We start from the raw sequence: 72,089 nt of genomic DNA, 5'->3' as shown, positions 1-72,089 counted from the left end.
TTCTAGCCTCATCTACTGTGTCTCCAGTCCATGAATCTTCTTCAAAAATGAGAGCAGAGAGTTCAACAGCTATGGGAAGTCAGCAAGGGCTATTTAACACTAACAACTTCTGCTCCATTATAAGGCCCGTCCTAGTGGCCAGTCAATAACTCCAGTGAAGAGGCTCTCAGATGCTGCAAACTGCCCAGGTTAGTCTTGCCATGGAAGTGATAAAATATTTTAGCAGAAAAGAGATGCACATGGGCGTGCATGTGCGTGCGCACACACACACACACACACATGTTTGGAATGCCTACTAAAGAAAGCATCCACAAAACTGAATGAAAGATGTACTCAAAAGGTTAAAAAAAGAAAAATGATGTATCTACAAGGGGAATGTACCAACCAAAAGCAGATAGTGTGATGTCAGTTACTCCAGGAGGAAAGGCAACTTCTGAGTTTCATGTGTGTTTTATGGGAAGCAAGGGGTACTCTTTTTAATATTCAATTCATCAGGGGTCCCAGAGGCAAATTAATGGAGTTACAGAATCTACGTCTGCAATAGTCTAGTGTCCACGTGAGCCAAGTACCTCTGTCAATGTTGCACAAGAATGGCTGCCTCCATCAGCACAAGTTTGGGCCTTCATCAGGAGAAGCCTGAAGACTCTGGGTCCTACAAAACTGCAGCCCAATCATAAGGTGGTATGGAAGTTTTGTGTCTTGTGGTGAAAATAATGGTATACACTTATCGAACACATAGGATCTGGTGGTAGGAGGACTTCATAGTGGGAAAACCAAAAACCAACTTGAAGAAATGGAAGAGCTGACTTAAAGAACACACCTAAAATCCAGGTCAAGAGCGGGTAACTGATATCTTGGAGCTCAAGTATCAGTAGGTTATGATTGAGAAATTTAGACTAAAGAGGAGAGTCATGGATGGGGACTCAATTGGTTTCCAAAACATGTAAGATTAAGAATAAATCACTCAAACAGACTAGTGAAACCTTGCAGACAGATTCAGTGGGTAAAGGCAAAAGAATTTAGAAGCATTTTGTGGTCATAGATAATCAAAATGAGTCACAATCACACAGCATATAGAAGGTAAAAAATAATCATCTGAGACCCAAACTATGCCTGGATCTTGAGGTTCTCCAGAAAAGTATGCTTTAACTTTCAACACCTCCTATGGTAAAATGGAGATTGGATTGTCTCTCAAAAAGTAGGTTCCACACAATAATGACCTAAGGAGGCAGTTAACAAAGTAATGGCTTTAAGGGGTTTGAAGAGATTTTGACAGTTACCTCCAAGAGCCTGGTCCTATTCTCTCCTTAGCCCCTCTCTCCCCTCTTGGTGATAAAGGCTAAGAAATCTTCATCACTGAAATAACCCCATAGTGTAACACCAGATCTTTGAGGTCTTTGGTGGAGATGCTCATCCAGAGTGTATTCAAGCAACAGGAGCACACTCTAGTTCAGGTCTTCTGACAAGTCTCGGGTGGACTGGCAGAAACGTCCCATTGGCCTTGGTAAGGATGAGCTGTTGGTTGAAAAACAGACACAGCAACTTTGGCCACTCTTTCACAGACTCTGTATAGGAAGGGAGAAGCGTTCCTGCATCAAAGTACAGCAGGATGGTGCTGGGGTTTATGGCCTATCAGAATGGCCATGGATGGAGTCCAGCTTCATGACTGCCAATGTCCCAAACCTGGGTTCCAGGGTCCAGTTTACAGGGTCCAGCATTCGGCCTTCTAAGACAGCTCCTCTGCCGCTGTCCCCAGCTGCAGATTTCCAATCTCCATGCAGGCATGGCTCCTGCACCTCTCTCACAGGGCTTTGAACTTGGGGAGAAGTCACAGGCCTGCCAGGTCGTCTTCTTGCATTTCACATCCAACTGAAGTGAGTTAAAGGACAGTTCATGGCAGTTCACTGTTTAAACAGTCAAACAGTCCTTTCTTAACAGTGGTTTTAAACTGCAAAACCAAGCAAGTGCCAGCACAAGGAACCAAGGGAAGCTCATGGTCATCAAGAGGCCCCATGTTGTCCTGCTGGAGGCTGAGGATGGAAAAATGAGGGTCTACACTTTCATGACACCTTCTGAAGGCTGCTGTGTTCACTCCCCTGGTAGTTGTGCCTGCATCTGGTAGACTTCTTCTAGGAGGGATTATAACCAAAATAACAATGTATTTGTTTTTAATAGCTCTTTACGTTTTACTTTGGCATGATAAGGTTTGCGTGTTTACAATGTTTTTAAACTAAATGCAGATCCAAAGTCTTGAATGAATTGTTTCCTTTTAAGCCTGCTACTCAATCAATTATATATAAGTTTACAATGTAGTGGATTTATTATTATTGGTGGTGGTATTTAAACATAGTGTTTTAGCACAAATTTAAACCATCATGAAAATAAAAGTAATCACATTAAAACAAACACGGAGGGAAGACTGTTAGAAATCAAGATATCTGCATGAGCTAAATAGCACCCCACAGATAAGAGGCCAATTGCAAAAGGGAAAGAACATAACTTAACAAAGGAGAGAGCTGTCAATCATCACCTTCATTAAGTGATAAAACTAGCATCACTGATTTTGGAATATTATAACAAGTATCTCCTCAAATGATGCAATATGAAGAACATAATACCTTTTATTATGTATTATGGCCAAAAATATTTAACATGAATCCAATCAAGCATAACCTTATTTTCCAGTTTACATTAAACTAAAAGTAGACGTCCTAGTAAAAAACAATAAAAACAACCACACCTATTAGGAGGAAATAGAAATGGAGAAATAAATTAGGAATGTAGGACCTTCTACAGCCTTAAGCTTGGTCCTCAGACCTACGATATCACCTGGAAGCTTGTTAGAATCTTACACTTTCATACCCCAAGCTAGACTTACTCAGTAGGAATCTGCTTTTCAGCAGACTCAGTTAATTCATGAGCACACTAAAATTTTAGCAGCACCAATCTATAAAATAACTGACCAGGCACTTCTAACGTTAGTCTAAATAAAAAGGTGGAGAGACACTTTAGCATAAAGGATATTCAAGGGATTCAAAATCAAATTTAGTGTTGGAAACCTAATTCAATTCTGGTTCCAAAAAAAGTTAGAAAGTTACATAATATATTATGGAAAAAAATTGAGGCATTTTGACCATAGACTGTGATTTTGATGATATTACAGAGCATTTAATCTTCTTCAGTGTGCTACAGGTATTGTGCTTATTCGACGATGTATATTGAGGTATTTAAGGGTGAATTGCCATAATACATGCTACTTACTTTCAAACAGCTCTGAAAACCTAAATTTTCCTGGGAGAGATACAGCAAAGATGGAAAAATAATATCAGTTACAGAGTCTAAAAAAAAAAGTTATTTGTTGTACTAGTCTCTCAGCTTTCTGTGTTTCTGAAATGTTTACTATTAAGTTCAAAAAAAGTGAGTGGAGACATCACAGGATGAAAGGAATAGCTGCAATCACCTAGTACATTTAAAATTGGAATAAAGTTGAAACAACTGATTGACATTGTTACAATCCTCTAGGAAACACTACAATGTAATACATTATTTGATATAAACATACCAGGACACAAATAACAGAACACCTTTTCAAATATTTATAAGACAGCAATTTTGAACCTTGTAAGCCAGGATCAAGAATACAATTAATGATTTAATTACTTAGATTCGGTGATTCTCATTCTAGAAAGCTTGCATTGCTGGGGGCGGGAAAAGAGTTTCCAAACCAAGAAACATACATCTACTTCCCTCAGCCCAAAGAATCTGTTTCTTATGCCTACTTTGAAGATCCAAAGTCAATGACATACTCTTCGTATGTGCTGGCGAGAAAAGAGGTTAAGAACCACTAAATAGAGTCCAGAGATAGATACAACTACCTATGCGATTAAGAAATGGAATCTGACTCAATATTCTTCAGACAAAAGAAAACACATGATAAATAAAAAATCTTTGATTACATTTTATATAAACAGCTGAAAAATATGAAAAATTTATTTTAAAACACTTTATTTTAACTACTAATTCTCAAAATGCAAAGGAATGGTTAAGTACTTAAGTTTAAACACAATGCTATGATTGCTATAGACTTACTTTACAAAGTCACTAATCTTTGTTGTTAAAAATTATGTCTATTACTATTCCATTGCAAAAAAGAACAATGCGAAGGCCACTAGAAACCATTCATTGAACGCCTGGTTTCTCAGTTCCTGCACATTACTACTGTGAGGCAGGAGAATAGAGTCTGAAGGCAGGGAACCTAAGGCTGTTTCACCCCGACTTCCTAGAACTAAACTGAAAGGAAAACCCCAACTTTTCACTCCTAGGTAGCAAAAGGACCAGAGGCTACTCCCTTTGCAAACCCCCCACCTTTTCTGTGCTGGCAGATGGGAAATTCACTGTCCTGCCACAAATCAGACTGATTGCTAGTTGAGTCTTCGTTTGCAACTTTGTAACTTCACTCCAGTCTCTGAATGGTTGCTGTTCACAACCAATCAGACTGATTCTAGGCCAAGTCTTCATTTGCATAGACATATCACTTTGTAGCTTCACCGCCGCCTCTGATTTGTTGCTTTTTGCAACCAATCAGATGTTTGCACAGTAGTGTGACCTTTGTAATTCCACTTCAGCCACTGGTTAGCTGTTTTCTGCAATCAGTCAAACTGATTGCGAGCTACCCCTTCATTTACATGAGGTGAGCATGAAGTGGCCAATAAGAAACTTCTAGGGGGTATTTGGACCCAAGAAGACTCTGTATCTGGGCCCTTGAGCTGCTGCTCGGCCAGCTCCTACACTGTGGATTGTACTTTCATTTCCAAAGTATCCCTGCTTTCATTATTTTGTTGCTTCATTCTTTCTTTGCGTTTGTCCAATCCTTTGTTCAAAACACCGAGAACCTGGACAACTTGCAGACACCACCCTCTACCGGTGACAACTGTGTTCCCATCACTCTCACCTTAGTCTTTCTGTCCACGCATCCACCGAGTTCCTGGATGTCTTATTCAGGGTTCTTCAGAAAAACAAAACTACTAGGCTACATATATGTACATATGTGCATGAAAGGGGATTTGTAAGGGAAATTGACTCATGCAATTACAGGGGTTGAGGAGTCCCACGATAGGCCGTCTGAAAGTCTGAAAGCTGGAGAAGTAGGGAAGCTATTTCATTAATAAGTTGTAGTGGAAAGGCCTGAGAACCAGGTGAGTCACGTGTAACTCATAGTCTGAGGCTGAAGGCCTGGAAAGCTCGAATGCTGCTGGTGTAAGTCCCTGAGTTTCAAGGCCAGAGAACTTGGAGTTCTGATGTTCAAGGGCAGAAGAAGATGGGTGTCCCAGCTCCAGAAAAGAAAATGAAATTGTCAGTCCTCTGCCTTTTCGTTCTGCTCCAGGCCCTCAGCTGATTGGATGGTGCCCTTCCTTATTGGGTGAAGGTGGATCTTCTTTACTCTGTCCAATCTCGTCTGAAAATATCATCACAGACATATCCAGAACTAATGCTTTACCAGCTATCTGGGTATTCCTTAATCCAGTCAATTTGACACCTAAAATTAACCATCACACTGAGTAACTTTTTGGTATAACATTTTCTTTTCTTTCATTTTATTGTCTTTTGCTGAATCCTTCTCTGTGGTGGCTCCAGAAGTTATTTTCATGAAAAATGACAATTTTATCTCATAAAAGGAATTTAGATACTAATTGTTAAATTATTATGACTTACTGTTTTCTTATTACTATCACATTACTACCAAACTAAGAGCAAACTAGTTACATGTCTTCTCCCTTAGATTTTACTTTATAAGCAAAGGTGAAGACAGCAAGTAAAAAGATCAAAAAGCATTTAAAATGAACAGTACTCAACTTTAGCATTTGAAAGCCTGGCTTCAAATAAATGCACAATAAATTATTGACTACTCCTTCTCCCTGCAGTAACTGTTCTGCTTTTAAAGATATAAGAAGAATTCGTTTCTAGTCACCCAATATTGTATAAAAGGGATGAACTTTTGACCTGAGAGTGTATATGTGCTTTATTAATATACTTTCTAAATTCACAAGGAAAACATGAGATGTATCTTATAAAAATGTACATAGTTTCTAGTTATATTGACAAGAGGTAACCAATTAGGATGTTCCCAGCATGTGTGATATCATGCTCTAGATGTGATGTCCTAGAAATGGCTAGGAGTAATTTGGGGAAGGGCAGTTGGCATTTTATGAAATAGGACCAAAGATACTACGTTTTATAAAACCCATGGGTCAGTAACTCCCAAAGAAGTGTTACTCTACATCTTTCACATCTTCTAAATATCCCAACAGGCATTCATGAAATAAGAAACATGTATGTAATTATCTAAACATAGAAACAAATTAAATTTCGATGTCAACACAGAGGGCATTTTGCTCAGTTATACATGCTGAATTTTCATTAGTGTAATTACTGTGTAAATCATGAGAGGAGTTGTACTTTATTTTATTCAGAGTTTTACCAAGAGTTGTTCATTACTTTGAAAAATCAGACCACCAATAGAACACACTTGTATCACTCTGCAATACAATATGCCTGACCCATTCATGTTGATGATATCGCATGTGTACATACAAGAATCAGATATACTTATTTAAATCTTTTCCTGTACTTGAGTACAAGCATTTAAAACTTAAAATAATGTGTATTATAAATTATTTTCCCCCGAGTTTTCCTTTAAAGGTTGAATAATATATCAATTTTATTTAAACTAGATACATAAATCATTTATACTATTATTATATAATATTTCAATATATTAAATGGGGTGCTACAAAATATATGTCATAAAGAGTATAGCATACACATATAGCAATCTATGTCATATTCAGCTTTTTGACAATCATGTAATCATATACCTTTAGTGAGTGAATTTAGACCATATTATTTTTCCAACTTTGCCCCTCCTTTATCACAGGGAATTCACTTAGCCACTCTGTGACTCAATTTTCCTATAAAATGAAGATGATAGTAGAACGTTATTTGTGGGCTAATTATAATTATAAATGAGTTAATATGTATAAACAAGTTAGAACTAAGAATCAATAAGTAGATATTCTAAACGTTGATATATATACTTACATATTATTATATTTATATATGTTGTTGTATATATGTATTTCCTCTAATAGTGATGATGAGTAAATATATATATAATTGAAGTGCATCTATACACACACACACACACACACACACACACACACACACATAAAGTGCAGATTGTAGCGACAGCCTTTTTCAGGAAGAATTGAGAGGATTTACCTAGGTAATCATAGTAAACTAGCTTGGGAAACTTAAGTTACTGTTAACGATAGGGAAAATATTCCCGGAAGAATAAAAGCAAGTTTCAATTTACAAAGTACCAGAACAGAGAGGAAATCAATACGAAGATGTCATATAATTGGTTAGAAACTTGAGCATACAGAAATTGCCCCACTTGAAGTGTGGGGAGGCTAAGGTCATCCATAGAAGTATGAACAAAGAGAAATGCATATTTCCTTAACTCACATAACTCTTTTCTTACACAGGTGAAAAAATATGAATGTCAAAAAAATGCTTGAGTGAGAAATTATTTCATACCACGAAAAAGCTAAAAGGCATATGTTAAAATGGAGAGGAGAGCACAACCCAATACTGGCGTGTGTACATGTTATGAACCACAGGAAATTGTACCCTTTGATGGTCAGAGCCATCTCTTTTCTTTCCACTAGAAGTTTACTTAAATCATTGTCCCAAAAATCCCCAGAATAATTATTCTCATGTAAATAACCGAATTTGCCATATAATAACAAGTCCAGTAATATTAATGATAATGATAATATAGTATCTAATATCTAATAACATTATTTGCTGAGTATTATTTTTAGAATCATCTGACACTTAAAATTACCCTATAAGAAAGTATTCATATCACTATGTTGATAAAGGAGAATATAATACACAGATAACTCATATTTTGAGGATGATTCTGGGGATAAAATCTTAATGGAATGAGTGAACATATTCCCCAAATAATCCAACTATTATTCAGGAAATAACATATTTTACATCTTTCAATTTTTTCACTCTATCCTTAGTTCATTGTTTCTTCCTTGCCATTTATAAACTATGGTAGTAAAAAGAAGTAGGAGGTTGAGGTAATCTGGAAAGAACAGAAGAATATTTTCACATATATTAAATGATCATCTATCATGTTAGAAATATATTCTAACTCAATTAACTTTCATACAATTCTTCAAATTAAATGATCAACAAGCATATATCTTTGTGTTTGGTTATGAAAACATAACTAGATCAAAAAGTGAATAATTTGTATAGGCTTAAACCCCATAGAGAATAAATTGTAGGTACCAGGAAGATAATTAAATTCAAATATCTGGTACCTGCTTAAGCCACGAGAGGACATCCAGCTAGCAGGATCCTAACAATGATTAAAAAGAAAATCCATTTGTATAAAAATAATGATTAAATTGAGACTTTTTGTTCTTGTTGTTAACAGTGAGTTATGTCTGGTGGTGTGAATGATTACTAGTAGTTTTTTCTATTTTTCATAAAGAGAAAGTGGTCAAAAGTTTATCTGAAAGTATTCTAAAAATGTAACTGAAATGGCAGTCTGCAACACAATTATATTTAAGATGAATTTCAACCACCAAACTTCTATGGGCATTAAAAAGTGAATAGAATTGTTTATTACTTAGTTTTTATAATTCTTACGGATTTGTTTATTGAAAATTTTAAAAATGCAAACAAATCAAGATTAACATAAGCTCAGCTTTCTGTTTCTAGGACAGAATTTCTAAGAAAAAATATATTAGAAGGACAAAGAACTTTGTTTACTATTACCCTAGACTATAAGTGGAATGTATCAGAAAAAAATAAACAATTAAATAAATGAGTAAATGTAATCTTATGCTAGCAAAGGACGTGTATTCTTATGACATATTGCCTTTCAAATAGTGATTCTATTCTGAAGAAAATATGAAAGAAGAGACTGATAGAATAGTAGTTTTAGATAAAATCCTTTTTCCCCCTCTTATCCTATTTTTATTTGCTTTAAGTCAGCTCTGTTGTACAATGATATTTACATTAAATCAAGTTTCTATAGAAATATTGGTAAGCTCAGATATTTACATGACATGACATTACCTGACTTATTTCCCCTTAATTTAATAAGACACAAATTGATGTTGAATGTAAGATGCCTAAGGAAATGTATCACTAGATTTGTGGCTGGATTTCTGTATATGGTCCTTTTATCTGACAACCATAATAAATCAATGTCCTAGTAAGACCAGCTTAAAAATAATTGTTATTCATTCTCCTTTGTTAAATAAGCATCTGTCCATGTACTTATTTATATGTGACTGCTTTGCAAATTGTGCTGAAAAATCACAGGATATAACAAAAAGTTATATTCATTATCTTCATAAAGTTTACAATCTCATAGCAAAGACAAAGTAGATGTATAGAAAAATATAATAACTAAGGGTAAAAATAGTTCAAACTAATAAAACAGGTCATATTAGATTGGTACAAAGGTAAATAAAATATGAGTGTAGGGCACCTACTCCCATTTGTGAGTAGATAAGTTGAAAATGTTAAATCATATTCACACTTTATGATAGTCTATTCTAGATATGAAGTTGAGAATGTCAAGGTATAAGTGGTGTTCAATGTTATATTTGGGTTTATGAAATTATTTGAAACATGTAATAGTTAACAGAAGAGAATAACTATGAGTCCTCTTAAATGTTACAGAATCATAGAGGGATAAAATGTGGAAACACTCAAAGGACCTCATATCCTAGATGAGAAAACTGAAGCTCAGAAAGTTATGACTTGCTCAAGTTAGTCAGCAGCAAACATAAGGACACACAAGTTCCTGGCTTTAAGCATAGCCCTTTCCACAGACTTTACTGTCTCTCCCTGCATTATATTATGAGGCTACCATAAAACAGAATTTGAAAACAGAAATGCAAGCTTTTTTCCATCAGCCTAATTCCTACAGAGTGAAAAAATGTGATTTGTTTGTTATTGATACCAGATAGAAATCTTGTACCTGAAAATAAAAATATATGTGATAAAAGAAAGAAAAGGAATTAGACACAACGCTACATACTGAGTAGAGCTGATTTCTAGTATATTATATATATCACACCAAAATCCATAAATTAAGGCAAAATGTGGCCAGAAATAACATCATCTACAAGATAGACTCTTTCAGAAGAAAGACAGTATCAGAGCTTTTAAAACTTTGAGTCTGGGAAGGTATGACTTTATTACTACTTAGCAAATGGTATACCTATATGCATGCATGCGTTTCTCAGACTTCATCTTGTAGACCATTATGTGTCTACTACTTAAAACAAAAACAATAACCAAAATAAAAAATAAACATGTAAAACACAAACAAAACAAAAGCTAAATATACTAGAGGAAAATGGTATACGAAAAAGTTAAATAAATTTTAAAAAGATTAATTTTAAATACATATACAACAAATTAATTACAGTTTGGGGGTTAATAATTCCTTCACCATAATTTCTAAGATTCTTTAGTGCTCCAGCATTTAAATCCTTAAGTGGTATAGTCTAATGAAATTTATTCATTGAACTTAAATATTCTGTATGTGAGATGTGTATGGACTTTTCATCCTGTGCTTTAGCCTGGTACCTAGAACTTCTTACATGATTGCATCATGAAGCTTTTTCTGACTTCAATATGATTGCTTTTTAATTAATACATTTAAGACTTGTTGGGGCAAACAATGTAGTACCTAAAAGAACACCAGGGAGATAAACATGTCAGGGCCTTTTTCCCTTAAGGCCCAGTTTATGCTCATTTGCTTTAAGAATGATCTCTAATATTTACAATACTTGCTTCATTTGGGTCTTTGCTCATTTGTTTTTCTAATCTGAGTTTCTTTTCTTAACAGGTTTATTCTAAATTAATATTTACCTCTAGTTTATGTCACTCCCTCCTCCCTTAACCTGCTTAACTTTTTTTTCGTAAAACTTATTACCACCTCAAATACTGTATTTTGTTAGTTTACCCTACTGTGGCTCTGTATTTATTAGAACAGGAGCTCTACGAAAGCTGATAACCTATTTTATTCGTTGCCCTATCCTTAGTGCCAAGAAAAGTACATAACACAAAATAGAAACACAATAAATATTGGTCAAATCAATATAATATATCATTTTTGTTAAATTCCTCAAGATTATAAGTAACCTAAAATATTAAGTGAATGTGATAAATTATCTGCTAAACACTAAACTTTTGAATTACCTGTTTAAGAAGAATAAGTTAAGCCACATGCTATGTACTACTTATTTCATTCTGAGAGTGTTCTATGAATTTTTTATACATGAGGAAAAGATCCAGAGACATTTGACTATCCACTGAGATAAACTAACTAATAAATGGCAGAACCCGAATTGAACACTGATTTTCTAATATGGAATCCCATGCTCTTCTTCCTACGTATTTCATGTAATAATAATTTCATGTATTTCATCAGCATGCCTTTATTTTTCTATTTCTCAAATAGGTGAAATGATAAATTCCACGTGTCCAGTGTGGTTATAGAATTATATCAGGGATGTAATAGGATAATCTGTCACACTTGAAAGACGTTTTTTCTGTATCAGAGAAATAACAAATTCTAGCCTTCCTGCTCTAAAGAATGATGGAAGAATCCATCAGTTGTTGCTGAAATGCAAAGTGCTATGTTTAATTATTGCTCCGGACACTCCAAAGTCTCATGTGGTGACACTTTTATGGAGATATTCTGTATCAAAATATATCAGCACAAGAACTCTTTCTTGAGGCTTTTTGAATTACAAATTTTCAGGAGCTAAAGTACAAGACAGTGCATCTGTGAATCAGTCTACAAAATGCCTCTACCAAGGTGTCATATTTTAGAAGTCTCTCCATATTTAAACCATTGCACTCTGTCCATTTAATTACAAGACAGATCAAGAAGGAAAAGAAACAAGCAAAATGACAAATTGGTGTTAAAATTAATTTTTTAACTCACTCATGGTAAGATTTGTTTCTGTGCCCTAAAACATCTGCTTAGCTTCCTAATGTCACTGATTTTACTAGGTTGATAGCACTATTTACTGTCAGAACATAGCAGGTGTAGCAAGTGAAGTAACAATTTTATTAAACAACATTTACAGCGAGTAAACCACTGTGTCTGGGTACTTTGAGTGTATCTTACAAGGCAAACAAAGGTGATGGATGACAGTTTGTTCATTGCCCACTCTAGGTGAGCATGTAATGGTGTGTGCAGAGAGCTGACACCTCCATTTGTTTTCCTAATGCATTTGAAATTTCTAAATTTTCTTTCATATACCTTTGTCCAATAAATAAAGGGAAAGGCACAATGACTAAATCAAGGCCTTTAGAAGATACACATTTTACTATGTTTTACTTAATCTCTCCCTCTTTTAAAACAATTCTACCTAATAAGAATGATGTTTAAATATTTAATAAATGAAACAGGTATTTATTCTTGATAGTCTCCTTCAGTTTGCATTAAAAGATGCATAACGAAGTTTTTAAAGGTAGTACTTTTGTTTGACTACCACATGCTAAAGTAACTACCATATGTTAAAATAAAATTCAAATTCTGGAGCTTGACATTCATAAGCTTCTCTGTGACCTAAACTGCCCTATTAATGATAACTTGAATTTCTCCCATCTCTATCCCTATTCCCCTGTCAAACTGTACTCCTCAAGCTTTTAAGACTATCTTCATATTTATTTCTCCCATCATGCCCTATTTCATAATCCGACTCAATGTTATTTTTGTACGTAGTTAGACGCAGTTAAAAGAGACCTCTTATTTTTTCTGAAGGCTCAAATCTTATTTTAAATATATCTCTCATCTATTTAGTTTATAGCCATTCTGTTTCATAACCTTGTACTATTTCTGTGCAACACACACACACACACACACTACATTAAAACATCCTTGAAATCCGGCAAATAACTTACTCATTTTTTTTCTCTCTTCTCTCAATTCTCCCCTGTCTTTATAGGTGATATTCTATTCATTCTACACAATCAACTTATGTGGTAGATAATATTATCATGCTCATTTTATATATAAGTAACTAAAGCTGATTAAGGTCAAGCAATTTTCAGCTAGTTGGTGACATTGTCCTGATTCAAACTCAGGCAACCTAACCAGAGAGGCTCTTTTAATTACTAGACTATATTGGTTTTTAATAAACACGGGAACTATGTTGTAGCTGCAAGCACAATCCACAATTAACTATCGAGTATTTATGACTGTTCTGTGTGTGATTGAAACAAAAAGCAGACAATGAAAGAATGCAAAAAAATATTGAAGGAGGATAATAGAGTAGTCTATAGGACATGATTGAAGCACTGATAAAGTTCAATCATATATTGGAATTCCCCTGTCAATGTATTTATATCTATAATATGTTATAATTTGAAAATATTGTATGTTGTAAGTCATGTTGTAAGTCATATTCCAAAGACATGACTTTGGAATATTGGAAGTATTCCAATATTAACTTCATTTTAAGTTCCACAAGTATTTACTGAGTACCTACTAGGTAGGCACTGTGCAAAACTCTGCAAATATAATTGAGACACAGACCGTGATTTGCGGGTATTTGCTGCCTATTCACTGAAATAAGCGTACAAACAAAAATTTTCAAAATCATGCAAAGGCTAAGTTACCAATAGGCACATAAAGCTACGGGAAATAGGAGGGATATCTCAACTAAACTTGAGATTCAGGGAAGGTTTTTCTACAGATATAAAAGTTAAACTGCCAACTGGAGAATGGGAAGGGGTTAGTGACATGAAGAAAGTTTAGACGGACATTCTAAAATAGAAATGCATGAGAGAGCATAGAAACATAGCACGGTTGTTTGAGTAACTACAAATAGTAAAATGCAAATTGAGGTGAGGGAAGAGGAACTGAAAAAAGAGCTGAGATTGAAGTAACTATAGACTTTCAGGCCAATCTAAGTGGCTTGATGGGACTCTGTAGAGGAAGTAAGATTTGTTTAAACTTTAAATGAAGGGATTGATGTTGCTGTACCTGAATTTTAAATAAACTAATGGCTAAATGGAAAACATGTTAAAGATCGGCATGGCTGTATTAAAATGACCACTTGTGATAATATTGCCACAACAAAGTAAGAGAAGACACGCTGTTAATTGATGAGATGACTAAGTAAGACATGTTTGAAAAAAATTAGAAAGTAAAATTGTCAGAACCTAGTAATTGATTGGAAAAGGTAACAATAGAATAATTTCCAGGCTTCAAATCCATTTGATTTGGTAATGACAACTATACAGAAATATAAATTAATTAAAACAAAAAAACCCCTACAAGTTTGAGATAGAGGCACAGAGAGATAGATGAGGACCTCAGTATGAAATAGGGCAGATTTGAAGAGCCCATAAGACACAAGAATAATTGGAAATTAAATACACAATCTGTACCTCCAGAATTAGCCGGGTTTAGAAAGTTAGAGTTGGGCCAATTAGTGCAAAGATGGTTCAAATGCTGAGAGATGAAATACTGCAAAGGAAGTATATGTGGAGAGAAAAGAGTTACTGATTTATGGAAGGCACCACTGCTTTGGAGACAAAATGAGAAACTCAAGTATTACACCAAGAGTAAACAGAGGTGAGCAAATGGTGTCAAGATAAAGAAACAACAACAAAAAAATTAAGACACAAGAGCCACTCATTCTGCAATATAGCTTATATTTACACCAAGGTTTTTAAAATAGTTATTAGATTCGTCCAGAAGGAGGTCATCTGTGTCTTTGTCAAAAGCAGTTTCTTGTGAAATGATGTATTCGAGGCATACCATAATGAAGTGATTGGTACTGGGGAAGTAGAAACCAGGAGTGTTCACTTCTCTTTGAAGGAGCTCAATTGAGAGGGTAAGGATATACAATAAATATAAATAGATATAAATAAAGTCTAGGGTGCTCTTTATTTAATGAAATGGATTCCTAACAACTGTCTTTAAAAAAGTGCACATGTACCCTAGAACTTAAAGTATAATAAAAAAAAAAAGTGCTATACAGGTGATGCATGGTCAGGGGTGGGAGAAAACCATCACTCATTTAGACAAATGGACACAGGTCCAGAAAGAAGGAATCATTTGAATGTAATAACTATATGGCAGATTTGGATTAGTGGAGAAAATAATGTTTTCAAAAAAATTATAGCTGCCTTAAAGTCCTTTGGTGAAATTCATCATATATGGGTGCATCTGTCATTGAGTGAATTAATGAATGATGGTACAAGTAATATTTTCTTAAGGCATGTCATTATGCTTCTAGGCATTGCATTTCTATTCGTGTTAGAAGCCATGAGTAACTAGCAAGGAAGACGGGTCTATTAAGATGACTCTAAAGCAGAACATGCTTGACATTTTAGAGCATAAAGCAGCAATGTTAATGTTGGCCTAAAATGAGTCTTTAACATCGGAATAAAGAAGTGCTCTTGGGTATTGGGTTATATGCAAAATTATATCTCAGAATCCTACTCTATTCATTCTGAAAAGAGTGTGTGTGTGTGTGTGTGTGTGTGTGTGTGTGTGTGTAGGGGAAACCAAGATTAAATGAAGCAAATTTTTCTAGAGAAATTGTAATGTTGAATATTGTAGCTCAGATGACAGATAGTATCTAGTAATTCTTATTACTGCCTTTAGGGACTAACTTACTTCATTTGGTTTATCCATGAGGAAGTCAATATCTTTGAATATCTTACAATAGATGTGTTCATAGTTGTTTCTTGTTTTTAAGGCAGTTTTCTAGCCCTGCAACTGTAAATCAGAGCCAACAGGAATGTATTCATTTATATTAACTCATTCTAAATGGTCTAAATAACATTATATATTAAGAAGAATATAGAAGAGACCACTTGAGATTTTAATCTCCTTTTTCACAGTTTAATATTACTGGTACAGGTCTTTCTCCATCTTATGTCTACTGCTATATTTGAATACACCTGGTTATCTTCATCCTGTCTTTTCGCATAAATCAGGCTGCCTTTACATTTGAGATAATGCCAGTATTAACATGATGGTCATAACCCTAGAAAGCATTCGTGATTTGAAGCATGATTTTGTTATAAAAACGTATTCAAAAATAGTTCCACAAATTAAGAGGAGAGAAAGAACTTCCAAAATACAAAAAGTCCTCACAGTTTAGTTTGCAAGGTTGGCTTTAGGTTTTAGTTCTCAGTGAATAATTTGTTTAACTCCCTTCAACTCTGGAAAAGAGCAATGTATCAAAGACACAAACATGAATAGTGTAAAACATAAACTAGTGAAAATTGTAAGCAAAATCACTTTTGGAGCTAATGAAGAGCAAGAGTGATTCTTTATTCAATGTTAACAAAAAAGAGCAAAGAAAACATCAGCGCCACTGATCCCTGGATGAATGCCATACATTCAACATATTGCTAACTCTCTTACACACTAATAGTTCCGTTATCCTAGCATACCAATTAGCAGTAATTATCTAATTATAGTTCATAAAAGTCTGAAAATGAGAATGTTAAATGCCTAGGTGTCATTAGCCCCATTTCAACATATTTATTACACTTTTTGTAACTAGACACAAATGAAGAAGGCAATGTTTTAAAATGTTTTTAAATTTTCAAAGATTTTAAGAATAATAATACCATTTTTAAGGTTTTTATATTACATTGAAGACTTCCAATCAAAATAGTGGATTTTTCCAAGCCTCGTTAAAAAGATAGGTAACCCTCAAAGGGGAATACACCACAACTTTAACATTTACACATATTGATTATACTTTATAATTAAATAATAGCTTCACTCTCCACTGATTTAGATTAGTCGTTCCCTTTATTAAAAATAATGCAGAAATTATATTTACACACTGAATAAGCATGCCAATAATTTGCTTAGTTTTTCTCCTCAAAATTATTAACCATCACAGTATTTCTCTTTGGATCTGTCTTCCCTGAATCTCTTTCTACAAGACACCTGACCTCACAACTGTAGTTTTAAATCTTAGTTGAAGAAAGAAAAAAAAAATCCCCTTGAAACATAAAAGCCATTTTAGAGGCAGCAGGAGTCTAGCATTATTGAAGGTCATACTGTCACTGAAATGAGCTCCTATTTCCTTTTAAAAATGATAATCAATGTCTTGAATAAAGTGATTTTTAAAAAACAGAAAGTAAGAAGGCACCTACGTTTTCAACTTCTGACTCCTGCAATTCTAATTTGATCGATGGGAAACAGGGAATTAGATATTTTTTCTTACATGGCTTGGCACCAAATCTCTTTTCCTATCAATAAACCTAGACTAGGAAATGTGAGTATGTGTGTTTGTTGTGTGTGTGTGTGTGTGTGTGTGCATATTCAGCTATGTTTTTCTTATAGAATGGTTCAAACTCATGAGACGTGCTTGCTGTCATGTTTTTGATGGCTGTATTCTGATAATGGATGACAGGACTTAATGAGAGAGCTAGCAAGCATTGTTGACCTAATAACAACCCCAGCTGTCATTACTTTAGGGCAACAGTCCTGCAGGGGTAGACACCCAGTGATCAGGAGATACTGCAGGGGAGATTAGATTAAGTCGAGATCAATAGAACAATTTTGTCCCACAAGTTTTATTGTTCTCCCTCCACCAGCTGAGCTGAAATGTAGGATCTGATTGATTCATTAGATTACTCTGTACTCAAACACAGATCACTAGACAGAGTTTGTAATGCGTACAGAGGGCGTTAACCTTAATCACTTTAACCACCTAAGCAAATTCCATGGTTCTTATTCCCAGCTTTCTTTAGCTTCAAGATTTATTCAACATAAAACTGCCATTTGTTTTACTACTCCTTATGGTTTAATTTGCATATGATAGACATAGTAAATAGCAGCCATTCCCAGCTTTTAAATTTTACCCGTCAAGTTGTACTTCTGAAAGAGAATTGGATACTGTTGAATATGATAAAAGCAAGAGTGTATACGCAATAATAAGGAGAAGCTGTTATACAACAGGTGCATTTATTAGGTTAAAAATAATAAAGATGAGTATTTAGTAAAGTTATCACTTAATACAAGGCTGAAGTCCTTTAGAAATCACTAATTTATTTCCCCATATTGAGGCACTAACGAATAACAGCTTTAACCAAACAACCACATGGAAAAATACATATAATTAAGATTTTTTTTCTAGTGCTTTCCTACTTCCCTTTTATGGCCTCAGCTCTACTTTGGTTCTTTCAATTCTTATTTATATAATGAAATAGCTCTTTGCTATCTAGTTATGAATCTAGTTGTCATCTTCATAAATGGCAATTTGTTGTATGCCCCTGATAGGGAAAAGCAAAGTTTACTAAATGCTTGTCATACTTTATAGTTATATGAATGTCCACTGACTAATAATTAAATATTGGTGTCTTACTGCCTAATCAAAAACTTTCTTGTCAAAATTTATATCTGATTTCCTATTTTCTCAAGGCTTTTCCAAAATAGTAATATCCTATTATTGGTAAACAACCAACATTATAATTCATTCTCCTTATTCCACATATTTGCAACAATATTTGCAGTCTCAGGCCACTCCCTTCTTTTCCTCGAAGATTTTTGCCCCTGACTCACTGTTACGAACTCAGCACTGTGTCATCAGTTTCAGTGACTTCAGTATCCTCATAGATGACCTCATTATGATTTTAATATTCAAGGATGCAGGATAATAATACCTCTCTTGCAATGATCTTGTCTTCACACATATATGTGTATTTCCTGTCGTCATAAAAGATATTTTTTCATTACCAATAACTGTGCCACCAGTAAAATCTCAATTTCAAGTATCTCCAACTGTCCCTTTTTATCTTTTCAGCTGATAATGAGACAGTCAAATGGCTAGGCAGATAAAAAGGGGTCCCCAGAGAGTCTCCCACCTGCCCCACAAGTGTTTACACCGGGTACTTTTGGTCAGATGAGGGAACCTGTCCAGGGCTTTTCTGGGCATGCCCACAGTGCACTGGAGCCCAACGTGTGCACGGGGGAAAAAGTGTGGAGCCATGGGGAATTCCCGCCTTATGCAGGGGAGGAGCCTGCTCTCTTCAGCTCCTGTAGTGACCTGGGAATCAATCTGCGAGGTGGAGGGCTGGCTAGCAGGACTCCATCTCACTTTGCTGAGCATTCTTTTTTTTTTCGTTTTTCCTTTTTGCCCAGTAAATTCTGCTACTCACCTTTCTATGTGTCTGCGAGTTTAATCTTTCCTGGTTGCGTGACAAGAACCTGGTTTTAGCTGAACTAAGGAGAAAGTTCTGCAACGATAACATGCATTAACTCCACACCAAGAAAACTATGACCCCACAAGGACCCATAATTCATTGAACTGTTCCACTTTTTCAGTGTCTCTTAAAGCCTTATGTCCTCACTTCATTTATGTATACCCTAAAATACTTGCACCTTCGTTTTAAATATTTAGCTAAAGAACAATCCTACGGAAGCGCGGGCGGAGGATCCCCAGCCAGGTCCGGAGCCTGAGCCTGAGCCTGAGCCCGAGCCGGGAGCCGGTCGCTGGGGCTCCGGGCAGTGGGACCGCCGGGCCCCCAGCGATGGCGACCCTGTGGGGAGGCCTTCCTCGACTTGGCTCTTTGCTCAGCCTGTAGTGCCTGGCGCTGTCCGTGCTGCTGCTGGCGCAGCTGTCAGACGCCGCCAAGAATTTCGAGGATGTCAGATGTAAATATATCTGCCCTCCCTATAAAGAAAATTCTGGACATATTTATAATAAGAACATATCTCAGAAAGAGTGTGATTGCCTTCATGTTGTGGAGCCTATGCCTGTGCAGGGGCCTGATGTAGAAGCATACTGTCTACTCTGTGAATGCAAATACAAAGAGAGAAGCTCTGTCACAATCAAGGTTACCATTATAATTTCTCTCTCCATTTTGGGCCTTCTACTTCAGTACATGGTATATCTTACTCTGGTTGAGCCCACACCGAAGAGGCGCCTCTTTGGACACTCACAGTTGATACAGAGTGATGATGATATTGGGGATCACCAGCCTTTTGCAAATGAACACCATGTGCTAGCCCGCTCCCGCAGTCGAGCCAACGTTTTGAGCAAGGTAGAATACGCCCAGCAGCGCTGGAAGCTTCAAGTCCAAGAGCAGCGGAAGTCTGTCTTTGACCGACATGTTGTCCTCAGCTAATTGGGGTTGAATTCAAGGTGACTAGAAAGAAACAGGCAGAAAACTGGAAATAATTGACTGGATTTTGCTGGGTTTCGTTTTAATACCCTGTTGATTTCACCAACTGTTGCTGAAAGATTCAAAACTGGAAGCAAAAACATGCTTGATTTTCTTTTTCTTGTTAATGTAATAATAGAGACATTTTTAAAAGCACACAGCTCAAAGTCAGCCAGTACATCTTTTCCCATTTGTTACTTTTACTAATAAAAATAAATCTGCCTGTAAATTATCTTGAAGTCCTTTACCTGGAACAAGCATTCTCTTTTTCACCACATAGTTTTAACTTGATTTTCAAGATAATTTTCAGGGTTTTTGTTGTTGTTTTTGTTTGTTTGTTTTTTTGGTGGCAGAGGGGAGGGATCCCTGGGAAGTGGTTAAAACTTTTTTCAAGTCACTTTACTAAACAACTTTTGTAAATAGACCTTACCTTCTATTTTTGAGTTTCATTTATATTTTGCAGTGTAGCCAGCCTCATCAAAGAGTTGACTTACCCATTTGGCTTTTGCACTGACTGTCTTATCTGGGTATCTGCTGTGTCTGCACTTCATAGTAAACTGGATCTGAAATGCCTGGTGGCTTTTCACAAAAAGCAGATTTTCTTCATGTACTGTGATGTCTGATGCAATGCATCATAGAACAAACTGGCCATTTGCTAGTTTACTCTAAAGACTAGACATAGTCTTGGTCTAGTGTGTGCTCTTACTCATCATCTTCTAGTACCTTTAAGGACAAATCCCAAGGACTTGGACACTTGCAATAAAGAAATTTTATTTTAAACCCGAGCCTTCCTGGATTGATAATATATACACATTTGTCAGCATTTCCGGTCGTGCTGAGAGGCAACTCTTTGAACTCCAATGCTTGCAGCTTTGAACTAGGGCTGGGGTTGTGGCTGCCTCTTCTGAAAGGTATAACCATTATTGGACAACTGGCTTTTTTCTTCCTGTGTCCTCTTTGGAATGTAACAATACAAATAATTTTTGAAACATCAAAAAAAAAAAAAAAAGAACAATCCTTATTAAGTCTGCTCCTTTCTCAGTGTACTTACCCTTGCAGCTGCATGTTGACAAAGAAAAACATAAGCATGCAGATTAATCTGTTATTTTGAAGTGACTGTGTTGTCTGGTGTATACACCCTGGGTTCATTGTCACACCCCAGGAAAATTTAAGACAAGCACATACACGAGGAGTTTAGGTGCAGAGGTTTAATAGGTAGAAAACAAGAGAAAGAGAAACAGCTTCCTCTATAGAGCAAGCAGTCTGATTTGAAAGGGCCATCTGGCCGCAAATGCCCCAAATTTTATAGTCCAGTTTGAGAAGGCAGTGTCTGATTTGCATAGGGCTCATAGATTGGTTCGATAATGTGTGATATTTACATAGTGGACAGGGAAGACTGGTGGCCCCAACCTAATCTTATGCAAATGGACTTTCCAGTTGATAGGGCCCATTTTGTCTGCTGCTTACAGCACACAAGGCTGGCAGAGAAGGGAAGATGGAGCCGCCATCTTGAAAATGTCTAGTCCTGAGTTCCTGCTGGCATTTGCTCATGCAAGCTCCCAGTTTGCAGGGTGATCTTTGTTAGAAAATGATTTGGGGCTGCTTTTCATTAAAAAGAAAAGCCTTACGGAGGACTCCCTTACCCTTGCTATCTGCCTTAGTAATTCCTTCTTAATTCATATCAATTTCTCTCAGTAAAAGGAAAAAGCAATTACATCGGAGCCAGGACCCTAATTCTCCACTTCTTTTATATCAAAAGCTCTTAGAAGAGTCATCAGTACTCACTGTCTTCAGTTTACTTTATTCCTTTCTAAATCTCCAGTCAGGTTTTTGTAATATTCTTACTACTCCTTCTCCTACACACCACCACCAACATTGTGCTGTAACATCTGTTATGTTTCAATGGCCTACAGGGTGCTAAAATCAATGGTGAAGTCTCAGTTTTCATATTTCAGAATGAAAGGCAAAATCCTTACAAAAAACAAAAAATTGGCTTTCTTGGTCTAGCTCTCTGTTAATTTCTGATCTCATTTTTTATTACTCGTAGTACTCTCCTTAAATCTGCCTCAGCCAGCCTTTTGATACTTCTTTAAATCCATCAAGAAAGTGCCCAAACCAGAACATCTACATTTTAGGTCCCTCTGCCCCAAGCATTTCTCCTCTTCTCTCTTGCCTAAAGTGATTTAGTCAACTTACTTAACCACAGGCATGTCTTTTGATAAACAGAATTCCATGGTTTTAATGCACCTGTATTTATTAGTCCTTTCACCTATAATTAGGACTTTTCTATGCATACTTTTATTCAGTACATTTTTCCTTCCTGCTCGATGTTTTTTTCTCTTTGTTTTTCTTTATTTAAATTGTGAATCTGATTTTTCAATTTCATACTTTATTGGCAGTTTGTACCATACAGTTTTGATATTCTTTAGATGATTACTCTAGAAATTAACAACAATCAACCTATTTATCAAACTCTAACATTAATTAGCATTTTTATCTCTTTTTGAATGCCTGGAAAGATCAAGGAATTTGTTTTATTTTAATTTTCTTGGCCAGGGATGGTGGCTCATGCCTGTAATCCCAGCACATTGGGAGGCCAAGGCGGGTGGATTGCCTGAGCTCAGGAGTTCGAGACCAGCCTGGGCAACATAGTGAGACCCTGTTGCTACAAAAAAAATTACAAAAAAAATTAGCCAGATGTGGTGATATTTGCCTGTACTGCCAATTACTCTGGAGACTGAAGCAGGAGGATTGCCTGAACCTGGTAGGCAAAGGTTACAGTGAGTTGAAATGGTGCCAGACTGGGTGACAGAGTGGGATCCTATCTCAAAAACAAAACAAAACAAAAACTTTCTTGATTACATCATAAATATAGTGAAATGTAATTTAAACATACATATATGCATACAATTTTCATTATTCATTTTTTCGTTCTACATTTCTGAACTTCTATTTAGAATCATGCTTCCCTATATTGAAATAACACCTTCAAATATGTATTCACTATAAGTTTTTTTGAGAAATTCTTTTTTACTTTTTTACATTTCACAAGGTGAAATGTAAAAATATAATAACAACTGTGTCTTTACTCTTATATCAGGAGAACCCGCTCCCGATGTTTAACGTGGGTTCTTTTCTATTTCCTAAGTGTCTCGGCTGGGTTGAGAAATAAAGGGGAAGAGCACAAGAGAGAGAAATTTAAAGCTGGGTGTCTGAGGGAGACATCACATGTCGGCAGGATCCGTGATGTTCCCCGAGTCGTAAAACAAGCAAGAAGTTTTTATTAGCTATTTTCAAAAGGGGAGGGAGTGCACGAATACGGTGTGGGTCACAGAGATCACATACTTCACAAGGTAATCCAATATCACAAAGCAAATGGAGGCAGGGCAAGATCGCAGGACCACCGGAGGAGGTGAAATTAAAATTGCTAATGGAGTTTCAGCAGGCATTGTGGTAGATAACATCTTATCAGGAAACAGGGTTTGAGAGCAGATAACCTGTCTGACCAAAATTTATTAGATGGGAATTTTCCTCCACTTAATAAGCCTGGGAGCACTATAGGAGGCTGGGGCTTATTTCATCCCTTCGGCTTCGACCATAAAAGACGGGACTCCTTAAAAAGGGGCCGTCTATAAGCCTACCTTCAGGGTGCATTCTCTTTCTCAGGGATGTTCCTTCCTGAGAAAAAGAATTCAGCGATATTTCTCCTATTTGCTTATGGAAGGGGAGAAATATAGCTCTGTTACGTCCGGCTCACTGGCAGCCAGTTCAAAGTTACCTCTCTTGTTCCCTGAACATCGCTGTTATCCTGTTCTTTTTTTAAGATGCCCAGATTTCATGTTGTTCAAACACACATGCTCTACAAACAATTTGTGCAGTTGATATAATCACAGGGTCCTGAGGGATTAAGAGATTAAAGTAAAGGCAGGCATAATAAATCACAAGGATATTCATTGGGGAAGTGATAAGTGTCCATGAAATCTTCACAATTTATGTTCAGAGATTACAGTAAAGACAGGTGTAAGAAATTAAAAAAGTATTAATTTGGGGAACTAATAAATGTCCATGGAATCTTCACAATGTATGTTCTTCTGCCGCGGCTTCAGCCGGTCCCTCCGTTCGGGGTCCCTGACTTCCCACAACACTCTTAGGGTACAGAGCTGGTAAACCTGTGTATATTAATTATACATACATGCCATTTATATTTCACAGCCTTGTGTAGAACAAGCTTACCAACTAGAGTACAATGTGTGTGTAAAGTTATTTGTGTTCTTTCGTCTCATTGCATCATTTCAAAACATTTTATTCCCCCCACAAAGCAACTTGGATCAACTTCTCTCTCTCTTTCCTGTAAGTGTATATATTTCATTTATAGTACAATTTGATTCTACTTTTCATACATGCATTTCATTTGGATCTTTCCCCTTTCCCACATTTTAGTTGCTTTTAAAAATTTACTTAAAGTGATGTACACTTTGTGGTGCATAGTTCTATAAATTTTGACAATTGTATCTAAAATCATAGTTCTATGTATGATGTATCTAGAAACATGGTTCCATACAGAATGAGTCCATCATTCCATCTTCAGTGTTATCCTCTCTTTCATGCTCAATATTGGTGATTTATATCTTCTCCCATTTTTCTGGATCAATCTCATTAGATATTTGTTGATTTTATTGATTATTTTTTCAAAAAAATTGCTTTTATTACTTGTTTCTCATTTTTCATTATCACTGTATCAATTTATGTTCTTATCTCTCATATTTTATTTCCTGTTTTTGTATTAGATATAAGCTCCTTTTTTGTTTACCTAATTTCTTTTGTTTTTCCTGGTTTCCTAATTTCTTTAATAAGAACCTTAGATTAATAACTAGAGTACCTTCTTTTTTAATGTAAACATTTGATACTATGAAATTCCCACTGTTTGACATGACCCTAGAAGTAATTGATAGTGCCTTACTTTCTGGTGTGGCATTCATCTTGCACATTCTTTGACTATTAGCTGCAATTAGCCATCTCTCTAAAAAACCCTGGATTCATTCAAGAGGATATGATATGGTATTAGAGACCATATTGGGTTATTTTATTTTGTCTTTTGAGATAGGGTGTTGCTGTGTCACCCAGGATAGGGTGCAGTGGCGTGATCACAGCTCACTGTACCCTCAACCTCCTGGACTCAAGCGATCCTATGACTTTAGCCTCCAGAGGAGTTGGGCCTACAGGCATGCACCACGGTGCCAAGCCCCATATTAGGATATTAGTGATGCTTGTTGCTACTGAGTTGGCCATTGTTCCTAGTTATTTTCAATGGGAGGAATTAGGAAAAATTGCATGTAACCACAGAATTATTAATTCTACTCAGAGATTGGATAAATAGATAGGTAGACAGATGATGCTAGATAAAGCCATTCTTTCCTGATGAAAGCCATTTTAATTTTTTCAATGACACCAAAATAATTATGTACTGGTTCATGCCAAATTATCATCCCAATACTCTGAGAATGATAAATTGTGACTACTGAAGAGAGTTTAAAATGTTTTTGATTATTCTTTTTGTTCTAATTTCTGGCCAAGTATATAAAACTGAATTATGTGTTTCACACTGTGATAATAGTATCACTAACTGGATACGAAGGCTCATTTTTCTCATTTCACTTCTGAGTTTGTTTTCTAAATTTCTTGTAGTAACAAAAAAATTATTTTTTTTCGTGTTATGTAAATTACTTTTTGTATTTTGTAAATTATTATGTATTTTCCAGTTTGAAAGTAAATTCCAGAAGACATGAGCTACTTATAGAAAGCTACTCCTGAGTCCTCCATTTTCTTTTTTTTCTCCAATAGGTAATAATTTGTTTAATAAACCTCATACTTTTGTCCATATTTTTAAATACCATAAAGCTATTATATAGACATGTTTTGTTTTGTTTTGTTTTTTGAGATAGCGTTTCACTCTTGTTGCCCAGGCTGGAGTGCAATGGTGTGATCTCGGTTCACTGCAACCTCCACCTTGCTGGTTTCAAGCGATTCTCCTGCCTCAGCCTACCGAGTAGCTAAGATTACGGGCACACGCCACCACGCCCGGCTAATTTTTGTGTTTTTAGTAGAGACGGGGTTTCTCCATGTTGTCCAGGCTGCTCTTAAACTCCTGACCTCAGGTGATCCACCCGCCTTGGCCTCCCCAAAGTGCTGGGATGACAAGTGTGAGCCACTGTGCCCAGCCATATATAGCTATATGAATATTTTACTATGTACTATAATGTATTTGTTATCTCTCTTTGTCATCTTACCTTTTAGTATTTAGGAGGTTTATATTTGGTTCTAATGATATTTATGTTATTACCTGTACATTATACATTTTCCCTCTTTAATTGACCTTATCTTTAGATTTTGCTTTAGAAACAATATCAAATGAACTATTGAGATCTTCTTTCTTCTTGTTATCCCTTCTTTAGCATCTAATTTGAAAAAAAATTACTTCCAATTAATACATATAAAGCTAAGAGCAAGATTATTCTCAATTTTTTTCTTATATTTGTAACTTATTTTTTCAAAATTTTAAACACATCCTGCTGCATATTTAATTGTTGAAATGCATCTAAGTAGAATATGTAGACATTAAATACTGTACTTTCTTATTCATAAATGTTATCTGGCCTTAATTCTATATGTAAATCTATGTTTAATGCTCACTATTAATCCTCATGTTGTTGCCATTTCAGCCACTTTGATCATATTAAGTTTGTTCTCTAGATTCTGTGAGAAGGACAATGAATCAATATTTCATAAGACCTTGCATGTTCATAAGAATTTGATTGAGACATTTATACTTGAAGGTCACTTTAGTGGATATAAAATCCTCAGCTAAGTTTTCTCTCTTTGTATATCTTAATTACATTACGCCCTTGATTTCTGGCATAAAGTATTACTATTACAAAGTCTAATAATAATCTAATTTTGTTGTCATTGTAAATAACTTAAGCTCCTCCTCCATCCCAAAATACTCAAAAAATTTTAATTTTCCTTTAAAGCCAAGAAAGAGTGTTGGTTATTCTAGATTGATTTTCCATAATAAGGAACAAATGGGAAGGAGCATAAAGCTGATAGTACCTGCCTGAAAATGATTTTTAAAACAGTAAACATGTAAAGGACTAAAATTAAAAAGATAAAAGATCAATTAATCAAAAATTAAGTTTTATGAGATTTCTTGTGATATAGATATACATAGATATAATAGGAGTTCATGAGGAATAAATCTATAACCATAGAACAAGATAATATTAGAACCATAATTTGAGAACAGTCTTCTGCCTTTAATGTTTTCAAAATAATAAAAAGAGAAAAAATTAGAGGCAGAGACTTGAACCAAAACTGAAAGATAGTTTCGAAACCCTGAGAAAATCAGTCTATCACCTTGTACAGATTAAACCTGTTTATTTTAAATGTGCTATTTGATTACTTAAATATATAGTTCTCCAACTGCTCTTATTCAATTGTCTTTCTTTCTCCATAAAGGAGAAACATGATTTCATAGGCCAATGTCATTTGAAGCTGGTATGCAATTTCTACAGCAGACATTCTGCTTCAGTTTACCCATCTTATGGGACTTCATTTTGGGTCCCAACACAAAGGGATAGATCTCTCCTCTGGGGGGTCTTAGGCTTTCATCAATACTGTTCTACCAGAGAAGCAGCCAAAAGTTCTCATCTTTATTTCAAATTCTAAATCATCTGTTCTGAGATTTTCATATTTCTGTAGGTAAAAAGTAGTAACCATAAATACTAAGTTCACTTCCCTGGGTCTATATTCTCCTTCAACCCATGGCCTGCTACTTATTTATTTTCTTGTTGATTCTCTGATATCTTAAAGTAAATGTTTGATATGTTACCCAGATTTTGTTGTTGTTGTTTCTCACAATTCATGGTAAGGTCCAAATTATCTAGTTCAAAATTATACAATACAGAAGTCTTCATTTAATATTTTCAGAAATCTTAAGACTTAGAAATATTATCTTCTTTTGACAGATGAGAAACACAAGGATCAAAAAGAGTAATTTATCATTCTTAGATAATATATCTAAGTGAACAAAACAGACTTAAATGCCTTTATATCTCAGTTCAAAATATATGCTTTTTAATTTACTGACTTTTATATAAAGCAGATTAGAAAGTACCTGCTAAGTTCCAGGCTCAGTTCTCAATCCTTTCCAAATATTGACTCTTATAATAACCTTAAACTACACAAAGAGGTAGGTTCTATTCCCACTTATAAATGATGGAAGGAAAACAAATAGTTTTAATTCTTGCTGACAGTGTTTGTTTGTTTGTTTGTTTGTTTGTTTGTTTTGAGACAGAGTCTCGCTCTGTTGCCCAGGCTGGCGCAATCTCGGCTCACTGCAAGCTCCGCCTCCCAGCTTCACGTCATTCTCCTGCCTCAGCCTCCCAAGTAGCTGGGACTACAGATGCCCGCCACCACACCTGGCTAATTTTTTGTATTTTTTAGTAGAGACAGAGGTTTACCGTGTTGGCCAGGATGGTCTCGATCTCCAGACGTCGTGATCCACCTGCCTTGACCTCCCAAAGTGCTGGGATTACAGGCGTGAGCCACCGCACCCGGCTCTTGTTGACAGATATTTTACACAGATACACCACTGTTGTTGAATACATTCTGTTAACTGCCTTTCCCATATAATAAATAATCTCCTTTAAACTATAAAAAAAAAAAGATGATAAAGAATATGAGAGTCAGAATCTGGAATGTGATAAGTTTAGTTTTTATAATCTCTTTCCATACCATCTTCATTCAACAAGCATTAATTACAAATTTACTATATAAATTATTAATGGTAACTTCATTTTGAAAAATGTGTGTTGGTGTGCATGCCTGAGCACATGTGTGTTGAAGGTAGTAAAAATACAGTTCAGATAAAATAATATATGAGAACTTTAGGATGCAAATAAAAGAGAAATGTAATAAGCATGTACTAAATGGGAGGCCAAGGAAGGAGGATTGCTTGAGGCCAGGAGTTCAAGATTAGCCTGGGCAATATAGTGAGATTTATCATCTTTACCCCACCCCTCCAAAAAACAAATAAACATTAAAATACAAAATCATGTATTAAATGTACAAGGTACATTCCATGCTAAATATATTGGAGCATGTAGTGTCGTGAGCAGTCACATTTTCTTCCCTAAGAATATACCCTATATTTAAGAAAACAGGGCAGAACTACGAAAATATATATATATTGTTTGAAATAAAGTCTGTAATTAATTACTGGGTTTCTAAAAATCGCATAATTTCAAAATGACAGACATCATAATTAACAGCAATGGGATGAAAATATCAATAAGGAAAATATTCACCATTGCAATAATAGTGCCATATTTTATATGAATTTTATAATTCTCAGAGCATTTTCAAAAATAGGCACGTTCATGTATTTATTTGTTGGTGGTGGTAAAATTTACTCAGGAAAGTACACTGTCTCTAGCATATAGCAGAGTTTCAATAAGCTTGTATTGAATAACATGAGTCCTGCATTTGGAAATCAATGAACACAGTTTTTGTGTTGAAGTCGTATATAATGGTGCTTTGTTTTTACTTCGTTTCCACTTAATTCATTGAATATGTATGGAATGTCAACAGGCCCAGACAACGAGGCTTCATGCATACTATTTACCTCATTTACTTGTTACAGAGGGTGAGAAAAAGCATTTATTATACAGTTTTAATTCAGAATGTGACATATGGTATAGGATTCTCTCCTCTTGGCATCCCTTCTTTTTTATCCAAATTTCCTTTATATTTTTAAATGAGAGATAATTTTTTAACACAATAAAGTAATTGGTTAAGAGTTATATAGACTATATTCTACAATGAGACCAAACATAACATATAACCATCTGGACAAAATATATACAGTTATCAAAATATTCTGTAGAGTGATGTCACAGTATATTTGAATTATCAATCAGCATACACTTACATTAGAGACTCAGAAAACTTTTGAAGGAAAGGTAACTTTAAAGATAATCTAATCAAGTCCTTATTATACATAAATAAGCAGTAGAAGTAATAGAAGTCAAATGCGAAAAAGTAATTTACTGATTTTTTTCACAGCTAATTAGCATTTAAAAATGGGTTATCCCAATTAACTATAGAACTCTTTCCTCCAAAAAGGATATAGCACTCCTTCATTATGTGTTATTACTTTCAATAGTATTTTCCTGTTGAAATGTTTACTATGCCTTTGTGATAAACTTCAACAAATGTTCTAAGATAAATGTAAATATTAACCTACGTTATAAGACACTCTAAGATAAACTCTAAGATTAATAAACACAAATGTATATGATGCTTTTTGAGCACCATATTTTTCTGTTTGAGACAATCACCCTAAGCCAGGTGATTTAGAATTACACTGACTTGTATAATAAAAGATTGACTTACACACACACACGCACACACACAAACACATATATGTTTTACCTATGCTCTTTTAAGCACCTTTCTAAATAATAAATAATACAATTTTCATAATTTCCTCTGAGCATATGTAGAGTGATCATGTTGTAGATGAGAGTGTAAAGACAGAGAAGATAAGTTGCCCAAGTTTCTACAACTAACAATTGGAGGAGTAAACAAACTTCTTTGTCTAAACTGGTACTTTAAGCTGCACTTTTGAGGGTTTAAATCTAAACTTCTCTAACTCATCTTTTCCCATCCCACTCCTGCAATTCTTTGATGCAGAATTTTATAAAAAGCTTTAGGGTAAGAAAGTTTCCTAGAAAAAAATATTATTTTCTAAGACAGAAAAGTGAACTTTAAAGCGTGCAAATACTAACATGATGGCTTTTCGGGGAAAACAATAGCAAGTACAATATGCATTTTAAAACGTTATATGAGAATTACGCCTCTGCAGGATTTAGTCCTCATTTTGGACGCATCTTCCTCAGAATCCTTTCTTGTGTATGCCTCCATGAAAGAAAGTTTGTATGGCCAAGTGGAAAATTTAGAAACAAATATGAATGCATAACAATTTTTGTTATAGAGACTGGAAGTATAATCCTCAAACAAAATATCTTCCAGTTAAAGCAGTGAATGTGACTATTTGCTCTGCTTATAATCCTCTAAAGACAAATGACTCAATCTTAAATGTTGATTTGTGGTGTTCCACACCAATAATTCAGAGAAAGTGGCCCATGAGTGTCTGACAAATAGGAGAAACAGTGCAGAATGTGTTTCCTGCTGAGCAGTTGTCTTAGTGCAGTGCTGGATGAGATTTAGAGGTTACCTGGAAGCCTAAATAAATCAGACATCTGACCAACAAGAATGTTCTGCCCACTTTCTCCTTCACCTCCTTCTTTACTTCTTTTCTTCTTTTAGGTAGAGAAAGATTTCTTTGTTTAATAATATATATACACATTATCCTAAGGAGATACTTAAAAAAAAAAAAAAAAAAAAAAGCACTCAGAAAAAGAACTAAAAGGCAAAGTCACCAATAGTTTCAATGTGACTTTAGAGAAAACTAGGTAGAATGGCCTCTGAGTGTGGCTTCCATCAACCCACCACTCTGGGAAGGAGAGAAGTGAGGAATTGTGGCAGACGAAAAACAGAGCAGCCAAGGATTGCCACATCCAAAACATCGGAGACTGTGGTACTAAAAGATACTCACTGCGAAGAGTATATAAATATTATCAGAATTCTATGTATTTTGTGACTCTCTAATGGATTTCTAACATTTGTTCCTTTGAAGTAGAGTACCTGTCCACCCCACTAAATATGGGTTTACAAAACAGAAGACTTACATCTAATAGTGTTCTTACCTAATTTCCACAAACAATATAATATATTCCAAAATGAGTTATTTGATATTTTTGAAAGGCAGACTCTAGTTAATTACCAACATTTATCTATATATTACATTTAGCAAGTTTTGACACTTTCACATTATCTTTCTTTGACATAAATAGAAATAAACAATAAAACACAATTTACGAAGTCACCAGGGAAATCACTACCATTTTACAGAGAAGTTGTGAAAATGATGTGCTCAGAGAAGTTAGCTCAAATACCTACTATTTTTAATGGAGGGAAACAGGACAAGCGATGGGAAATGGAACTCATCTCACATTTTTGGATCAAGCAGATGATTAGTCTACAGCTACAAAGAAGTTTCTGGGGAGTTCGTCTGTTTCTCTCTCTCTTTTATTTTTTAGAAGAGAGATATCACCGTGGTAAACAATGCAGGTTTGATAGCAACACCAGCTCAGATGTTAATTCCATAGGACATACAAGTACCTCAGTCACATCTTTGCCGTGTTTGAAGGTGCTGTCAGTATCAAAATTCCTAGAAGTGCCGCCCTAAGTAACATGAAATATATAACATAAAGGACATTGAATAGAAACTAATCATTAGTTATATATAACACGAAGAACATTCAATAAATGTTGATTATTAGTTATATGTAAAAATTCAGTTCCTTTTCTTTTATATTTTAATTATTTATTCCCAGTACAAAGTTTCAAAATAATACCTTGGGCATTAAAAATTTTGTGTAGTTATCTAAACAGAAGGTACAATTATGCTCTCCAAAAATATTCCTTTAAACAAAATATAAAGGTGTATTTCATGCTAATGGAGAATGTTTTAGAATATTCTTGTGTAGATTTAAAATGGTGCTATCATAAATTATATATAAGATATATGTGTGTGTGTGTGAGTGTGTGTGTATGTTTGTGACTGTGTTTGCCAGTGTTGTTGTGGTAAGTGATAAGTGTATAATAATATGTTGTAAATAAATTCTTTAATAACAATTTGTGGTGACATTTGCTCACTAATAATGGATTGAAAAATAATGGCAAGCAGCCTTTGGAGAAATTAATTAGATTAATCAATTCAATGTCATCAACATCATTAACATTAATTTCTGTTTGGGGGCAAAAAAGAAAAATATAGCTTCTCATAATTGTTCAAGGAAAATGACACAAAACTTCTTTCACAGAGGAAAGGCTAGCCGAAGACTCACCAGAAAGATTCTGAAGATATAAACAAAGAACCTGGAATGCTGGAAACTTTAGGGTCAAGCATTGGTATTAGAGCCTTGGAAAGAGAATAGAGTTGTCAGTCAACTTACATTACACCAGAAACTATAATAAATTGGGCAAATGCAATGCAAAGAAAACTGTTGACAGCAGATATGTTCCTAAAATGTATGTAGAATGATGTAGTTGTTAATTTAATTAGTTGCTTAAAGCCAGACAATTTCTTTCCAAAAATTCTGGCCTGTCAAAATTTAACAATCATCTGTCTTAATCTAGCAAACTAAATATGACACTGAATGACTTTAAGTAACACTGACACTTCCATAGGAATATTGATATGAAGCATGGTATTTAATTTTTTTGTAAAATATGAATGCATAGAAAGACAGGAATGATGCATAATATGAAAACATAATTCAAAAATAAAAATATGACTGGTGAAATAAAAGCTTTAGAGAAATGTCACTAAGTTGATTATCATAGATTGTTTCAATATGCTTAGCCTAGGAGTAAGTTTTCTATTTCTGCAGGATGAGAAAAATTGTAAATGATATTAAAAAATCTAGGACCACCAATTGAGTGTCCTCTAGATAATCCAAACAAAATATCAATGAGAAATAAAAGAGGTCCTGCAATTCCTGCTGCTAGCATATTCTTTTACTTCTCACATTCAGCCAATACACAGGTTTTTCTACCTCTCTTCCACCTCCAAAAATATCCTGGAATCCGGCTTCATCAGAATTGTTTATTGTTGCCCAACCGTGTTATAATCTCAATTGTCTCGATATCATGTGTCTTTTGTTTTGCTCATCTTTTGTGTGTATGTGTGTGTATGTCTGGTCTGCCTTTGATTTTTCCAGTCTATTTATTTTATTGAATTATAACACAGGCACACAGAGGTACTAACAGCATTAACATGCAGCTCTATGAATTATCACAGTGATCATACTCTTGCAACCACCAATTTTATCAAGAAATATAGTTTATCCAGCACACCAGGTTGCTCATGTATGCCCTCTCTAAGCAACTCTGCACCCAAAGGTACACGTTACCCTGATTTCTACTACCATACCTGTTTTAAACGTCATGTAAGTAGAATCATACAGTATGTATTTTTTTGGACCTGGATTCTTTGGATAAATGAATATTTTTGTTAACTTTCATTTATGCATATTACTCCATTGTATAAATGTACCATGATTTAATGATTCACTTTAATATTTGTGGACATTTGGGTTTTGTCCATTTTTGAGATATAAATACAGCTTCTAGGAGCATATTTGTATATATATGTCTTTTAGTGAACATATTAAAAGGAGAGGTGTAAACCGAGGTGTGAAATTAGTGGTTCACTTACCAAGTTCATTAATCCTTTTGTCTGCTTCCTAATCTGCTACTAATCACATCTAGTATATTTTCAGCTTAGTCACTGAAAAAATAGTACGAAAACTTAGTAGTTTTCCTACTATTGTAGTCTGGGTTTGGTCTTTAAAAGCAAACAAACAAAAAAAACTTCCATGTATCTCTTTATCTTTTGAACAGAATAAATTATATAATTATATAGTTATAGTTATAACAACTGTATTTCTTCTATTTAAAAGATAACGAGATGCGTGGAATTTTTTGTGTACTAATTGTAACACGCATATCAGCTCTGGGCTGGATTCAATAAATTGATTTTTATTTTTTTTAGGGTCATATTTCCTCCTTCTTTGCATGCCTGCTAATCTTTCATGGAATTCCAGATACTGTGAATTTCACTTTTTTGGTTGGTAATTTTCTTTTTCATGATCTTTATTCTGGATGCTTTAAGTAACTTGGAAAATGTGATCATTTAGGGTCTTGTGTTTGGTGGAACCAAAGGGCTCATTATTCTCCACAATTAAGGGGAGACTCATCTGAAATCTCTGTCTGCTACCCCTTGAATTACGAGGTTTGTCAGTCTGATTGGTAAAAACAGACACTATTTCTAGCCCTGTGTGAACACTAATTACCCTTCTCTCTACTACTTTCAGACGGTCTTTTCTCAGCCTCAGGAAGTTTCCTTACATGCATGTGCTCATCAATACTCTGCTAAATTGTTATGGACTCAGTAGCAGGGGAAGGGTGATGTTTTCCAAATATTCCAGGCTGTCAGCCTGTACATAAGTTTGCTCTGTTATTCACTTTTGGATATGAATATAAAAATAGGATCATATAGTACAACCATCTCTAAAATTTGCCTTCATAATTTTGCATAGTATGTATCATAATTCAGTTTTAGATTTTCCCCCATAATACACAACATCGAAATATTTCTGTGTGTGTTTACTATTTTAATAATTATTGTATTAAGCGATAATGTAGTACATAAGCAAAGAAATACAGGAATTAGATAATCAGCAAATGTATTTAAAGAGAAGTTTATATAATTGTGTATATTATAATTAAAGAACATACACAATTCTTATATCTATGAAAATTTACAAAAGTCATTCTGTTATTTGGCAATGAAATGGTTATGATGTCATAATAAAATTAGAAATTGATAACAAATAATTGTCAAAGATACAACAATTTCAAAGCCAGCATACAATCTACCGAATTACTCCTGGAATAATGAGTACCTGTAATATAAAATTATAAAATAAAACATAAAACTTTACATAAAAACATATGCTTAGTAATGAATCAGAACTATAATTTTAGATACCTTGTTTTACGGTTGTATATTCTAAAATAGTTCTCAGAAAATAAATCACAGTTAGAATACTTATTTTTGTTGTTCTAATAATAGTGAAAAGATGTGGAAAATCTGTAAGTCCAACAGTTGCAGACTGCTTAAATAGATTGTTTTATATGTAAACCCTAGAATTAAAATAATAGGAAACAAGGCAATTGTTAAAAATAATAGTGTTTATCTGAGCATATTAACATGGTACAATTTTCACATCATATTGACAGCAGGTGAAAAGAATGTAAACTGTTCATATGAAAATCCCATTGTAAACAAAATTGCATGGACTTTTACATATACATATGTGTGTATGTGTGTGCAAAGAAAGATATGTATAAGAATACTCAGTAAAAAATTAGGCAATTAGTAGCTTACAAAAATAATTTATATTTGAATTATTTCTCATATATTTTGTAAAACTGAATCTTTACGAAAGACACAAATTGTTTCTAGAATAAAGAAAACAAAATTTAATTAAATAAAAAAATTCATTTTCAGTAGACATAAAATCATTTAAGTATCTATGTGTTATTAGTAAATATATATTTAAATATATTTTGTTTTTGTATTTTATTTAATATGTTAACAAATACATTTAAACAGAGCAAAATATATTTTTATGCACGTTTTATAATTGAATGTTATTCACAACATGTGAGAGAATGGATAATTATTATTTTTGACTGGTAATATTTACTACTTTAAAAATTTAATAATGTGGAAATAGAGATGTTTTTTGTCTTTTTCTTTTCCCAAGTAAAACATTTGTTTTCCTCTTAGTTTATATATATGTTACCCTGAAGTTTGTTCATGGTTCATGTTAGCTGTGTAAGAAATTCCCAGGATAGAAAATTTCTATGCAATTATTCACTGATACGTTTCCAAAGAACCATATTAAATTAAGATAAATATAAGCCAAGCCATATCTTTTGCTATCTTAATTTTATGTATTTTTATTTAATTCACTTATATTATTCAGGTTTTACAAATGAGAATGAGTATAGGGCGAGTATACAGTCTGCCTCCAATTCCTGGTCTTCACCTGCTAAGTAATCCTTATAGGAATTAATTCATACATATACAAGCAGTGCATGTGCACACACAAATACATATACACAGACTCATAATTGTTTTCTCCCTTTTATGTATCTTGCTTATTTTGTATCTTGTTTTGTCTTATCAGTATTTTATTCAAAATATTCAATATTTGTATATAAAGAGTTTAAAACTTATTTCTGTTATCAAAATATTTATTTTAAGAGTATAATATATTCAGTTTTAATGTTTTGATGGATGTTGAGATTGTTTCCACTAATTTTTTATCACAAACGTTGTAATGAATGATCTGTACACCCATATTTGTATATATTTATACCTGTTTACAAAATGGATTCAGAGATACGTTTGTTGAAACAGATATTTTAGATGAAATTTAGATCTTAATGATTTGTTCTAGGAAAGTATCTATGACAATAAAATTATTCTACAAGGTGGTGTAAAATTATTATTTACTTATAAATGAAAAATTAGAAAACATTGATGAAAGAAATTGAATACACAAATAAATGGGAATATATGTCTTGTTCATGCATTGGATGAATTAATATCGTCAAAATGTTCACGTTACCCAATGCAATCTACAGATTTATGCAATTTCTAAAACAACAATGAAATTTTCACAGAAATCAAATTAAAATCTTAAAATTTTTATGGAATCACAATCTTGCCAAATTCATATGGACCCAGAATAGCTGAAGCAACCTCAAGCAAAAAGAACAAAATACAGGCATCACACTGCCTGATTCACAATCTACTTCAAATCTATGGTAATCGAAAGGGTAGGATACTCGCATAAAGATAGATATGTAGATCCAGTGCAACAGAATGAAGAACCCAGAAGTAAATCCACGCATTTACAGTCAATTGATTTTTTTTTAACTTTCAATTTTTGTGGATACATAGTCAATGTATATATCTATGCGGTACGTGAGATATTTTGACACAGGCATATAATGTGTAATAATCACATTAAGGTAAATGTGGTAGTCGTCACCTCAAGCATTTATCCTTATGTTACAAGCAATCGAATTATACTTTTTCTTTTTAAAAAATGTACAATAAATTATTGTTGATTGTGGTCACCTTGTTATGCTATTAAATGCTAGGTCTGACTTACTGTATCTAACTATATGTTTTTACCCACTAACCATCCTCATTTTTCCCAGCCACGACTACCCTTTCCAGCCTCTGGAAACTGTCATTCTGCTTTATATCTCCATGAATTCAGATTGTTTTAATTTTTAGCTCCCACATGTAAGTGAGAAATGTGGGAAGTTTTTGTTTCTGTACCTGACTTATTTAACTTAATATAATGACTTTCAATTCCATGTTGTTCAATTAACGTTGTTGCAAATGACAGGATCTCATTCTTTTTTGTGGCTGAATAGTACACCATAGTGTATATGTAGCACACGTTTTTATTCATTTATTTGCTGATGAACATTTAACTTGCTTCTAAGTCTTGGCTATTATGATTACTGCTGCAATAAACATGAGAATGCAGATATCACTTTGATATAGTTATTTCTTTTCCTTTGGGCATATACCTAGCAGTGGGAATGTTGGATCATATGGTAGCTCTACTTTCAGTTTTCTGAAGAACCTCTGTTATTCTCCAGAGTGGTTGTACTAATTTACATACTCAACGACAGTAGAAGGGGTACCCCTTTCTCCACAACCTCACCAGCATTTTTTACTGCCTATCTTTTGGATAAAGCCATTCTTTTTTTTTTTTTTTTTAGTGAGATGGATATCTCATTGTAGTTTTAATTTGCATTTTCCGATGATCAATGATGTTGAGCACCTTTTCATATACCTGTTTGTGATTTATATGTCTTCTTTTGAAAAAATGCCTATCCAGATCTTTTGCCCATTTGTAAGTTGAATTATTAGATTTTTTCCTATAGATTTGTTTTAGCACCTTACATGTTCTGATTATTTATCCTTGTCAAATGGAGTTTGCAAACTTTTCTCTCATTCTGTGGTTGTCTCTTCACTTAGTTGATTGTTTCCTTTGCTATACAGAAGCTTTTTTTTTTTTTTGGATGGAATTTCACTCTTGTAGCCCAGGCCAGAGTGCAGTGGTGCGATCTCAGCTCACTGCAACCTCCGCCTCACAGGTTTAAGCGATTCTCCCGCCTCAGCCTCCCGAGTAGCTAGGATTACAGGTGACCACCACAATGCCCGATTAATGTTTGTATTCTTTTTTTCTTTTTTAAGTAGAGAGAGGGTTTCGTCATGTTAGCCAGGCTGGTCTCGAACTCCTGACTCAGGTGATCCACCTGCCCCGGCCTCCCAAAGTGTTGGGATTACAGGCATGAACCACTGGACCCAGTCCAGAAGCTTTTTAAATTGATGTGATCCCATTTGTCCAGTATGCTTGTTGCTTTTCACTCAAGAAATCTTTGACCAGTTCCATTTCCTGGACAGTTTCCCTGATACTTTCCTCTTAGTAGTTTCATAGTTTGAGATCTTGTATTTAAATATTTAATTCATTTTGATTTGATTTTTTGTATATGGCTATTAGTAGGGGTCTAGTTTCATTCTTCTGCACATGAATTTCCAGTTTCCCCAGCACCATTTATTGAAGAGACTATCCTTTCCCCCAATATATGTTTTTTGGCACCACTGCAAAAATGAGTTTATAGTAGATGCATAAATTTGATTCTGGATTCTCTATTCTGTTTCATTTGTTGATGTATATGTTTTTATGCCAGTACTATATGACGTTTCAGTTACTATAGCTCTGTAGTATAATTTGAAGTCAGGTAATGTGATTCCTCCAGTTTTGTTCTTTTGTTCAGCATAGTTTGTCTGTCCGTTCATGGTAACATATAAAGTTTATAATTTTTTTTCTATTTCTGGGATGAATGTTACTGATGTTTTGATAGAGATTGCCTCAAATCTGTAGATTGCTTTGGTAGTGTAAACATTTCACCAATATTAATTCTTTCAACCCATGAACATACAATATCTTTTCATTTTTTTTGTGTCCTCTTCAATTACTTGCAACAACATTTATGGTTTTCATTGTAGAGACTTTTCACTTCTTTGCTTAAGTCCTCGGTGTTGAGTTTTATTTTTAGCTATTATAAATTTGATTTTTTAAAATTTCTTTTTCAGATTTTTTACTGTTGGCATATAGAAATGCTACTAATTTTTGTAAGTTGATTTTGTATCTTGTTACTTTACTGAATTTGTTTATCAGTTCTAACAGTTTTTTGGTGGAGTCTTTAGCTTTTTCCAAAGATGAGATAAGATCATCTGCAAACGATAATTTGACTTCTTCTTTTCCAATTGGATGTCCTTTATTTCTGTCTCTTGTCTGACTGTTTTAGCTAGGACTTCCAGTAATATGCTGAATAACAGTTACGAAAGGGGGCATCCTTGCCATGCTCCAGATCTTTGAGGAAAGTCTTTCAGTTTGTCCTCATTCAGTATGAAATGAACTATGGGTTTGTCATACAGGATTTCCTTGTTTTGGGGTATGTTCCTTCTACACTAAGTTGTTTCAAGGTTTACATCATGAGGAAATTCTGAATTTTATCAAATGCTTTTCCAGAATCAATTAAAATGATCATATAATTTTTGTCTTTCATTCTATTCATATGATGTATAGCATTGATTGATTTGTGTATGTTGAAGTATCCTTGCATCCCCAGGATAAATCTCACTTGCTCATGATGAATTACCTTTTTATGTGTTGTTGAATTTGGTTTCAACTTTAGTATTTTGTTGAGGGTTTTTGCATCAATGTTAATCAATAATACTTAATTTCCTGTAGTTTTGTGGATTTTTTTGATATGCCTTTTTATGGTTCAGTTTAGGTATAACACTGGCCTCACGGAATGGGTTTGGAAGTTTTCTCTCCTCTATTTTTGGAATAGTTTGGGTAGAAATGGTATTGGTTTTTATTTAAATGTTTAGTAAAATTCAACGGTCAAGCCACCATGTTCCAGGTTTTTCTATGCTGGGAGACATTTTATTACAGATTCAATCTAATTACTTATTATTGGCCTGTTTAGGTTTTGGATTTCTTCATGGTTCAACTTTGGTAGGTTGCATGTACCTAGAAATTTATCCATTCCTCCTAGGTTTTCCAATTTATAGAATATAGTTGTCCATAGCAGCCACTAATGATCCTTTTAATTTCTGCAACGTCAATTGTAATGTCTCTTTTTTCATCTCTGATTTTATTTATTTGGGTCTTCTCTCTTTTTTCTTAGATAGTCTGGCTAAAGTTTTGTCTATTTTTTATCTTTTAATTTCATTGATCTTTCGTATTGTTTTCTTCATTTCAATTTTATTTATTTCTGCTTTAATCTTTATTACTTCTTTTCTTTTACTAATTTTGGATTTTGTTCCCTCTTGATTTACTAATTCTATAAGATGCATCATTAAGTTGTTTATTTGAAGTTTTTCTAGTTTTTTGAAATAGGTGTTAAAGCAATAAACTATCCTCTTAGTACTGCGTTCACTGTATTACATAGTTTTTGGTAGATTTGTTTTTTTATCATTTGTTTTAAGACATTTTAAAATTTCCTTCATAATTCCTTCATGAACCCACTGATCACTCGTAGCATATTGTTTAATTTCTATGTGTTTGTATCATTTTCAAAATTTATCTTGATGTTAATCTGTTTAGTTCATTGTGGTCAAAGAAGGTGTTTGATATTACTTCAATTTTTTTAATATTTTAAGACTTGTTTTGTGGCCTAACATATGGTCAATCTTTGAGAATGGTCCAAGTGCTAAGGAGTAAAATGTGTTTTCTGCAGCAGTTGAATGAAATATTCTGTAAATATCTATTAAGCCCATTTGGTCAATAGTGTAGAAGAAATCTGCTGTTTTGTTGTGGATTTTCTATCTGGACAATCTATCCAAAGCTGAAAGTGAGGTGTTGATGTCTCCAGTTATTATTGTATTGGAGTCTACCTCTCTCTTTAGCTCTAGTAATATTTGTTTGGTATATCTGTGTGTTCCAGTGTTGGGGAGAATATATATTTACAACTGTCATAAACTCTTGCTGAATTGACCCATTTATCATTATATAATGGTCTTCTTTGTCCCTTTTTATAGTTCTAATTTTGAAATCTATTTTGTCTTAAATATAGCTACTCCTTCTCCTGTTGGTTTTCTTTGCATGAAATACCTTTTTCCATTCCATTATTTTCAGCCTATGCAGATCTTTATAGGTGATGTTTGTTTCTTGTAGGCAACAGATCCTTGAGTCATGTAATTATTATTTTTTTCTTCTATCAGCCATTCTGTATCTTTTGATTGAAGAGTATAGTCCCTTTATATTCAATGCCAGTATTAATAAGGAGACTTACTCTTTCCATTTTGCTATTTGATTTCTAGTTGTTTTGTGGTCTTCTCTTCTTTCCTTCCTTCCTGTTTTTCTTCTAGTGAAAGTATTTTTCTCTAGTGCTTTGTTTTAATTTCTTGCTTTTTTATTTTTTGTGTAATCTCTAGTAAGTTTTGTTACTTAAGAAAACCATAAGGCATACAAATAATACCTTACAACCCATTATTTCAAGTTGACAACAATTTAACACTGCATACAAAAGCAAACCAAGAAACACGCAAGGAACATACTTACCAAAACCCTAGAATTTATCCCCCGGCTTTTAAATTTTTTGTTGTCTCAATTTGTAACTTCTTTGTATTCAAAATATAAGTAGATTACATGGTAATCATAGTGTTAAAATAGTCTTTTTTTCCATCTAGTCACTATCACCAGTGAGTTTGTACCTTCAGATGATTTCTTATTGCTCCTTAACATCTTTTTATTTCAAAATGAAGAAGTACCTTTACCATTTCTTGTAGGACAGGTCTAGTGCTTATAAAATCCCTCAGTTTTTGTTTGTCTGAGAAAGTCTTTATTTCTCCATCAAGTTTGAAAGACAATTTTTGGCCAGATATATTATTCTAGAATAAATTTGTTTATCCTTCAGCCTTTAAATATGCTGTGCCACTCTCTGCCAGCCTATAGTGTTTATACTGAAAAATCTGCTGCCAAATGTATTTGGAGTTCCATCATATGTTATTTGTTCATTTTTTCTTGCTACTTACACAATTATTTCTTTATCCTTGACCTTCAGGTGTTTGACTACATCTTGAGATAGTCTCATTTGGGTTAATCTTCTTAGTTTTCTGTAGCCTTCTTGTTCTTGGATATTGATATCTTTTTCTCAGTTTTGAGGTTCTCTGTTATTATCCCTTTAATTAAAGTTTCTTTTTCTCTCCCTCTACCTCCTCTTTAAGTCAAATAACTGTTAGATTTGCCCTTTTGAGGCTGTTTTCTAGATCTTGTAGGCATGCTTTATTCTTTCATAGTCTACATTCTTTTGTCTTTTGTGACTATGTATTTTCAAATGGCCTGTCTTCATGCTAAATAATTATTTCTTCTGCTCTATCAATTTTTCTGATAAGAGATTCTGATGCATTCTTTAGTATGTCAATTGCACTTTTCAACTCCAGAATTTCTGCTTGATTCTTTGTATTTATTTCAGTCTCTTTCTTAAATGTATGTGATAGGATCCTGAATTCCTTCTCTTTGTTATCTTGAATTTCATTGAGGTTTCTCAAAACAACTATTTCACATTCTCTGTCTGAAAGGTCACTTATCTCTGTCTCTCTAGGATTGATCACTAGTACCTTATTTATTTCATTTGGTGAGTTCATGTTTCCCTGGATGCCTTGATGCATGTAGATGTTCACTGGCATCTAAGCATTGAAGAGTTAGGTATTTATTGTAGTCTTTACAGTTTGGGCTTGCTGTCCTTCTGGGGAAGGATTTCCGGGTATTTAAAAAGATGTGGGTGCTGTGATCTAAGTTTTTGGTCACTGCAGCTATATCTATAATAGGGAGCTTCTTAGGCCCAGTAACACTGTGGCTCTTTCAGACTTGTAGTGGTACTGCCTTGGTGGTCTTGGATAAGATCTGCAAGAATTATCTGGTTTACTGGGCGGATAACTCTCATTTGCTTTCCTTACTTTCTCTGAAACAAATGGAGTGTGTCTCTCTGCTCTGAGCTGTTTGGTGCTGAAGGAGGGGTGAACAAGCACCATCGAGGCCACTAGCACTGGGACTTCTGAGACAGACCTGCAGCAGGCACAACATTGGGTCTTTCCCAAGGCCCACAGTAATCACTGGCTGGCCACCGTCTATTTTTTCTCAAGGCTCTAGGGCTCTACAATCAGAAGAAGGTGAAGCCAGCTTAGCTAGTGTCCTGCCTTTCAGAGCAGCAATTTACCCCCAGCTCCGAGTGCATCCAGAGATGCCATCCTGGAGCCAGTGCCTGGAGTCTGAAACCTCAGAAATCTACTTGGTGTTCTGTTTCTACTGCAACTCACCTGGCACCCAAGTCTGAAGACAAAGTCTCTTCCACTCTTCCCTCCCCTTTTCACAAGCAGAGGAGCCTCTCCCCATGGCCTCCACCACAACAGGCCCATGGCAAGTACTGCTTGGCTACCCCTGATGTTCACTAAAGGCCCAAGGGCACTTCAGTTAGCTTTTGGTGAATGCTTCCAGGCTTGGGACTCTCCCCTTAGGTCAGTGGGCTTCCCTATGGCCCAGGGCAGATCTAGAAATGCCATCCAAGAGCCAAATTCTGGAATCAGGGATCCCAAGAGCTTGCTTACTAATCCACCCTTCTGTGGTTGAGCTGGTATCTAAACTACGAGACAAAATCCCCTTTAATCTTCCCTCTCCTTTCTTACTGATCTCCCTTCTGTGGTTGAGCTGGTATCTAAACTACAAGACAAAGTCCCCTTTACTCTTCCCTCTTCTTTACGCAAGAGGAAACAGTTTCTCCCTGTAGCCATTGGAGCTGGAAATGTTCTGGGTCATGCCTGAAGCCAGTACATCTCTGAGTTTGACCCAAGGCTCATGGTGAGTATTGCCTGGCTACCACTGCTGATTATTCAGGGCCCAAGGGCTTTTTAGTGAGCAAGTGATGAATTTTTCCAGGACTTGGTCCTTCCCTTCAAGACACAGGTTTCCCTTCAGGACCACAGTATGTCCAGAAAAGTCACCTGGGAGCTGTGACCTGGAATGGGGCCCCAGGGCTCAGTCTGGTACCCCATTTTCCTGTGGCTGAACTGGTATCCAAGTTGCAAGACAAAGGCTTCTTTACTCTTGCCTCCCCCCTCCTCAAGCAGAAGGAAGGAGTCTGTTTTGTAGCTGCAAGTTGTACTCCCTGAGTACATGTGCCCTCCAGGTCTGCTGGCTCCACTCCCAGAACAGCACCAGGACTTATCCAGGAACTGTAGTCCTTGTGGCTGAGACTGCCTTTCAAGTTTATTTAGAATCCTAAACCTCTTTTTTTTTCTCTCTCTCTCTCTCTCTCTTTTTTATTATCATACTTTAAGTTCTAGGGCACATGTGCACAACGTGCAGGTTTGTTACATATGTATACATGTGCCATGTTGGTGTGCTGCACTCATTAACTCATCATTTACATTAGGTATATCTCGTAATGCTATCCCTCCCCTATCCCACTACCCCACGACAGGCCCCGTTGTGTGATGTTCCCCATCCTGACATAGGCATGGGCAAGGACTTCATATCTAAAACACCAAAAGCAATGGCAACAAAAGCCAAAATAGACAAATGGGATCTAATCAAACTAAAGAGCTTCTGCAAAGCAAAAGAAACTACCATCAGAGTGAACAGGCAATCTACAGAATGGGAGAAAAATTTTACAATCTACCCATTGACAAAGGCTAATATCCAGAATCTACAAAGAGCGTAAACAAATTTACAAGAAAAAAATCAAACAACCCCACCAAAAAGCTCACAAAGGATATGAACAGACACTTCTCAAAAGAAGATACGTATGCAGCCAACAGGCACATGAAAAAAATGCTCATCATCACTGGCCATCAGAGAATCCTAAAGCTCTTTAGCCAGTGGTGTGAGGCTTGCTGGAACTCAAGCTCTGACCACTGGGATAGGTGATTCCCCTTGGCTAGGGCTGGTCTATACACTTCCTCTGTGGGTGCTAAGTTCTTCCTGCTGTTGATTTCCACTATGACAGGGCAGCATTGAGTCCCAATGCAAAGTCCCAGAATCACTGTACTCTCCCTCCTCCAGTGCACAGATTCTCTCTCATCACCATGTGGCCACTGCTGGAGGATGGTGGGGATTGGCCTTGGCAGTTCAAAACTGTCTTTTCTAGCCTGTTCAATGCCCCTTTCGGTGATATGAAGTTAAAACCAGGCACTATGATCTCTGACCTAATTGTAGGCTGTTGTAAAAGCACTTTTTTTGTGTGTGGATAGTTGTTTAATTTGGCGTTCCCATGAAAAAGGTGATCAGTGGAGGCTTTTAGTCAGTCATCTTGCTCTGCCTCCAGTCAGCTGATTTTTGATGAGGGTACCAGAAACACACAATAGAAAAATGACAGTCTCTTCAATCAGTAGTGTGGGGAAAACTGGATATTCATACACAGAAGATTGGAATAGACCGTCATCTCCTATAATATACAAAAATCAGGCCAGGTGCGGTGGCTTAAACCTGTAATCCCAGCACTTTGGGAGGCCAAGGAGGGTGGATCACCTGAGGTCAGGAGTTCAAGACCAGCCTGGCCAACATGGTGAAATGCTGTCTCTATTAAAAATACAAAAAATTAGCCCTGTGTGGTGGCAGGTGCCTGTAATCCCAGCTACTCAGGAGTCTGAGGCAAGAGAATCACTTGAATCCAGGAGGTAGAGGTTGCAATGAGCTGAGATGCACCATTGCACTTCAGCCTGGGTAACAGGAGGGAGATTCTGAGGAAAAAAAAAAAAAAAAAAAAAAAAAGATGGAAGATTTCAATGTAACATGTGAAAATGTAAAACTACTAGAAGAAAATATAGGGGAAACACTCTATGACATTGTTCTGGGAGATGATTTCTCGCATATTACCCCAAAGGCATAGGTATCAAAAACAAAAATAAACAAATGAGATTACATCAAATGAAAAAGCTTCTGCACAGCAAAAGAAATGATCAAAAGAGTTAAGACACTACTAATGAATGGAATATATTTTCAAACCATACATCAGCATGTTGAAGAAATAACTGCACTCACATTTGTTGCAACATTCTTCACAATAGTCAAGATATAGAATACACCCAAGTGTCCATTAATGTATAAATAAAGAAAATGTGGTATATATACACAACGTAGTACTAGTTTGCCTTAGAAAAAGTAGAAAATTCTGTTATTTTTGACAACATGGAAGACATTTTATTAATTGAAATAAACCAAACACATAAATGCTGAATTACTACACTTATATGGAAATTCTCATTTTAAAAAGTTTACAGTTCATAAAAGTAGAGAGTGAAATGGTAGTCACCAGAATCTGGGAGGTGGGGAGACTGGAGACATGTTGGTCAAAGGAGACAAAATTTCAGTTAGGTAGGAGAAATAAATTCAAGAAATCTAAAATATATCATGTAACCCATAGCTAATAACAATATGTTGTATACTTGAAAATTACTAAGAGAGTAGATTTTAGGCATTCTTATCATAAAAATCTATGTGTGTGAAGTAGTGAATTTTATTTAGCCATTCCACAGTGTGGACGTATGTCATGTTCTGTGCCATAAATATATACAAATTTTACTTATCAATTTAGAAAGTAAATACATTAAAAATGTGACTAGTTCTTACCAATAAAAGTTCATCACAATCGTTAGAAAAGTATGTTTGTTGGAAGAGTATAATGAATAGTTTGCTGGATAATGCAATACATCTTATAGTTCTTAATGACGCCATTATCCTGGTCATTAGATTTAACTCGAAGCTTGAATTTTAAGTGAGTAATTTCAAAATTTTTTGTGGAGATATTAGTCCCATCTTATGAAATATCTCTTGTGAAATATCTAAAAATTTCCCTGAAAGAAAAATGGTTGATTTTATCATCATCTAGATTCACTTATGAGCCAATTTTTTCATTATTTGCTTTTCCTTTTTTATTATTAGACCTGGGCCATTCTGAATCAAAAGCAATTAAAAATGCAATTTGATTGGACTAATTAGCTCATATTGTGTATTGAAAAGTTTCATGAAAGTAATACATCAGTGATTGGAGATAATAGTGGAATAAGCACCACTTGGTATGACTTTTTTATGTTTTCTAAAGTTTTGAACAAAGACTTCAAGCTTGTATACTCACTATATAATTATGAATACACATGTACTTTTTTACAAAAAAAAGCTTTCAAAACTTCTTATGTACACTACAAAAACATTGAAATAGAGACAACTTTCTAACTTCTTAACACGTGATAACAATCAGAATGTCTTTGAGAATGTGGCTCAGTTCTTCTCTAAAGATGTTCTTGAGTGGCAAATAATCAATGCCCTCTATTTTGGGGGGAATTTCAACATTACATGGAAAAATATCAGAGATTAGATGGTGGTTATTGTTTATAAAAATAGACAAGTTTGGAAGTAAGAATTTAATATTTTGCAGGGAATTCATATCCTAGAAAGCATAACCACAAAGAACAACTTGCAAAAACTTGTTAGAGTGGTTAGCCACTCTAGAGGGGCTCTCTTTTGTTAAAGTTGTTTTATTTTGTTAAGAAGATCTGCCGTGTAAATTGAATTCTTCTATGACAATAGAAAGTGGCATGCCTTTTATTTTGAAAGTAAGTGAATAAACAATTGTACAAATCTCGATTTAAGTGAACAAGAGAGGCACTGATGAAGTACCCTTAGAGGTGTTATTTAAAAATATATTACAGAGTTCTTTCTTTTCCCACCTCACTCAAATATCTGTGACATTTGTTACCTAAAGTTACTTATAAGTTTGTTTAGTCTCTTCTCTTAATTAAATTTATCTTACTTTTTCATCATAACATTATAAAAGGTAATACTCTATTGTAAATCCTTGAAAATAGAAGAACCATTAAAAGGTCCAATGACAATTATAATTCCAAACTAAAGTCCCTTGTCTTTGAAATGTCCCAGAGAAATAAAGAATATTTGAAAGTGTATTATAACATTTTCAATAATTAGCAAACTTTACTCAAAATGTTAAGTAAGTTTGGCCAAAACAAATTTCCTCCAGCTCGTGGTAGTGAATATGATCTTTTAAGAACATTCACAAGACCAAAAAGTTATTTTTTACACTTGTATCATGAAACTGCTCAAGCTTAAGAGGCCCTTTCCAAAATAAAAATAAGAACAACAAAAATAACAATAACCACTCTGCTAGTTCATAATGACACTTGATAAACATGACACGAAAATGTACAAGGCTCTCTTTTGCTGGAAATAGGAAAGACAATGCAGTAATTGCATATGCATCACATTGTGTTATGCCAAAAATAATGTAGCAAGAATTGCCAAAAGTTGCCAGTGCCTGTTATATCTCTGCTTGCTAAAATTCACTCTTGAGTTCTCAACCCTATATTCACTCTTATCCCCACTAATCAGAAATCTGAATTTCTATCTTATATTTACAAATCAATTAAATATTTCTCTCAATTTCTCTTCTTCCCATCCAACTCTCTTTTTTAGCCATTCTCTGTTTGACAGTTACTCTCCTACTTCCAGATCACTACCCACTGATTTATTTATCTATTCCTATAAGGTCTTAGCTTCTGGCATTAACGGACTCTGTCCTTTAACTTCTTGGCAACATTTTGGATGTTATTTGAGCCCATTATTTCTATTTTCAAATTTTCCTCACTTTCCTAGCACCACTCTGTCTGGTCTTCAGTCTTCTTTACATGTTTTTCTTTTATCAACTCTACAAAAATAGTAATGTTCCTTGTTATTTATTCTAAGCTCTTGTCTCCCTTCACATTATACATTAAATCTGGCAAATCAATATGCTATAATGGCTTTAATTCTCAGCTATGAGCTGTGAATGAGCACACCTTTATCTCCATACTGGTCCCACATGTTTGGCTGACTACTTTTCCTTTCCTTTTGGATGTTTTAGAAACATTTCAAATTCAACATGTTCAAATCTGGACTGTCATTTTCCTCTAAAGTGTTCTTTATTTAAAGCCGTATCTATTTACACAAGCCAGAAACCTGTAAGTTAAGCTTGTCTCCTAACTTGTCTGCATTTCTTTTAAACACTCATCAAGAACAAATATATCTTGAATAATCTACTTTTCTGCATATTCACAGCTACCTCCTGCCATTTCTCTCCTGTGATCTTAATTGGACATAGAGTTTTTCTCTCCACCTGTCGATTTGAAAACAAAGATTTTATTTTGTCACACATAACTATTCCATAAGATCTTCATAATAAGTTTCAACTAGTTGAAGATCACTTACAACACCTCCCTCTACTCATAATCTAAGCCCAGATGTTCTGTACTTTTTCAGGTTTTAATTCCTGCCATGCTTTCTTTCACGTCCATCATTTTGCATGTGGATTTCCTCCCAGTTGAGTGTTTTCCACGTTCTCTGTCTGTTCAATTCCAAAACACCAGATTTTAGTCCTGGATTTAATGTCATTTGTTCTGAGAGATCTTGTCTGATATTATTGTTTCTAAATGCTAATCTTTATTTACTAAAATGCACTATTTATAGTGAGCTAGAGGGAAGATGGTAAAGTGGTAGTTACCAGGAATTCTTACTTTCCCCCTAGACAATAATTGCACTAGCAGAAACTCTGATGTAACTATTTTGGAACTTCATTCCTTCAGCTCATGGCTTGCTAATAACTACTCATCCCCTATGCAGCAGCCTCATGGCAGGCAGATATGTGCTCACTTCTGGAGCAGTTTGCATGCATATTGTGACAGCTGGGGTGGGCAATGAGGACCCTGTCGTACACATATCAGGAATCTGTGCTCTGATCACTGATTGCTCCTTTTGATCTTGAAGATACAGGCACAGAGGCAGACCACCATTGCGGCAAGCTCCTCTCTCTGTGGCTTAAGTGACTTTCAGGCGATTTGATAAGTCAAGTCCTTCTCCACCACCTGGTTTTTCTTTTTCCTTTTTGGTAGTGTAGCAATTTAAAAACTAGAACATTCAAAAGAAATGATACATAAAGAGGTATTTAAAAGACCATTATGTATACCCAGAGAAACACAAGCTCAAAAAAGATCTCAGAAGACTGTGAGTTTTCACTGTTGACTGGTTCTTGGCACAGAGAGACATTAAAAATGTAATTTTAATAACCAAATGGAAAAACATTAAACCTTGGGAAATGGAGAGAATTTGATCTCCAGAGTTACCACCTTTTAAGATTCAAATGTCCAGTTTTTAACAAAAAAAAAATTACAAAGCATACTAAGAAACAGGCCAGTAGGGCCCATTCAGTAGGAAATAAGTAAATCAATAGGCCCTATTCCTGAGAAAAACCAGATAGAGAACTACGTGGACAAAGACTTCAAAATATCTATTTTAAAGATGTTCAAAGAGCTAAAAGAAGATGTGGATAAAGTCAGAATAAAAGTATGAACCAAATGAAAATATAATAAAGAGATAGAATATATTTAAAATTACCAAAAACACACTCAAGAGATAAAAAGTATACAATAAATGAAATTTAAAAATCACCTGAGGGATTCAAAGGCACATTTCAGCAGGCAGAAGAGACAATAAGTGAACTTGAAGATAGAAAAATTAAAATGATGTAGCCTGGGAAAAATAAAAAAAGTTATAAAGAAAATGGATGAAGCATAAGGTTCCTGTGGAACCATTTTAGACCATAAAATGAATCAATAAGTGCATTCTGGAAGACTCCAAAGGAGGAGAGGAAGAAAAAAGGGTCAGAGAAATTATTTGAATAATAGTGGACCCAGACTCTCCAAATCTGATAAAAGACAAAAATAAAAACATCCAAGAAGCTTAATGATTCCAAGCAAGATAAGCTCAAAGAGACCCACATTAAGACATGTTATAATCCAACTGTCAAAAACCGAAGGCAAAGAGAGTATCTTGAAATCAATAAAACAGAAACAAGTCATCACACACACACAAGGAATCGTCAGCAAGATTATCAGCAGGTTTCTCATCAAAAACCTTGGATTCAGGAAACATTGGATCAATATATTCAGGAAAAATAAAACAAAACAAAAGCAACAAAAAAATGAAATGCTCTCAACCAAGAATCCTATGCCTGAAAAAATTTTCTTCAAAAATGAGGGAGAAATTCAGACATTCCCAGATAAATAAAAGCTGAGGAAATTTATTACCACTAGATCTGCCTGCAAGAATAGTTAAGAGAGTCTTTCAGGTTGAAATAAAAGAAAAAACAATAAACAGTAAACTGAAACCATATGAAGAAATACAGATCTGTAGTAAAGGTGAATCTATACATAATTATAAAGTGTATTATATGTAACTTTTATTTATAACTACACTTTTCTACATGATTTAAGAGAATAATGCATAAAAATATCACTTCATGTTTGGGGATGCACAATGTATAAATATATAATTCATGACATCATTAACTGGAAAGTAGTTAATGTGACCCCGTTTAGAAGCAGACATTTTGTATGTTATTAAATTTAAGCTGTCAATAATTTAAATTCAAATATATTTAGAAAGTTAAATGTAATCCCAATGGCAACCACAAAAAATAGCTATAGAATATACATGGAAGAAAATAAGAATTAAAACATTTCACTGCTAAAATGTAATTAAACACAAAAGGACACAATAATGCAAAAATTGAGAGACAAAAATCTTGAAGGCATACAGATATACAAGTAGCAAAATGACAGACATCTCCTCTTATAAGTAATTACTTTAAATATAAATGGGTTAAACTTGTCAGTAAAAAGACAGAGATTAGCAGAATGGATAAAAATCAATAAAGATTCAATGACATACTAAATACAAAAGGCTCATTTTAGATGCAAAGACATAAGGTTGAAAATGGAAGTATGGAAAAAGATATTTTGTGTGAATATTAACTGCCTTAGTCAATTGTTTGGTTCTATACAGAATACCACAGACTGGGTAATTAATAAAGAAAAGAAATATATTTCTTACAGTTTTGGAAGTGGTGAAGTTCAAAGTCAAAGAGCCTTCACCTGGTAAGAATCTTTGTGCTGTGTTATCTCATGGTAGAGGGGCAAAGAAAGAATGAGAGGATCCAAACTCATCCTTTTCATCAGTAACCCCCTCTCAGGATAACAAATCTACTCCTACAGTAATGGCATTAATTCATTTACGAGGGCAGAACCTTTACAACCTAATCACCTCTTAAAGGTCCCACTTCTCAACACTTTTGCATTGGGGATTAAGTTTCCAACACATGAACTTTTGGGGACACATTGAAGCTATAGCAGTAACCAAAAGACAGCAGAGGTGGCTATACTAATATCAGACAAAATTGACTTTCAGTCAGAAAAGATTACAAGTGGTTCATGTGAGACTGACAAATTCATACTTACCAATAGAAACTGTTTCTATAGCAAATGTAAATGTTGGTAAAATATTTCTCATGCCTGAAATAATCCATTCTGATTTTCTTATTTCCATGACTTATTTAAAATATGGGTTTGTTGTATTGCAGAAAAAAAATACTAAAGATAAATCAGTGATTACATATTTACAAAAATGTTTAACGCAGCAAGAAAATATGACAATTTCAGGCATTTACACATAATAAGCACCAGATAAGCAAATAAATAGAAAACTTGAACAACAAAATAAAGCAACTAGATTTATCAGACATACACAGAGCTTTCTATTCAACAAAATCGGAATACACATTCTTCTCAAATGCACATGCAACATTTTCCAGGATTGATGTGGAGAAGCTGGATTTCCTGTGCACTGTTGGTGGGACTGTAGACTTTATAGCCATGATAAAAAACAATATGGCACTTCCTCAAAAAATTAAAAATATAATTATCATATTATCAAGCCATCAACTTTTGAGTGTATACCCGAAAGAAGTGAAGCCTGTGATAAATATACATATGTACAACTGTGTTCAAAACATCAGTATTCACGATAGTCAAAAGATGGAAGCAGTGTAAATGCTCATTGAAAGATTAATGGATAAAGAAAATTTGGTATATACATACAATGGAATATTATTTAGGATTAAAAAGGAAGGATTTTCTAGCATACGCTACAAAATAGATGAATCTTAAATTACTCTAGTTGAATTAAACAACCTTTGTCCCATAAGGACAAAATTCGTATGATTCTACTCATGTGAGTTACTTAGAGTAGTCAAAATCATAAATACAAAAGATAGAATGGTGATTGTCAGAAGTTTAGAGGAGAGAAGAATAGAAGTTACTACTTAATGGGAACAAGTTTCAGTTTTGTAAGAAGAAAAATATTTTGGAAATGAATAGCAGTGATAGTTGCACAATAATGTGAATGTACTTGATGCCACTGACCTATATATTTAAAAATATATAGGTCAACCAATAGTTAAATGATCAATTTTATGTTAAATACGTTTTACCACAATTAATAACAAATAATTTTAATGTAATCCTTATGAATAAATGTTTTGTTAACTATTTTGGGCATTCCATATGTTGAGATATTTTAATTAAGAATTAAAATTGTAGGGGCCAGGCGCGGTGGCTCACGCCTGTAATCCCAGCACTTTGGGAGGCCGAAGGTGGGCGGATCACGAGGTCAGGAGATCGAGACCATCCTGGCTAACATGGTGAAACCCCGTCTCTACTAAAAATGCAAAAAATTAGCCGGGCGTGGCCGCGGGCACCTGTAGGCCCAGCTACTCGGGAGGCTGAGGCAGGAGAATGGTGGGAACCCGGGAGGCGGAGCTTGCAGTGAGCTGAGATTGCACCACTGCAGTCCAGCCTGGGCAACTGAGCAAGACTCTGTCTCAAAAAAAAAAAAAAAAGAATTAAAATTGTAAAAATTTATGGTATGCAAAATGATTTTTTATACATGTATATATTGTTGAATATTTAAATCAAGAATATTTAACATATGCATTGCCTCACACACTTGTTATTTTCTTGTGGTGAAAACACTTAAAATCTCTATTAGCAATTTTCAAATATACAATATATTGTTATTAAACACAGATACTATGATGCACACTAAATCTCATGAACTTACTCCTGTTTAACTGGAATTTTGTGTCTTTTGGTCAACATCTCCCACTCCCCACTCTGATTTGTGTATTAATATTTAATAAAGCAAACAAAGTCAATTTTATCCTCTCTTTCTAATGCTGATATTTCTGCAATCACTTTCAGAAAACACTGTTAACGCTTCAGAAAATTTAATGATACACATCTGATGTTTATCAATGGAGCTAGAATATTCAAATTAAGCCTTATCATTGGGAAGATCCAATAAGAAAACCATTATAATAGTATTTTTTTCACACAAGGCAAAGGCAGCCATAACATTCTTTTTCAAAACTTCTTTTATATTCAAAAAAATGTGGTACATAACCTCTCTCTAAAGTATGCTTAAAACAATACTAAAATTAGGCAATACATTAAAAATAAGTTAATGTCATAAAATAAATAGTTTAAATGATATAAGTATTTTTAAGGAATATACCATGAATTTGGCTTACTTACAATAAGAAAATGAAGTATCTCACAATGATAAAAAAAAGTAAGAACTGATAAAAACCTTTGAAAGTAAAACAGAGCTTCATTGTATTAAGAATATGAAAATCCATTCAAAGTCAATAAAATCTTTTTCTATTAATTTTTAAAATAAGAACAACATGCTATTAAAATGCAGCACAGTAAACTAGTTAATAATGAATTACGATTATCAATATTGGAAACCTAAATGGTTTCAAACAATAATACAGTTGTTTTTATTGATCCATACATCAATAAATATCCATTATTTTGTTAAATGATTTTAATTATTTAAAATTTTTACACTTTTAACAAAATATGTGTAATAGTATTAATCTTCAGTATATGCTAAAATTAGCACAGATAAAGTCACAAAGATTTATTTTATTTTATTTTTTTAGTTTCTCAACTAAATGGGAAGAAATTAATTTTCTTACCTTTCAGAAAAATCTCTAAATATTTCCCTCCGAGTGGGAAGAATATCAACATGAGCTGTATAACTTTGGGGTGTATATTTAAGTTTACTAGATAATTTAGTTTCTTTGTCAGTAAATACCTAAGTTTACTAAACTTAACTTTTCTTGTCAATAGATATATACTTAAGTCCACTACACACAAATGTAATTGACAGTAAAATGGACATAAAAATAATGCCTTTATTACAAAACTTTAGGATGCAGGAATGCATGGAAAAAAGCCTTGGGGTGAAAGATAGCATACCTGCTCAGTCCGTGTAACTAGTAATAATGGCTGTCATGTGCTGAGTATTAATACATGCCTGGCAGTGTACTAATTACCTGATTTTATAATTAAAAAATTATATAAACACAGGTACCATTATATATCCTAGTTCACGGAGGAAGATGCTCATTACCCAAAGTCTTGTGATCCAAGCATTCTTTTTTTCTAAGTCCACTCATGGAAATCCTAAGCTACATTGTCTTTTTGCATTATTATACAATATTGTTTTTACTTTTAATTCTGTGTTATTCAGAGTAAGGGAGAATGTATCCATTTTTAGTTTAAATTGAACCTGTAAGTTGACGATTCATTTTTCAGTGTTTTACAAATTTTCAAGGGATTTCATTTGGGAGAACTGAGATTTTTTTTTCCAGTCCAGTTCCAGTGACCACAAAGCTAGTAAAACTGGCACTTAGTTTCAATGCATGAAATGATATCCCATGCTTTCAGATGACTTTTACCAGTTTGGTGCCTTAAATATTGAATAGGGAAGTTGAAATAAAAGTTTCTCAGTGATTCCTATACTAAATTTAAATTAAGCTAGATGACTTAAATTATCTTAGTATTTCTACTTATATATACTTCACAGGAAATGTACTTTGACTTTATTTTATTGAAAATATTTTTGTTCAATTTTTACTTCTCTCCCTATATGGCTATGTGAGTATGACATCCCTTCTGTTTTATTATTATTATTATTATTATTATTATTTCTCTTCTAAAAATATTATTGTTGTTGTTTTTCCAAATTTTATTTCTCACTACCAAAGTTACTAGAAGTATGTCATTGGAGGTGGAGCCCAGTAAGGACTGATTGGATCATGGAACAGATCCCTCATGACTGGTTTAGTACCATCCCCTTGGTGAGAACTGAGTTCTTACTTAGTTAGTCATGCAAGATCTGGTTGTTTAAAACAAGGAGACCACACCCGCCACCTTCTTTTTTTCTTGCTTCCTCTCTGACTCCTGCTCTTGCCATGTGACATGTTGGCTCGTTTGTCACCTTGTGCCATGACTGCAAGCTTCCTGAGGTCCCTACCTGACTCCAAGAAGATGTCAGCACCATGATTTCTATAAAGGCTGAAGAACTGTGAGCCATTTCAACCTCTTTTCTCTATATATTATCCAGTCTCAGGTATTTATAGTAATGCAAGAATACCCTAACACACCACCTCTTTTAACATTGTCTACTAAGCATGTTTTTCTACTAAGTAAATTTTTGTTTTTCTTAGTTCTATAACTCCATGAAATCATTATTTTTTCTCCTTAAGCTGTAAGCATCCATATGCACATTTTTCTCATTTATCTCTCTCAGTAATTGGACCACAAATCTGAGTGGTTGCCATACACATTTAAAAGGAAAAAAATAGTGAATTTTTTGAGACACAGGTGTTTGATTTAAATATTTAATGGCTTTCTGTTATTTTTTTAATGTGATGATAGACCAAGTGAAATAATTTTTATTAAAGTCATGATACATAGTTAATGCTCAAGAATTATAAACTATAATCATTAATATGATGGTTTCTTTGTCTGGTGTTTCATAGATCCATCACTATATAACAAACCATGCCAAAATGAGTGTTACAAAAGAAAAACTAGTTTGTTATTATCAAATACTCTTTGAAACAGGAATTTGGAGATTTCCATAGCAGGGATGTCTAATTTCTGCTTAATAATGTCTGGGGCCTCAGTTGGGAAGACTTGAACAGCTGGTGATGATTTGAACAGTTGGGGAATGGAATATCTAAAGCCTTCTTCATGTCTGGAGCATGAGGTAGGAAGACTCAAAGCTAAATTTAGCAAGGATTGGCTACTGGAGCACCTATCTGTAACCCCATAATATATCAGGATCTTATGGCAGGGTGGCTGGCTTCCGAAAGAAAAATCCCAAAGAAATTGTCCAAAGAGCAAACATTCTAAGACATTACAGTAGAAGATGTAATAATTCATATGACATCGCCTTAGAAGCTACAGGGTGTTACTTTGTCCTACACAATTGACACTAAAGTATTATTGTAGTATTTCTCCAGCATTCAATTGGAAAGCCTGTTAATACATAGATTTCTGGGCTTCACTCTCATACTCAGAAGTCTCTCAGATTCAAAGGGAAGGTATATAGACAGCCAACTCTTGATGGAAAGTAAGTCAAAGAATTTGAGAACATGTTTTAAAATTTTAAAGTTTGCCTCAACTGTCTGCTCAATAATTACAGTGGTAATTATATATTAACAATAAAATCTACCATTTCACATTGGATTCAAGTGAAACATTTAAAGGTATTCACTTAAATTCTCCATACTCTGTTTTTCTATTCAGTGAAATAAATGACATTAGATGGCCTAATATACCTCAACCCCTTCAATTTCTAAAATGATATTACACTGTGTAATATGACATAGAAGGAATGTTTATTCAAACACAATGATCAACAACAACAAATGCTATTAGTGTAATATTCTTTCTGAAACACAAGTCACAATTTTATTCATAATCTGCCTAATATATGCATACCTATGTTCCTCTTCTACTAGATTTAGGGATGCTGCTTAGTCCTCCTGCCTTCATCCAAAATGTGGGATATTAAGCATATCTAGTGAGCAGACTTTTACATTTTTCTCTTTCACTTTGGCTTTTTCACAGCCATGCCAAACACATTCACATACGCACACAAATACTTTTTTAAAGATTTAATAACTTTCAAAATGTTTCTTTGAACAAAATGGTCTATTTTAAAGGACAATATTATTGAATTTAAGTAAAGTAAATGCCACCAAAATCTATTTTCTTTTGCTGGTTAAGTCTTACCCACAGCATGCAATATATGAAATTAGCAAAAGGTAAACTGCCCTTGATACTCCCTGTGAAGGTCATGTTAAAGCAAGACACAGCCAGCATTCTTTACCTTTACAACAAAAGCAATAGGTAATCACACTTCTCTTAATGTTGACAACTCAGATACTGCTTCAGAAGGTTCAGAATTTCCACTTACAAATAAGTAGCTTGTATAAACTAAGAAGTATTTGTGCCTAATAAACTTTCCCCTGAAAGGAATTTTTCAATGTCTTATTTGTATCTATTTTTATCTTAAAGCCATATTGGAAAAATGTTCTTACCTAAACAATAATTTTGCTATTTCTAAATGACAAAATAGAAATTTCAATGGTTAGTATTCATATTGTCATGAAACAATGCACATATTTGCTTATGTTTTAAGTTAATCTCTGATAATAAATGTACAAACGCTCTAAGATTTCTATTAATATAATAGCTGAAGTTCAAAAGTGAAACATCCAATGGCTCAGGGTGGAGGAAGATTACGATCAATGTTCATTCAAATATTTTCACAGAAATAAAGTTCCTCATATAACAATTTAAAGAAAATATTTTTAATGGCACGCTCTCCTCAAACTTTTTACATGCTTTTTCTAATCAAAGAAACATTTTACAAAATAATTTAAAGAGGGTTGCGCATCCAAGTCAAAATGTACCATTCTCTGAAGTAAAAAATGGCCCTGTAAAATCAGAGATAATACTGGTTGTAAATACAATATTAAATTAGTATAAACTCTTTTTTTTTCCCAAGATGGCGTCTTGCTGTGTCACCCAGGCCAGAGTACAGTGGTGCAATCTCAGCTCGCTGCAACCTTCACCTCCTGGGTTCAAGTAATTCTCTTGCCTCAGCATCCCGAGAAGCTGGGATTACAGGGGCCAGCTACCACACCCAGCTAATTTTTTGTATTTTTAGTAGAGACGGGGTTTCACCATGTTGCCAGGCTGGTCTCGAACTCCTGACCTCGTGATCTACCTGCCTCAGCCTCCCAAAGTGTTGGGATTACAGGCATAAGCCACCACGCCCTGCCTGGTATAAACTCGTGTGACAACATTGATGCACTTGCTAGATCTACATCGTCATTCGCTGAATCACTTGCATGCTTAGATATTAGAAAAGATAATATACATTGAAATTGCTGTATTTCGGGTCTGTATATTAGCTTACAACAATATGATTATATTTGTCTTAATTTCTTCTGCTGTAACTCAGATTTGTTTACTTTTTTCCCATCAGTTTACTTAGTAATTATAAAGCATTCATTTGGAGGACCTGTTGAAATATAGATTTCTGGGCCCTGTAGGCAGAGTTTCAAATTTGGTTGACCTGAAGTAGAGCCTAAGAATTTGTATTTCTACCCAATTCCCAAGTGATGATGATGGCATTCCTGCAGTCAAACATTGAGAAAAATTGTACTTTGGTATACTTTTTATTTATTTATTGGCGGTTCTCAGATATTCTTGATTCTTTGAGTTGGTGTCTTTCAACAGTTTTGACAATAGTTTGGAATTATGTTATCAAATACTAATTGTGCCCCATTCTCTTGACTACTCTCTGGACTGTAACTGTATGTTTGGCAGAAATTTTCCCAGTGTTCTGTGTCTCTTCTGCTCTCTTTTTTTCTATTCTGTTTTTCTGTTCTTTGTGCGTTTTGGTTTGTATATTTTCTATTAATCTCTCTCCCATTTGGTCATCCTGGGAATATGAAGCCTCCTTTCTTTCTCTAACTTTTATTTGAATTCAGGGATACATGTGCAGATTTGTTAATGGGTATATCGCATGATGCTGAGATCTGGAGTACAAACGATTCCATCACCCAGAAAGTGAGCATAGTAACCAAGAAGTCTTTTTTTAACTCTTGCCTCCCTCCCCGCTTTAATAGTCCCCCATGTCTATTGTTTACTTAATGTTCATGTGCACCTAATGTTTAGCTCCCACTTGTAAGTAAGAACATGTGACAATTTGGTTTGGCTCTGAGGGAAAAGTGTGCAACCCTAATTGTCAATGATTGTCCTTAAGAAATGAAGTATTCTATATCCCTTGTGTTCAGTTCTGATTCTGAAATCTACCAAAAAAAAAAAAAAAAATTCAGCGACAATGGGGAAACTTTTAGTCCACTATTTCTTATAAAAATATTGTTCATTTTAGTGTTATTAAACTCATGCATCCTTTGGGTAAAATTTAGAAGGCAGAAAATTTCATAAAGAAAACAACCAAAAAATTGCTATTGAGATAACCATTCATATATATTTGACTCTTTAAGTGGCCAGGTTTCTGAACACTAATTATAGAAATAGCCATAACATTTCACTAATTTAAGGGACCTCACTTAGGTTATGTTCATTTTATTCAATTTATCTTTTCACATTCAATTAATATAGCTTAACTGAAATATAAACGTATTCAAAGAAATCATGTAACCAGAAAGCGATAATAGTTTATATTCTCTTAGTTTCTTGTCTTATTTATTTAAAATAAAAATGATGATATTGATCCAATAGCTAATATTTTCAACAATAATGAATGTTTCCTTTGTATCCATATATGCTATTTAAAAAACTTATTTCACAAATCATTAAAATATAAAGTCTGGGGTATTATTAAATTATTGGTGAGATGAATTAAATTAACCCTGAAGAAAGTATTAATGAGAGTAAATAGTGTGCTCAAGGACACAGTACTAAGGGAAAGAATCAGGATTTATGTCTGTAAAAAATCTTCCTTAGGATTTTCAATTCCATGTTAATAAAGTACCATTCTAACATTTTCGAAATAAATATTTTTGAGACTCATGATGCGACTAATATATTTCTGGATTGTGTGTACTGCTGTATACTAACATTTGATTTATCTATGTTTACAATTGAGAAATATCTTGGGTTTTAGTTTATTTTTATTTTTCAGTTTTTTTTTAATTATCAGGGGCTATATGATTTTCACATGTGAGATTTAATATATACTTAAATTTTATTAAAAATTATTTACAAATACATTTGATTCCTACAGGTGAATATTATTTTCTAAAATGAAATTATGAATAGAAGATTAACTCTTTCCCAATAAAGCTTATCTACCAAAAAACTACAGAAAACATCTTAAATTTCAAAGTTCAAGATGCATTTTTTTAATATTGTAAAGAATACAAGATTCCTGGTACTTGCTATTTTTGTGCAACAATGTCAAGGTCTAAGCTAACAGAATAGGAGGACACAAAGGAAAAAAATTAAAAATATTAAATTTGGCAATGAATGAACTGTCATTATTTTCAGAACATTTGATAACAAAACATGAGAATCTGTAAGCAAATCATTTAAATAAAACAAGTAAATTTACTGAATATAATATGAACAGAACCAGTGTAATATTTTCTATATAACATCAATAAACAGACCTCCTAATCTGAAAACTTATTAAAAAATAGTAACACAACTAAAAAATAGCAAAGAATACTATAATTGTAGAAAAATACAAACAATATAAAAGTACTTTGGTCAACATTTAAAGTGTGAAAACATATTATCAATAGTTTAGGAATCTGTCTATTAAGGTAGAAAAATGAATAAGATAAAATTCCTAAAGGAAAGAGGTGGAAGATAGAAATAGGTTTAACTGCATTTGATTTGGGTGACTGGTAAACAGATTTTGGTTATATTCTTTCTTACACATATAAATAGATCTGAAATATTTAAATATAATGTCCTTTTAAAATTTACCAAAAAAGAGAACATTATATCCAAGATGGCCATTCTTTAATAATGGAAATGTCTAAAATAAAGAAACAATGTGGAATTATGAACCAGTAGAAATTGCTTCTAACTCACTCTCTTGCTCGCTCTCAAAATAGGCGTGTGTGTGTCTGTGTGTATACACACATACCTCACTGAAATGAAAATATATATGTTAATTTTAATCATATTTCTCCCTATATATATTTTCATTTCAATGAGATTCCTGAGGCAAACATGTTAGGAACTAGGGACTAGAGAACAAAGGTTATTTAAAATTATTCTAAACTGAATTCTGAATGCTAACCATTTTGACTTAAAAATAAGTATTGCCATAGTAACAAGGTTCTGGAAATTTTTAAAGTTTTAACATTAAAGTTTTAACTAAATCCTCCTTGATTGACTTCATCTAAATAAAGGACACCTATCTTTGATCCTTCAAAATCTTGTCTAAGTGTTAAAATTGAAGTTGTAATGATAAAAGCAATACTTAAAGAAAGGTACATTGTTAAGCTGAGTGGTTCAAATCTGATCTAGCAAATCCTGAACATGTATGTTTTGAAATATGAGATATGCCTTAGTTTCTTTCATCAAATTCAAATGATATATGAAAGAAATTATAATAAGGTCTTAAAGTATATTTGAAACTTTTAATAGAGATAGAAGCTTAAGTTAACATGACTTAAACAACATATGTCGAGATATTTAATATAATCAGTCTTTCAGAACTTGGTCTCATGTTTTGCAGTGAAATCCTGATGAGAATGCTTCATGGCTCATATTTATAAGATTTCTATTTTTACATTGTCATGCTTAAAAGGATTAGTGTTCATATATTCTTTAGATCTTATCCTTTTAAATGATCTTACTTTTATAATTATTTTGTGGATGCACGGTATCTAAATTTTATGTGTTCTTATATACATTTATCTCTAAATTGAATGTTTAAAATGAGTACATGTTAAAAAAAATACAAATTCCTTCTCATTTAAAAAAAGCTTAAACATACACATTTGTCTGCACTTTTAATATTTCTTTTTTATTTTTTTCTCATGCTCTTCAAAAAAGTTTATTTATTCTGCTCTGAAATAGCCATCTTGGAAGTAGTCATCATTTTCGAAAGACTTCTGTGAATATCTAGGTTTGAGGAGTCTAAGGCAGTACAAGAGCATTTCATCTGTGTTGTTTTTGTTTAAATTACTGTGTAGCAGCCACTTACAGTGTGTCTAATTCACTTTCAGAAAACTTAAGCAAAGACCAATTTTAATGGGAATCTAAATCTTGCCCAATTTTCAAATTGCCTTGTTCAACTTACGTGTCTCTGCCTAAATTTGTAAAGGAAGTATTGCCTTTTAAGTATTTTAGAGTACCTTTAAGATTTTTTTTCTTCAGAAAACTGCCTGCACTCTAATTTTATGGTTAATTTATTTCTCATAAAAACTTCAAAGTTTAGAATATAGAGATCCATTTTGTCTTGATTTGTGGGTGTTTCCTTACATTAATGACAACAGAAGTCTTAATTTGCACTTTGTGATTGCAGGCTCTTGGTTCCAAATTCATTAGCAAGTATTTTTAACGAGGTTGAACTACACAAAAAAGATGTAATGGTCACAGGGCTTTCCGAATTGTTTAAATGTTCAGAGAACAACTTTGAAGTTAAAAAAAAAAAACAGAAACAAAAAACTGTGTAGTTCCAAATTACAATAATGTTCAATCCTCTGCTGCTAAATTATTTTCTTTTTTTTTTATTGCGAAGTACCATTGTATAAAGAAGAATATGTATAACATTATTAAAAATTCTATCTAATATAGGATGGGATAATATTAAGGAATAATTTTGCTTTTTAAATTACGCATATCTACTTTTTAAATAAATTATGAGCACTAATCATATAGTCTATGGTATAATTAAAATTACTTAAAGATAAAATATAGGACACTTAAAAATCAAATATATTATATCACACATACGCTGACAAATGCATTCCTAAGTAAATATATTTGGTCTGCTTATATAGGTGCACTATTAACTTTTAAATAAAATGGTTTATATATTTTAATATCTTCTTTGTGATTTTGTTCAAAATCACATTTACTTCAAAGACCTTCTTACATTTTAATGTTAACTATTTGATAACAAGTATATCAACTTTTTATTCCTGACGTCTTTTAGTACATCTCCCTCTTGTGTTATCACTATTGGGAAACTTGAATGGAGCCTACCTTATTTAAAGGATAACATTTAAAATGTTTCTCTAAAATGAAATTATGAGAATACAAAAGTTTTAATAATCTTACAGATTTTTACTGATGAAATTACATCTATCGCCTTTTAACTCATATCTAAATGGAAATCTAATTGAAGGATTAATTTAATTTGATAAAATAATTGAATCAACGTTCCTTGAAATTTCTGTAGAAAACTCTGACTTTAATCTGTCCTAGGAGGTACAAACAATATCTCTTTTTATGGCTTTTATGATAATTAGGAAAATATATGTAAGTAATTAGTAAAAAAAAAAAAAAAAAAAGTCCTTAGTGGGATATATTAGTGCTTCTTTAAAAATTTTTATTACATAATTATGTTCCTTATAAGAATATTGAAAATATGTAAAAATTAACAAAACTAGTCATCATGTAACCCAACAATAACTGTGGTTAATATTTTAGATATATATTCCAATTATCTATACTTATAGTAGGTACAATCGGCTATCTAGATGGATTAAAAAGTAGGCTAAATACACAAATAAGTATATTCAATTGTTTCTCTTATATTTTTGTCTTTTAAAATGGCTTTTATTTTACAATCATTAATGCCCTCGTCCCAAATTTTTAATGTTAATATATATATATTTTTAGTCTTCATTTTATAAGCTATACGTTTCAAACTCATCTTTTAACAGATTTTAGAGCTAAACAATAACCCACATCTAACATCTTAATCAGAAAGCTAGTTTTAAATGTAATGGAAGGTTGATCTTGACATTTAGCAAAATTTGGAAACCACCCACTATGAAATACTACAAAGGAATTAAAAGGGTAAGATTGTTTGTATTTAATTCACTATTTTTCTTCAGTTTAATGAGATGCATCCTTTATATAATTAACTTTCAGTTTTTCTTTTTTCTGATATAGTAATTTAAAGCTCCAAATTTCTCTCTAGGCATTATGTCAGCTATATCCTGCAAATTTTGATAATATATATTTTTATTATGGGTTTCACATAGTTTCTCACAGACACTGTGATTTTACCATTGACACCTAAGTTATTTAAAGTATGTTCTTTTTTTTAATTTATAAATTTTCAAGAGATGAGAGAATGTAATTGGAGCTTTAAAATTGTTTTATTATCTGTGATTTGAAGGGTTTAAACCTTTTACATTTTGCATAATCACTGATACAATTGTGTTTTTGTTTCTTCCGTGTTTTTGTTTGTTTGCGTGTGTTTTTGTTTTTGTTTGGTTTTTTTGGACAGAGTCTTGCTCTGTCGCCAGGCTGGGGTACAGTGGTGCGATCTCGACTCAGTGCAACCTCCGCCCCCTGGGTTCAAGCGACTCTTCTGCCTCAGCCTCTGGAGTAGCTGGGACTACAGGTGCGCACCACCACGCCCAGCTAATTTTTGTGTTTTCATTAGTAATGTGGTTACACCATGTTAGACAGGATGGTCTGGATCTCTTGACCTCGTGATCCGGCCGCTAGGCCTCCCAGAGTGCTGGAATTACAAGCGTGAGCCACAGTGACTGGCCTGTTTCTTCTCTTTTTTCTGAAAAGATCCTTGTCTTGCTTTCATTTTGAAGAATATATCCACTGACGACACGATTCTAGATTGCCAGTCTTTTACTTAAACAATTGAAGTATCTGTTTCCATTACCATCTAGCTTTCTCCTTTCTTTGTAACATCATCAGGTAGGCTTAATTTGCTCCTTTGAAGGTAATATGGCTTTTACCTTTGTTGTTTTTAAGTTTTTCTCTTTGTCTTTCAGAAATTTCAGAAATTTGAGTATGACATGGTTTTAGCTTTATTTCTATTTATTGTGCTTGAGATTTATTTAGATTATTGAATCTGAAGATTTCCGTTTCATCACGTGGAAATATTCTTGACCATTTATTTGTTTTGCTTGTCCTTCAAATATTTCTTCTGATCCATTCTCTTTTCTCTCTTTCTGGGACTTAAATTAGTTATGTATGAGATGTGTTCAGCATGTAACACAAATATTTCTCATTTTTATTTCTGTTATTTAAATTTTTACCTATTTTTCAACTTGGATCCTTTGTATTGACCTATAGTTCAATTGATCTTCTACTCTTCTCAATCTTATTATATGTATAAAAAAAGCTTTTAATGTTGATACATTTTAATTTTAAGATTTCTATTTGGTTATTTTTAAAGTTTTTATAGGTTTTGTAGTTACTTTATAGATTTGAATTCCTATTTGAAATGATCTATTCCATATTTTTTCTTATTTTATTTACTGTATTAAAGACAGTTACTTTGAGTTCTCTGTTGCTATCAGCAATATATATGGACCATTTCCAGGTAAGGTTTTATTGATTATTTTTTCTCTTGATTGTCAGTCACTTTTCCTACTTCCTTACATATCCAGAAATGTAAAATTTTATATAATTTATAGATAACAAATGTAGAGACTCTAGTTTATGTTATCTTCCTCTAAAGAATGTTCCTTTTTTTTTTCCTTGGCAGGTAGTTAATTTAACAATCCACTATCTTGATGTTTTTAATGCTTGGCTATAGACTTTACCTATTTTAATTTTGCGTTTACTGATGGAATATGCAATGTGTAGCCTCTGAAATCTCTGCTCAACTGCTCAACTCTAGCTTCCCAGAAACTCTCAAAAGTTTATTCATACATATACTTAGGAGACTTTTTACACAGACTATTGGGGATCTCTTCAGGTAACTTGCCTCCCACAAATCCCAATGGTTTTGGGAGTCTTCAATTCTGAAATCTATTTCCTCTATCTGGTAAAACTACCATTTTCTGCAAGTGTTTTCTTTATCGGCAATGCAGTTTCAAGAATATTTTTAAGGTGAAAGCTGGACTAAATGAGGGATTAGTATTTCCCTTATTTGATTGCTTTCCAATATTGTAAATGAATTTTTAACGTGTTTTGTCTTGCTTTTATAATTGTTTAGGGTAAGAGGTTATAAATCTGTAATAGCTAAGACTGAAATTCTATTTCAGTGTTCATTTTTTAAAATACTGTTTTTGCATCTATGGAGATGATCATATAAATTTATTATTTAGTTCTATTACAATGATGAAAAGCCTCATCTATTTTTCTTTTTTAGGAAAACTAACCTTGCATTTCTGAAATAAATTGAATTTGATTATCATATATTATTCTTACTATTCTGATTATATATTATTGCATTTCTTTATGCTATGCACATCTACTGGGTAAGAATTAGATTGGTAAGTTTCTTAAGTTTTTCTATTCCCACTAGTCAGATTCAGGGAAATATTTATATATATGGCTCATCGAACAGAATATGTAGAAAGGCTTTGACCCAGTAGTGAGGAACAATTTAGCTCTAGCTTCAATGCTAATCTGATCTCACCCCATGAATAGAAAAAGCAGGAGTTGAAAGAATAAACCAATTTCCAGGTAACTTAACTACATCCGAGAGCAAATCTCAAGAATATTTATAAGAATACATATGTATTTAGTTTCCAGAATGGTAAAAAATCACAATTTCTGGCATTTAACAAAAAATAGGTATGCAAAGAATGAAGAAAGTATGACTAATAATAATGAGAACAATCGATCAACTGAAAGTAACTGAGAATTTATGTAGAGGTTAGAATCCATAGATAAGGCTATTGAAATAATAGTTATACTCGCATTTCATACATTTAAATGCTAGAAGAAAGATTGAATATGTTTGTAGAGATATTTTAGAGACATTTTCAAATCCAAATACACCTTCTTGAGATAGAAACTAAGAAGTTTAATATAGACTACACTGGAAGTGATTATTGTCACATTAAATATTTCAGAAAAAATATTAATGAACTTAAAAACATAGCAGTATAAACTAGCAAAAACAAATGAAAGAAAAAGAAGGGGAATATAGAGAAGAAGGAGGAAGAGGAGAATAAAAAGATTAATGGGGAACCTTTGGATAACTACAAGCAGCATATATGTATGTCAAGAGACAAGAGAATATAATTGGAGATATAGATATAAAGATATATATTATTCCTAATCTGGAAATTCAAAATACAAAATGCTCCAAAATCCAAAACTTATTGAGTTCTGACATGAAGCCACAAGTAGAAAATTTTACACCTGACCCCATGTGACAGGTCACAATCAAAACTCAGGTGTACAATACACAGTTTCTTCAGCATCCCTGAGGGAAAAATGACCCTAACACCCTTCAGCTGCATTATACTTTTTTCCTCATGCCCAGCTTCCCTCAGTCAAGCACACTTACACAGAGTAATAAAATGGCATGCATGCAGGTTGGATGCACCAACAATAGGTTCCTGACGATGCCCCAGATAGGGCAAGACCTATGTGTATTGCTCACTGTGTTGTTTTTGCTTATCCTTTGCTGTGTGGTACAAAGATATTGTTGAAAACATCAGGTCTTGCAGATAACCCTATGGATAACAGCGACAAAACATAACAAAGCATTTAAGTTTACCAATAACATAGAAAGTCAAGTCTTTAGAGAAACTGGACAACGTTGTAAATGTGAAGTATATTACAGAAAATTATGGTGCTGAAATAACTACCATGCTATATCCTGAAGAAACAAAAGTATAAACTGTTGAATTTTATGTTGAAAGTGATGAACAGCGGTTAACTGATAAATAGAAAAACACTGAATAGAGCTTAAAAATGAAGATCTTTATTGTGTATTGAAGGATTAGATCTGTGAGCATTGTAGTGAATACATGCCATGTAATGGTATGTTGAGCATGAAACAAGCAAATATCTATCACAATGAACTGAAAATTGGAGGGTACTGTGAATATTCAACAGGCTTGTTGGAGTAATTTAGGAAAAGATACAGCATTAAATTTTTAAAGACCTGCAGTGATCCTTCCCAGAGAAATTCATTGATGAGTTTGCTAAAGTATCATTGATGAAAATCTGATGCTAGAACTCGTCTATAATGCTAAGAAAATATCACTACTTTGGCATTATTGCCCAAGAAAGACACTAACTGCAGCTGATGAGACAACCCCTACAGAAATTTAAAATGCCGAGCACAGAATAACAATGGTGGTATGTAATAATGCAGTAGACGCACGTTAAGTATAGATTTGTTGTGATAGGCAAAAGCCTGAATGCTTGCTGTTTTCAAGGAGTGAATTTTTTATTCTTCCACTATTATGCTAACAAAGAAACATGGATCACCAGGGCAGCAGGGACATCTTTTCTGACTGGTTTCAGGAACATTTTGTATCAGTGGCTCATCCTCACTGCAGAAAAGCTGGATGGAATAATGACTGCGAGATTTTGTTATTTCTTGATGACAATTCTACTCTTCCTTCAACTGAAATTCTCATCAAAAATAATGTTTCTGTCATATAACTTTCCTCAAAGGTGATTTCATTAACTCAAACATGTGACCAGGATATCCTTAGATCAATGAAGATTAAATATAAAAACACTCTCTTGATCAGCATCCTAGCAACAGTGAACAGAAACTTGGATATGGAAAGTTTCCAAAATAACCCATACATCTTCCTCCTTTCCCTTACAGTGCTTCCTCCTCATTCCTCCAAAAAGTGTGAATCTCATGGGAACTCTGAAATAAACATTCTGAATGTTAAGCTGTGTCTCAGGGTCTCCCTGGAGAACCCACGCAGCTTCAATGTGAGTATTTTTTTGTCAATGTGCTGCTCTCTAATCTTCCTCTCATCTCTGTGTATTCTCCTGTCTACCCTTTGTTTGTTTAGTTTTTGCTATTGTAATTTTTTAGTTTTAAATTTTCACTTGATTTTTCATTAGAGTTTCCACTTCGATGCCATTTTCATTCATTTATAATATAAAAAAGTTAGAAATAAAAAAGGAGAAAGACAAGGGATCTAAGAAAGTACATTTTCAAAATGGAGTGTATTTCAAAAAAATAATAATTTTTAAAAATCATGATAGGCATGTATGTGCCTACAAAACAACTGAGCCAGGTTAGGATATTTAACAACTGCATAATTAAATGACAGGCAGCAGAAGTCAATCATCAGGCATATTTTTCTCAAAGAAAAAAGGCCCATTAAAATTCAGGGAAAATAGTTTTGTTGGAGATAAATATGGTCCTTGGTAGTACGATTTTGTAAAGCTTAATGGAATGCCATGAGATTAAAATTCACTTGACCTTGGTATTTAAAATAATTTCTTTCAATTGTTTATTTTCTCCACAGATGTAATTATAATACATGGCTCTTCAGTGAATAATATTTATGTAAGGATAAAATTATACCATCTGTTTATTAGATTTTAAGTATACAGAATTAACAACTTAGAAAACCTGATGAAGACCTAGTTTCAGCAATAGGAAAAGGTTTGGAGAGTAATATGTAAAAGGTAATAGGTCAAACTTAACATCTTAAACTGATGGATAAAGACTTAAAATTTACGTATAGTGTTTAAAATTGCAATTCATCAAGAAAAATAAAAATTATGTACTACGTTTTTTAGCTGCTGCACTTGTGGATATATTATGACTAATAAAATAATGTATGTGAAACTATTCTGAAACAATAATTAATATGTAAATTACTGTTCAAATGTATAGTTTTATTGTTTTGTACATATTTATATACCTATTTCGTGACTGTTAAACTATCACCTTACTTAACTTTGTAACTATTTGTTCCATTGACTACTCACTAATATTTATTTTGCTGGACACAATGGAGCTTAATTTAGTAAAAGAGGTGGCAGAGTGCTCTGGTCAAGTGCACAGACTGTGTGGTAAGATTGTCTGAATTAGTCAACAGTCTGTCATTTACTAGCTTTTGTCTTTAGTAGCATTTGTCTTTACTTTCCTCATCTCTAGAAAGGTGCTAATATATAAAGCATTTAGGAAAACACCTGACACATTAAATGACCTATGACTACTAGTTACTAATTTGTTTTGTTCTATCATTATTATCATTGTTACTATTTTATGAAAATTTCCTGTTTCTGCCCCAGAAACCAAGCT

At 33.8% G+C, this 72,089-nt stretch overlaps 1 pseudogene; it reads left to right on the top strand.

Annotated features, from left to right (window-relative positions):
* Nucleotides 1–19,609: 19,609 nt before the first annotated feature.
* On the top strand, nt 19,610–20,777 carry LOC105468189 (transmembrane protein 9B pseudogene; annotated as a pseudogene).
* Nucleotides 20,778–72,089: the final 51,312 nt, after the last annotated feature.

The sequence above is a fragment of the Macaca nemestrina genome, chromosome 11 (assembly GCF_043159975.1).
Source record: "Macaca nemestrina isolate mMacNem1 chromosome 11, mMacNem.hap1, whole genome shotgun sequence".
Lineage (NCBI taxonomy): Eukaryota > Metazoa > Chordata > Mammalia > Primates > Cercopithecidae > Macaca > Macaca nemestrina.
Note: the sequence above shows the minus strand (reverse complement) of the source record. Positions and strands in the feature narration are given on the sequence as shown.